The sequence below is a fragment of the Theropithecus gelada genome, chromosome 9, assembly GCF_003255815.1.
Source record: "Theropithecus gelada isolate Dixy chromosome 9, Tgel_1.0, whole genome shotgun sequence".
In the NCBI taxonomy this organism is placed as follows: Eukaryota; Metazoa; Chordata; class Mammalia; order Primates; family Cercopithecidae; genus Theropithecus; species Theropithecus gelada.
Window position 1 is genome coordinate 36,306,031 of NC_037677.1, and position 70,458 is coordinate 36,376,488.

The 70,458-nt window shown below is 46.7% G+C and overlaps 2 protein-coding genes across 6 annotated transcripts; both read left to right on the forward strand.

The window, feature by feature from the left end:
* The first annotated feature begins 22,027 nt into the window (after nt 1-22,027).
* Nucleotides 22,028-53,045, forward strand: SEPHS1 (selenophosphate synthetase 1). 5 transcript variants are annotated; one of them, XM_025396876.1, is made up of 9 exons: nt 22,028-22,326; nt 25,301-25,571; nt 32,341-32,444; nt 34,808-34,915; nt 37,177-37,331; nt 41,707-41,797; nt 43,346-43,445; nt 47,913-48,125; nt 51,101-53,045. In XM_025396876.1, exons 2-9 carry the CDS (start codon nt 25,379-25,381, stop codon nt 51,313-51,315), a joined length of 1,179 nt encoding a protein of 392 aa, XP_025252661.1. In that variant the 5' UTR covers nt 22,028-22,326; nt 25,301-25,378; the 3' UTR covers nt 51,316-53,045. The 5 variants fall into 5 exon arrangements, with proteins under 5 accessions (XP_025252661.1, XP_025252666.1, XP_025252665.1 ...); XM_025396877.1 differs by lacking the exon at nt 22,028-22,326 and adding an exon at nt 22,957-23,038 and having other exon boundaries at nt 51,101-51,482; XM_025396881.1 differs by lacking the exon at nt 47,913-48,125.
* Nucleotides 53,046-61,878: 8,833 nt separating this feature from the next.
* LOC112632024 (uncharacterized protein C8orf59 homolog) lies at nt 61,879-62,178 on the forward strand. The gene is made up of 2 exons (XM_025397638.1): nt 61,879-62,022; nt 62,116-62,178. The coding sequence occupies exons 1-2, from the start codon at nt 61,879-61,881 to the stop codon at nt 62,176-62,178; spliced, it is 207 nt and encodes a 68-aa protein (XP_025253423.1).
* The last annotated feature ends 8,280 nt before the right edge of the window (nt 62,179-70,458 follow it).

Consider the following 70,458-nt stretch of genomic DNA (forward strand, 5'->3'; position numbering starts at 1 on the left):
CAAGCAATTCTCCTGCCTCAGCCTCCCGAGTAGCTGGGATTACAGGTATGCACCACCATACCAGGCTAATTTTGTATTTTTAGTAGAGACGGGGTTTCTCCATTTTGGTCAGGCTGGTCTTGAACTCCTGATCTCAAGTGATCCGCCAGCCTTGGCCTCCCAAAGAGCTGGGATTACAGGCGTGAGCCACCATGCCTAGCTTTCTCCTTTTTGAATGCCAATTTATTTCAGATTTTTTGCTATTACAAACATCCTTGTATGCATCTCTGTGCACAAACATCCACCTATGAGTGGCACTAATGAATCAGAGGATATATGTGTCTTCACCTTTACTAGAAAGTATCCAATTGCCCTCCAAAACAGCTTTACTAATTTACAGTCCTGCCCTGAGCATAAGAGAGCTCTGATTTCCCCATGTTCCTCACAATATGTGGTCAAGATTCACTGGACTTAATTTTTGCCAGTGTGGTGGCTGTAAAGTGATATCTAGTTTTAACTTGCATTCTCCTGATTACTGGTGAGGTTGAGCATCTTTTCATGTATTTATTTATTTTTTTATCTATTATTCTATTATTTTTTTTTTTTGAGATGGGGTTTCACTCTTGTTGCCCAGGCTAGAGTCCAATGGCACAATCTCGGCTCACTGCAACCTCTGCCTCTCAGCTTCAAGCGATTCTCCTGCCTCAGCCTCCCAAGTAGCTGGGATTACAGGCATGCGCCACCACACCTGGCTAATTTTTTGTTTAGTAGAGATGAGGTTTCTCCATGTCGGTCAGGCCGGTCTTGAACTCCTGACCTCAGGTGATCCACCTCCCACCCCCACCTCCCAATGTGCTGGGATTACAGGCATGAGCCACCGCACCCGGCCTCATGTATTTATTAGCATATGTGAATTCCCTGTTCATAACTTTGTCATTTTTTGATTGGATATATTTTTTATTGATTTTTAGTTCTTTACATATTCTAGAAAGTGTTCCTCCTTTGTTGGTTATATGCGATGTGACTATCTACTCTCATTCTGTGGCTTGTCTTTTTTTTTTTTTTTTTGAGACAGGGCCTTGCTCTGTCACCCGAGCTGGAGTGCAGTGGTACAATCTTGGCTCACTGCAGCCTTGACTTTTGGGCTCCAGTGATCCTCCCATTTCAACCTCCCCAGTAGCTGGAACTACAGGCGTGCACTACCATGCCTGGCTAAGTTTTCTGCATTTTTTTGTAAAGATGGGGTTTCACCATGTTTCCCAGGCTGACCTCGAACTCCTGAGCTCTAACGATCCGCCCACATTGGCCTCCCAAAGTGCTGGGATTACAGGCTTCAGCCGTAGTGCCTGGTCTGGCTTGTTTTTAACATGGTTTAAGTATCTCTTTATTATACAAAAATTGTAAGCTTTAATAGAGTCAAGTTTATCAAAAATTTTCCTTCTGATTTGTGCTTTTTGTATCTTGTTTAAGAAATCCTTCTCAGGCCTAGTGCGGTGGCTCAAGCCTTTAATCCCAGCACTTTGGGAGGCTGAGGCAGGCGGATCACCTGAAGTCAGGAGTTTGAGCCCAGTCTGACCAACATGGTGAAACCCCGTCTCCACTAAAAATACAAAAATTAAGGCCGGGCGCGGTGGCTCAAGCCTGTAATCCCAGCACTTTGGGAGGCCGAGACGGGCGGATCACGAGGTCAGGAGATCGAGACCATCCTGGCTAACACGGTGAAACCCCGTCTCTACTAAAATACAAAAAAAATTAGCCGGGCGAGGTGGCGGGCACCTGTAGTCCCAGCTACTTGGGAGGCTGAGGCAGGAGAATGGCATGAACCCGGGATGCGGGGCTTGCAGTGAGCTGAGATCTGGCCACTGCACTCCAGCCTGGGCGACAGAGCGAGACTCCGTCTCAAAAAAAAAAAAAAAAAAAAAAAATACAAAAATTAACTGGGTGTAGTGGTGCATGTCTGTAATCCCAGCTACTCGGGAGGCTAAGGCAGGAGAATTGCTTGAACTTGGGAGGCAGAATTTGCAAGTGAGCCGAGATCTTGCCACTGCACTCTTTTTGAGACTCTGTCTCAAAAAAAAAAAAAAAGAAAAGAAAAGAAAGAAATCCTTTTCACTCTGAAGTCAAAGTCTCATACTTTTAGAAATGCAAAGGTGTACTTTTATTGTAAAACTCCTAATTATTTTGTAAATAGCATAATTATATTGCACTGATTTCTGTGTGTGTGAAAAGCATTAAATTATTAGACATATACACTTTAACTATACCACTTATGTTTGTAATTGTTGGCTTTTTTTTTTTTTTTTTTTGAGACGGAGTCTCGCTTTGTCGCCAGGCTGGAGTGCAGTGGCATGATCTCGGCTCACTGCAACCTCCGTCTCCCGGGTTCACACCATTCTCCTGTCTCGGCCTCCCAAGTAGCTGGGACTATAGGCGCCTGCCACCACGCCTGGCTAATTTTTTGTGTTTTTAGTAGAGACAGGTTTTACCATGTTAGCCAGGATGGTCTTGATCTCCTGACCTTGTGATCCACCAGCCTCGGCCTCCCAAAGTGCTGGGATTACAGGCGTGAGCCACCGCGCCTGGCCCAATCGTTGGCATTTTTAATTTTTTTTAATTAGAATGGGAAGAGGACCACTTGAGGCCAGAAGTTTGAGACCAGCCTAAGCAACACAGAGAGACCCTGTCTCTATTAAGAAAAGTAAAAATAGTTTAGCTAGGTAAGGTGGTATGCACCTGTAGTCCCAGCTCCTCAGGAGGCTGAGACAGGAGGACCACTTGAGTGAAGGAAGGAGTCTGAGATCACAATGGATTATGATTGTGCCACTGCACCCAGCCTGGGCAACAGAACAAGACCCTTTCTCTAAAAATAATTAATTGATTAATTAAAGCTCAAAATCTCAAAAAACTGGAAGAGATGCTGATTGTTCTTGACCTCTTTGAGTCTCTGGCATTCACCTTTCACATTTCTTTTCTTTCTTTTTTTTGTTTTTTGTTTTTTTTTTGAGACAGAGTCTCACTCTGTCACCCAGGCTGGAGTACAGTGGCACAATCTCAACTCGCGGCAACCTCCACCTCCCGGGTTCAAATGATTCTCCTGCCTCAGACTCCTAAGTAGCTGGGATTACAGGCGGACGCAACCATGCCCAGCTAATTTTTGTATTTTTAGTAGAGACGTGGTTTCACCATGTTGGTCAGGCTGGTCTCGAACTCCTAACCTCAGGTGATCCACCCGCCTCGGCCTCCCAGAGTGCTGCGATTACAGGCGCAAACCACTGCACCCAGCCCACCTTTCACATTTGAAGGGTGACAATGAGAGCATTGGTGAGCCATAACTAAGTTTGATTTTTGGGACACGGAAGCACCGCGGCATTTCCAGGAATTTCAGAGCGGAAGGCATTGCAAAAGGCAGGACTTTCTTTCACCAGCCAGGTGCAGGGGTCTTGGGGTCTTGACAATGGGTTAATGACAATGGGGCGGACATGTACTTCACCACTGGCCAAGCTTGGTTACTTGGGCTTGAAGGATGGGGGTAGTTCAAGACCAGCCTGACCAACATGGGGAAACCCCAATCCTACTGAAAATAGAAAAAATTAGCTGGGCATGGTGGTGCGTGCCTGTAATTCCAGCTGCTTGGGAGGCTGAGAAATGAGAATTGCTTGAACCCAGGAGGTGGAGGTTGCAATGAGCCAAGATTGTGCCACTGCACTCCAGCCTGGGTGACAGAGCAAGACTCTGCTTCAAAAAAGAAAAAAGAAAAAAAAAAGGCCGGGCACAGTGGCTCACACCTGTAATCCCAACACTTTGGGAGGCTGAGGCAGGTGGATTACTTGAGGTCAGGAGTTTGAGACAAGCCTGGCCAACATGACGAAACCCCATCTCTATTAAAAATACAAAAATTAGTTGGGTATGGTGGTACGCACCTGTAATCCCAGCCACTTGGGAGGCTGAGGCAGGAGAATCACTTGAACCCAGGAGGCGGAGGCTGCAGTGAGCTGAGATTGGGCCACTGCACTCCAGCCTGGGTGACAGAGCAAGACTCCGCCTCAAAAAAGAAAAGAAAAAAAAGGATTGGGGCGGGCACCTCCAGGTTTTCAGACATGTGTGGCTTTATCTGAGCTGTGTTTCAAGATGGTAACTTAGGGCAGAGGTGTAAAAGGGTAGGTACAGAGTAGGGAAGCCAAGACTTCAGTTAGGAGACCACTGTCAGTCATTCAGACAAATGGAATGTGAATGAACGTTAAATTTGTGGAGAAGGACAAATGTGGATGGATTTGAGTAATAGTCAGAAAAGCAGAATGAACAAGAAGCCAGACTGGGCCGAGGAAATTACCACCAACAAATGGTTAGGGGTGCCCACACCCCCCATGCCAAATGCATCACAGAATCTTCAGCGTGGAAAGGATCTTCATGCTCAAGCACAACAATCCATCTGCTGCTTGGACCCTCCTGCCAAGCATCGAAATGGAAACATTCTCCTCGCTCTCTTTAAAGAAAACAGAGCACCTCACAGGACAGAGGACTGGCTGTGCTCAGAGAAATTCCAGCAAAGGAGGTCAAACCTGAATGACATCCAAAATGAGAAATGGTCTCTGCAATCCAGATGTGGGAGCTCTGAGAGAGTTGAAACCTATTTTTTACTTCCACCATTATTTATTTATTATCCTCATCTTTCTTCTTCTTCTTTTTTTTTTTTTCTTTGAGACAGGGTTTCACTCTGTCACCGAGGCTAAAGAGCAGTGGCCGGATCTCAGCTCACTGCAACCTCCACCTCCTGGGTTCAAGAAATTCTCCTGCCTCTGCCGGGCGAGGTGGCTCACGCCTATAATCCCAGCACTTTGGGAGGCCGAGGTGGGCAGATCACCTGAGGTCAGGAGTTTGAGACCAGCCTGGCCAACATGGTAAAACCCTGTCTCTACTTAAAATACAAAAATTAGCCAGGAGTGGTGGCATGCACCTGTAATCCCAGCTACTCGGGAGGCTGAGGCAGGAGAATGGCATGTACCCGGGAGGTGGAGGTTGCAGTGAGCCAAGATCGTGCCATTGCACTCCAGCCTGGGTGACAAGAGTGAGACTTTGTCTGAAAAAAAAAAAGAAAGAAAGAAATTCTCCTGCCTCAGCCTCCTGAGTAGCTGGGATTACGGGCATCTGGCACCAGGCCTGGCTAATTTTTGTATTTTTTGTAGCGATGGGGGTTCACCATGTTGGCCAGGCTAGTCTCAAACTCATGGCCTCAAGTGATCCGCCCTCCTTGGCCTCCCAAAGTGCTGGGATTACAGGGGTGAGCCACCGTGCCCGGCCCCTCTTATCCTCATCGTGCATCCTGTCTGTACACAGCCTTGAGTGTGGAGTCTCTGAAGCTGATTCTACTCCTGAACCATGCTCAGCATAAGGGCTGGCAACACCGCTCGCAGAGAAAGTGTCCAACAAGGACAGTCACAGTTGGGTGGGATGAGCTCACTTTGTAATTCTTTTCCCAAGTGGCCTCTAAGCAGAGGAAATAATTAAGGAAGACGGTAATCATGGGGCAAAGGGTAAAGTCTGCCATGGATTAAACATTGGAAACAAAGAATGTGGAGAAATAGCTGCTCCCTGGCTTGGAGAACAGTGAACTCTAGTTAACTGAGGACTTAGTTCTGGATTCCATTTTTATTCAACCATTTCTTAGAGCAGGAAGTCAGCCTGAAACATACATCCACATATACTTGTCTTTTTTTTTTTTAAATTATACTTTAAGTTCTAGGGTACATGTGCACAATGTGCAGGTTTGTTACATATGTATACATGTGCCATGTTGGTGTGCTGTACCTAGTAACTTGTCATTTACATTAGGTATTTCTCCGAATGCTATCCCTCCCCCCTCCCCCCTCCCATACTTGTCTTGTCAATCTATTTTCTCTGCATCTCTCTCCACCTTTTCCCTATTTCTCCCCCTCCCCTATCCAATAAATATGAGCAGGGGGTTGGATTCTAACAATCACATTCAATACACTATGACCACATGCAAATAGTCATAAACACTGGGGGACAAAGAAGAGCCTATCACAACCTCATTCTGAAAAATGTGAAGAGGCTAGGTGCATAGTCACGCATGTAACCCCAGCCCTTTGGGAGGCAGAGGACGGAGGATCACATGAAGCCAGGAGTTCGAGACCAGCCTGGTCAACATGGTGAAACCCTGTCTCTATTAAAAATACAAAAATTAGCCGGGAGTGGTGGCCCATGCCTGTAGTCCCAGCTACTCAGGAGGCTGAGGTGGGAGAATTGCTTGAAACCAAGAGAGTGAGGTTGCAGTGAGCTGAGATTGTGCCACTGCACTGTAGGCTGGATGATGGAACAAGACTCTGTCTCGAAAGAAAGGAAAGGAAAGGAAAGGAAAGGAAAGGAAAGGAAAGGAAAGGAAAGGAAAGGAAAGGAAAGGAAAGGAAAGGAAAGGAAAGGAAAGGAGGAAGGAAGGAAGGAAGGAAGGAAGGAAGGAAGGAAGGAAGGAAGGAAGGAAGGAAGGAAGGAAAGAGAAAAATGTGGAGGATGCATGTAAACCAAGGTGATCACGACTCTTCATTTAAGCTGGGCACGCTAGCTCACGCCTATAATCTCAGCATTTAGGGAGTCCAAGGCGAGAGAATTGCTTGAGCCCAGGAGTTCAAGATCAGCCTGGGTGACAAAGCAAGACTCCATCTTTACAGAATTTTTTTTTTAAGTAGCTGGGCATGGTGGCATGCAACTGTAGTTCCAGCTGCTCAGGAGGCTGAGGTGAGAGGATCACTTGATCCCAGGAGTTCAAGGCTGCAGGGAGCTATGATGGTGCCACTGCACTCCATCCTGGGCCACAGAATGAGACCCTGTCTCAAAAAAAAAAGGACTTGGACTTAGATAATAACCAGAAGTGGGTGGCTACCAAGATCTCATTTAGAAGAGGGGCATCTGCATTTTCTGAAGTGGTGTGCAAGACTTCACTCATTTTAATTAGTGGAGGCAGGATGGGGTGGGGGGTGGGGGGCGATGAAAATGCAATCAAAGAAAATAAACCGTGTGTTTTTCAATGTTATCTTTCACCTATCAAAAAAGGGGGAAACGATCATTTTTATTTTTATTTTTATTTTTATTTTTTGAGACGGAGTCTCATTCCGTCACCCAGACTGGAGTGCAATGGCACGATCTCAGCTCACTGCAACCTCCACCTCCCAAGTTCAGGCGATTCTCCTGCCTCAGTCTCCTGAGTGGGTGGGACTACAGGCACACACCACCATCTCAGGCTAATTTTTGTACTTTTAGGAGAGATGGGGTTTCACCATGTTTGCCAGGCTGGTCTCAAACTCCTGACCTCAAGTGATCTGCCCACCTCGGCCTCCCAAAGTGCTGGGATTACAGGTGTGAGCCACCACACCCGGCCAAGAAACACCAATTTTGTAGTCTTTGATATTCTCTGCGTGCAAGGAAATCTTCATTTTATACACAAAAGGAATCATTTGGGGAGGGTTAAAAAAATGCAGAATTCACGGGACAAACACCATGGCAGACACAATGGGATTTTGGTGGAGTATGGCTAAATTCAGGGAGCTGCAGAGCTAAAATCTCAGAAAGCATCTTCTGATTGATTATATTTCAGTGGCGCCTCCTCCCCTCACCGCATCGCATGGGGGCGTGTTCCCGGCCATTGTCATTCGCATAGATGCCCCCTTGGGTTGCTGTCCAGACTGAGTTCGAGTCCTGCGTCCTGCCTCAGTTCTGCCACCGCGCAGTGGTCTGAGATCTTTTCTGAGCCTAACTGCAGCGCGGTGGTCTGAGATCTTTTCTGAGCCTAACTGCAGCGCACCGTACGGGTAGCAGCCTTGGGAGAGGGGACAGCAGCGCCACTCAGACACCTGGAGGCTGAGGCGGTTTCTAAACTATGGTGGACTCTATGGCGTGTTCTTTATTTAATGAAGGCATGAAATCATTAATTCACTCCTTCTGAAATCAAACACAAAAGTGCCAAGACCATGACTTAAATTCCTTGTGACCTTTTTAGTCTTTTTTTTTTTTTTAATTTTGGGGGGGACAGGGTCTCACTCTGTCACCCAGGCTGGAGTGCAGTGGCATTATCACAGCTCACTACAACCTCAACCTCCTGGGACTCAAGCCATCCTCCCACTTCAGTATCCTGAGTAGTTAGGACCACTGCCATGCATCACCACGCCCAGCAATTTTTTTTTGGGGGGGGGGCGGGGGATGGAGTTTTACTCTTGTCTCCCAGGCTGGAGTGCAATGGCGTGATCTCGGCTCACTGCAACCTCCGTCTCCCATGTTCAAGTGTTTCTCCTGCCTCAGCCTCCCAAATAGATGGAATTACAGGTGGTCGCCACCACGCCCAGCTAATTTTTTGTATTTTTAGTAGAGACAAGGTTTCACTATGTTGGCCAGGCTGGTCTCAAACTCCTGACCTCGTGATTCACCTGTCTCAGCCTTGCAAAGTGCTGGGATTACAGGCGTGAGTCACCACGCCCGGCCATTAAAAAAAATTTTTTTAGAGATGGCATTTTGCCATGTTGCCCAGACTGGTCTCAAACTCCTGGGCTCAAGCAATCCTCCTGCCTTGGCCTCCCAAAGTGCTGGGATTTCAGGTGTGAGCCACTGCACCCAGCTCTTGTGACCTTTTTTGTTTTTGTCAAAAAAGCTATTGTTCTACCAAAGATCGTAAAGGCCACTGATGAAAAGGAATGATGATTATTGAAATTACTGTAGCATTAATGAGTTAACGAAATAGTAATGTCCTCCCTATATTTCAAAGGTCTCCCTGAAAAGCAAATGCTGTTCTCACAGTAGTTACCACCATACTTAGGCTGGGAGTCACAGACCTCTCCGAGGAGCTGGTGGAAGCAAGGAGCTCTCTCCCCAGAAATGACAAAGAGGCAGAATTTCGCTTATCATTTCAGAAAGTTCATAGATTCCCTCCTCTCCCCTTAAAAGTAAAATGAAACAAAATCCTGCAGTCTCCACTTAGCACTTCATATTTCCACGATTCCCGTCTGCTGATTTGGATTCTAATGTTCACGGGATCCCAGTACCCAGCCTGGTGCCTAGAAATTAGTAGTTGCTCAGTGCTAAGGCTTATTGTTAACCTGACTTTCTAGGCAAGAGCGGTGGACAAAGAGAAATTATACATAGAAGTAGAGAGAGGCCGGGTGCGGCGACTCACACCTGTAATCCCAGCACTTTGGGAGACTGAGGTGGGCGAATCACCTGAGGTCAGGAGTTCGAGACAAGCCTGACCAACATAGAGAAACCAACCCCGTCTAAAAAAATTAGCCAGGCACGGTGGCTCATGCCTGTAATCTTAGCTACTCAACAGGCTGAGGCAGGAGAATCGCTTGAACCCAGGAGGTGGAGGTTATGGTGAGCCAGCCAAGATCACGCCATTGCACTCCAGCCTGGGTGACAAGAATGAGACTCCGTCTCAAAAAAAAAAAAAAAAAAAAGGAAGTAGGGAGAAAGCTTATTTCTGTTGTTCGAGAAAAAAACTTTATTGGTCTTTCAGCTGTATCCTTTTTTTTTTTTTTTTTTTTTTTTGAGGCGGAGTTTCACTCTTGTTGCCCAGGCTGGAGTGCAATGGCACAATCTCGGCTCACCGCAAACTCTGCCTCCCAGGTTCAAGCAATTCTCCTGCCTCAGCCTCCCTAGTAGCTGGGATTACAGGCATGTGTCACCAGGCCCAGCTAATTTTGTATTTTTAGTAGAGACGAGGTTTCTCCATGTTGGTCAGGCTGGTCTCGAACTCCCGACCTCAGGTGATCCACCCGCCTCGGCCTCCCAAAGTGCTGGGATTACAGGCGTGAGCCACTGTGCCGGGTCTGCTGTATCCATTTTTGTCGGGATTTGGGTCACTTCGAAATTTCATAGCATGGAGAAACAGGACCAGTTTCTCTTTTTTTATTTTTATTTTTAGAGACAGGATCTCCCTCTGTTTTCCGGGCTGGAGTGCAGTGGCAAGATCATAGCTCTCTGCACCTTGGGCTCAAGCTATCATCCCACCCCAGCCTCTCAAAAAGTGCTGGGATTAAGTCATGAACCACTGCATCCAGCCCAGTTTGTCTATACAGAGAGGGATCCAAAATCCTTGCTTTTGGAAGAGTTTAATTGATCTAGAAAGCTACGCATTTACAAGAATAACCCCAGGCAAGTCTGGGCGCAGTGGTTCCTGCCTGTAATCCCAGCACTTTGGGAGACTGAGGCAGGCGGATCACAAGGTCAGGAGATCGAGACCATCCTGGCTAACACGGTGAAACCCCATCTCTACTAAAGATAAAAAAAAAAAAAATTAGCTGGGTGTGGTGGCACGCACCTGTAATTCCAGCTACGCGGGAGGCTGAGGCAGGAGAATTGCTTGAACCTGGGAGGCAGAGGTTGCAGTGAGATCGCGCCACTACACTCCAGCCTGGCCAACAGAGAGAGATTCCATCTCTAAAAAAATTAAATAAATAAATAAACAACCCCAGGCAGGTGCCTAGGGGAAAACAGAGAGGGCTCCCAAAGACCAAAATGCAACCTAAAATTTGCTTTAATGGTCTTGCTCCTTTACAGAATCAGCCCACAGGAAAATGCTGGCTTCCAGGGCATCCACAGTGGGTGGTCCCAGGCTCTACTTTGGGATATAGTCCAGGCTGTGTCACTTTCCCACCTGACCTACCAGGGCCCCCATCTGGCCTTCCTGGTTCTCCGCTTTCCTTAGTCCTGAATCTGTCACCTCGGAACCTTCTGGTTCTGGATCTGAATTTCTGCTCCCCTTAGACACCTACCTTCTGACACTTGTCCCCTGGCCCTAAGCCCTACTGACAGACAATTCTAGAGCTGCAAAGCCAGGTCTACAGGGAGTGGGGTGGTCCTGGGGAAGGAACCAGCCCAAGGCCACTAGGGTTCTCTTCAATCCAATGATCTATTTTCAATTCCTTATCTTACTTTAATTTTCTGTAGCTTCGGCAATGTCAGATATTCTTCCCTCCTTGAAATTTTCTTTGTCACCAAATTCCAGAATGTCACTTTCCTGCCATTCCTAGCAGATTTCAAGCAATGTGCTAGGCACTGGGGGCCAAAGACATTCCAGACAGTTTCTGCAAGACACTCATGGTTCGATGGGGTTTTTGGAGGACAGGCTAGGTACAGGGAATATCATCGCAAATCAGCTGGACAGGTTCCATGACGAGGACTGTACAACGGATAGGGTGGTGCAGAGAATCGGGTATTCGTTTCCTTTGACTTTTCTAACGAATAAGCCACAAATTTAGTGGTGGCTTGCTTATTAAATCTATTAAAACAATGCAGATCTATTACCTCACAGTTCTGGAGCCCAGAAGTCTAAAATGGGTGGGCAAGCTGGGCACGGTGACTCGTGCCTGTAATCCCAGCACTTTGGGAGCCCGAGGCGGGTGGATCATCTGAGGTCAGGAGTTCAAGGCCAGCCTGGCCAACATGGAGAAACCCCCGTCTCTACTAAAAATACAAAAAATTAGCCAGGCGTTGTGGCAGGCACTTGTAATCCCAGCTACTTGGGAGGCTGAGGCAGGAGAATCACTTGCACCCTGGAGGCAGAGGTTGCAGTGAGCCAAGATCACACCATTGCACTCCAGCCTGGACAACAAAAGCGACACTGTGTCTCAAAATAAATAAATAAATAGTAAAAAAAAATAAATAAAAATAAAAATAGGCCAGGTGCAGTGGCTTCCACCTATAATCCCAGCACTTTGGGAGGCCGAGGCAGGCAGATCACCTGAGGTCAGGAGTTCAAGACCAGCTTGGTGAAACCAAACCAACATGGTGAAACCCTGTCTCTACTAAACATACAAAAATTAGTCGGGCATGGTGGCGCATGCCTGTAATCCCAGGCATGTAATCCCTACTCAGGAGACTGAGGTGGGAGAATCTCTTGAACCCAGGAGGCAGAGGTTGCAGTGAGCCAAGATGGTGCCACTGCACTCCAGCCTGGGCAACCGAGGGAGACTCCGTCTCAAAAAAACAAACACATACATACATACATACATACATACATAAAAATAAAAATGGGTGGGCAGAGCTGTGTGTCTTCTGGAAGCTTCAGGGGAGAATCCGTTTCTTATAGACCTTCCTGTGTCCCTTGTGATGACATTGAGCTCACCTGGATAATCTGGGATAGTCTCTTATCTCAAGATCGTTAGTTTAATCACATCTGCAAAGCCCTTTTTGCCACAGAAAGTGCTATATTCATTCACAGGTTCTGGAGATGAGGATGAGGATATCTTCAAGGATTATTACTCTGTCTACCAAGAATAGGTAGACTAGATACTCCCTAGAGTATCTAGAGAACCCTTCAGAGAGGAGACTCTTGGAGCTGAATCTCACAAGTTTAGTGATCATCCATTTTCACCAGAATTGAGGAGGGTGGAAGAGGGAGAGCAGGTGAAGAAATGATACTTGCTGAGATACTTCATGAAGAAAGGGAAGTGAGCCCGGAGATCTGGAAGCCACTCAGGGTGGCTGTAGGGCTGAAGAGGGTAGATTAGATTAGAAAAGAAAAGTAGAAGTCTGGCTGCGGTGGCTCACGCCTGTAATTTCTGCACTTTGGGAGGGCGAGGCAGGAGGATCTTTCAAGCCCAGAAGTTCAAGGCTGTAGTGAGCTATATGGTGACACCACTGCATTCGGACCTGGGTGACAGAGCTAGACCCTGTCTCAAAAAATAAAGAAAAGTAGGCCGGGCGCGGTGGCTCAAGCCTGTAATCCCAGCACTTTGGGAGGCCGAGACGGGCGAATCACGAAGTCAGGAGATTGAGACCATCCTGGCTAACCCGGTGAAACCCCATCTCTACTAAAAATATACAAAAAACTAGCCGGGCGAGGTGGCGGGCGCCTGTAGTCCCAGCTACTCGGGAGGCTGAGGCAGGAGAATGGCGTAAACCCGGGAGGCGGAGCTTGCAGTGAGCTGAGATCCAGCCACTGCACTCCAGCCTGGGTGACAGAGCGAGACTCCGTCTCAAAAAAAAAAAAAGAAAAGTAGACCGGGCGCGGTGGCTCATGCCTGTAATCCGAGCACTTTGGGAGGCCAAGGCGGGCGGATCACCTGAGGTCAGGAGTTAGAGACCAGCCTGGCCAACATGGTGAAACCCCATCTCTACTAAAAATATGAAAATTAGCCAGGCATGGTGGTGGGCGTCTGTAATCTCAGCTACTCGGGAGACTGAGGCAGGAGAATTGCTTGGACCCAGGAGGCGGAGGTTGCAGTGAGCTGAGATCATGCCACGGCACTCCAGCCTGGGTAACAGAGTGAGATTTGTCAAAAACGAAAGGAGGGGAGGGGAGAGGAGGGGAGGGGAGGGGGAAAGAGAGAAAGGAAGGAAGGAAGGAAGGAAGGAAGGAAGGAAGGAAGGAAGGAAGGAAGGAAGGAAGGAAGGAAGGAAGGAAGGAAGGGAGGGAGGGAGGGAGGGAGGGAGGGAGGGAGGAGGCTTGGTCACAAAGGGGTTTTTTTTTTGTTTGCTTTGTTTTTTTACCATATTAAGGAGTCTGAAATTTATCCTGTAGCTATTATTTACTTGGTCAGTGCTATTACTTTAGCCTATGCTATTGTTTCTTTAAACTTTTATTTAAATTGACTCACTTTTGTTCTGAACAATAATGTCCATGAAATCACAGGTTTTATGTTTCAGTTAAATCTTCCAGTGGGTGTTGAAATGAATACCCCTAACTACAAAAATAAAATATTCTTCCATGTCCTACTTAACTCATCCATGCACACCCACGAATGAAGACCAGACTTTGAGAAATGGAGCCACAGGCGATGGGAGCTATTGCGCGGTTTTAAGCAAGGAAAGGACATGATCAGGTTTGCCTTTGATAAATGTCATTCCAGCCACACGGAGCACTTTGGGCTGATGGAAATGAGCAAAACAGCAAAAGACTGTAAATGAGGCTAAGTTCACAACAGTGGGGATGAGAGATGGGGAATATCAAGGTGGTAGAATTGACTCGGAACAGGGACTGGAAAGAGAGGGAGGAGTTGAGTATAAGGGCCAGGGTTCCAGCATGTGCAACACAGGAGATCGTCCAGAAGCCAAGAGAGTACATAGTGGGGAGTGGTGGGAGGGGGAGAGTGGGAAGGAAAATGTTTATTTTGGTCTGAAACATGTTGAATATGAAGTGTTTGTGGAATACTCATGTAAGTACCTGTGTCTGGGGCTCTGGGGACCGGGAATCCTTTAAGGCAGTGTTGTCCACTGGAAAGTGGATGTGACCACATGCGTCATCTTAAGGGTTCAAGTGGCCCCATTTTAAAAAGTAAAAAGAGGCCAGGCATGGTGGCTCACGCCTGTATCCCAGCACTTTGGGAGGCCGAGGCAGGTGGATCATGAGGTCAGGAATTGTAGACCAGCCTGGCCAACACAGTGAAACCCAGTCTGTACTGAAAATACAAAAATTAGCCAGGTGTGGCCAGGCGCAGTGGCTCATGCCAGTAATCCCAGCACTTTGGGAGACTGAGGTAGGTGCATCACGAGGTCTGGAGTTCAAGACTAGTCTGGCCAAGAATGGTGAAACCCCATCTCTACTAAAAATTAAAAAAAAAAAAAAAAATGTATCCAGGCATGGTGGCAGGCGCCTGTAATCCTATCTACTCCGGAGGTTGAGGCAGAGAATTGCTTGAACCCGGTAGGTGGAGGTTACAGTGAGCGAGATCGTGCCACTGCACTCCAGTTTGGGCAACAGAGTGAGAGTCCATCTAAAAAAAAAAAAAAAAAGTAAAAAGAAACAGGTGACACGAATTTTAATTTTGTGTGTGTGTGTGTGTGTGTGTGTTTGAGATGGAGTCTTGCTCTGTCACCCCGGTTGGAGTGCATTGGTGTGATCTTGGTTCATTGTAGCCTCCGCCTCCCAGGTTCAAGAATTCTCTTGCCTCAGCCTCCTCAGTAGCTGGGATTATAGGCGCCCACCACGCCTGGCTAATTTTTTTTCTTTTCTTTTCTTTTTTTTTTTTTTGATGGAGTCTTACTCTGTCGCCCAGGCTGGAGTGCACTGGCATGATCTCGACTCACTGCTACCTCCACCTCCTGGGTTCAAGTGATTGTCCTGTCTCAGCCTCCCGAGTAGCTGGGATTACAGGCACCTGCCACCACACCCAGCTTATTTGTTTGTATTTTTAGTAGAGACGGGGTTTTGCCATGTTGACCAGGCTGGTCTCGAACTCCTGACCTCAGGTGATCCACCCGCCTTAGCCTCCCAAAGTGCTGGGATTACAGGCGTGAGCTACTGCGATCTGCCCGAAAATTTCAAGCAGAAGAGTGGGAATAGCAAATGCTGGAGGCTGGGTACATGGGCTCCAGGTGTAGCCCAAGCTCAAATCCTGGCTTCACTACTTACAGCTGGGAAATGTGGTAGCACCGTCCGTGCCATTGACATCTGACTCACTGATCTTACCCGAAGCTGCAGGGGCCAGCCCGCTGACAGTATCCCACCTCAATCACCTGCCTGCCCAGCACTCCAAGGCAGCTCTGCTGGCCCTGTAGTTCTAAGTCCTGTCCAGTCCAGTGAGAGGACATGCAGGGAGTTCTGGGGAGTTAACATCCAGGGGCAACCCTTAACCACCAAAGGACAGGAGTCAGTGGATAAAGCCATGGCTTCTTTTCCTGCCAGTAGCATGAGTTTAAGGGGACAGATCTGTTGCTATTGCTGTTGTGACAAATGATCACAAACTTTGTGGCTTTGTCAGAGGCATTTGAACCAGATCAACTCCATCTTGAATGGGAGCTGGGTAAAATGAGGCTAAGACCTAGTGGACTGCACTCCCAGATGGTTAAGGCGTTCAAAGTCACAAGATAAGATAGGAGGTCAGCATAAGATACAGGTCATAAAGATCTTGCTGATAAAACAGGTTGCAATAGAGAAGCTGGCCCAAATCCACCAAAACCAAGATGGTGACGAGAGTGACCTCTGGTTGTCCTCACTGCTACACTCCCACCTGTGCCATGACAGTTTACAAATGCCACAGCAATACAGGAAGTTATCCTATATGGTCTGAAAAGGGAGACATGAATAATTCACCACTTGTTTAGCATATCATCCAGAAAGAACCATAAAAATGGGCAACCAGCAGCCCCTAAGTCTGTTCTGTGTATGGAGTAGCCATTCTTCTACTCCTTTACTCTCTTAATAAACTCATTTTAAAGAAATACATAAATAAAATAAAATAAACTTGCTTTTGCTCTTTTGCTTTGCACCATGGACTTGCCCTGAATTGATTCTTTCTTTTTTTTTTTTTTTTTTGAGATGGAGTCTCGCTCTGTCACCCAGGCTGGAGTGCAGTGCCCGCGATCTTGGTTCACTGCAACCTCCACCTCCTGGATTCAAGCGATTCTCCTCCCTCAGCCTCCCGAGTACTGGGATTACAGGCGCCCACCACTACACCTGGCTAATTTTTGTATTTTCAGTAGAGACAGGAATTCACCATGTTGGTCAGGCTGGTCTCAAACTCCCGACCTCAGGTGATCCACCCGCCTTGGCCTCCCAAAGTGATGGGATTATAGGTGCGTGCCACCACGCCCGGCTCACCCTGAATTATTTCTTCTGTGAGATCCAAGATTCCTCTCTTGGGGTCTGGATCACAGCCCCTTTCCTGCAACAGCTTGAATTATGATCTGAAGTTCTGTGCGCCAGAAGTCTGACATGGATCTCATTAAGCTAAGATCAAGGTATCAGCTAGATGTATTCTCTTCTAGAGGCTCTAGAGGAGAACCTGCTTCCTTGTCTTTTCCATATTCTAGGCGGCACCTGTTTTCCTCAGTTTGTGGCCCCTTCCTCCATCTTCAAAGCCAGCAGTGTCAGCCTAATTCCTTCTCACGCTCCCATCTCTCCGGCTGTCTATTCCCTCTTCTGCTTTTCAGAAGGCTTGTGATTACCTTGGATCCACCTAGATTATCCAAGATAACCACCCTATTTTAAGCTCAAATGATGAGCAAATTTTTCTTTAAGTATTTTAAGAGACAGCGTCTCTGTCACCCAGGCTGGAGTGCAGTGGTGCAATCATACCTCACTGTGTCCTTGAATTCCTGGGCTCAAATAATCTGCCGGCCTCAGCCTCCTGAGTAGCAGGGACTAGAGGCATGAGCTACAACACTTGGCTCTGATCAGTGCATTCAATTCCATCTGCAACTGAAATTCCTCTTTGCCTTATAACATAACATAGTCACAGGCTCTGGGGATTGGGACATAGGCATACTGGAGCGTGTCATTCGTCTGCCTGCCCCAGGGGGTGTTCCACACCGTTTCTCAGATCAGCCTCAACAGGGCAGAGTCCCAGGTGCCCGCGGCAGTAAGCCACTCTTTAACATTCCTTCCGGCTTTCTCCCTTCTGTTTCCTCCTTATGTTTCCTAGGATCATCTCCTAAATTAACTAACTTCCTTCTCCCTAATCCTTGTCTCCAGGTCTACTTTGGGGGAGCCCAAACTAAGACAGTGACCTTGGATAAATTACTTATTTAGCCTGAACTCTGGTTCCCATCTCCATGAAAGAAAAACATGTAGTAGTACCTACCTCAGGGGGCTATGGGGAGAACTCTGAGTCAATGCTTTAAAACACTGTGCAGTGGAGTATGTAGTGAATCCTCAACAAAGGTTAGCTATTGTTGGAGGGGTGGAAGTCAGGGTACAGGCAGGGACCAGCCTGGAACAGACAGAGGGCAGTCCTGTCTCTCAGACGCTGACCCTAGAGGTCAGAGGAGTGTAGTAGGGCGAGGGAAAGGTGCGGGAATTACAGGGTTTCCTCTGAGGACATGAATTTTTTCTGTAAGGTGCATCTGCTCTCGAAGGCAGCAAAGTGTGAACCAGCCCTTGGGGAGAATAATGAACATCAGGAATAACATCCTCAAGGATTTTTGAGCTGTCAGAAAAGCCCGCTGGCACTGGGGGATGACACGCTCATCATAGCAGGATCTCTAAGTCCTGAGTTTTCTCCAGCCCAGTGGAAGGACAAGGAAGGCAGGTAGAGGGGCTTAAGTTTGGACATTCGGGGGTGAACATGGTCAGTGAAGAGGGTTGAGGGGAGATGAGGCTGCAGAACTAACCTCAGGGGGTCCAAGCTGAACAGAATGAAAATGAACCACTTCAGGAGACTGGTGGCCCCCATGAAGTTAGAGTGTGGGTGTCAGATGTAAAGAAAGGAGAGGACTCAGGCAAGGGGGAGAGGGTGTTGGTGTTTAAGATTTCCAGGGTTAGCTAAGCATGGTAGTAATCCCAGCTACTCAGGAGGCTGAGGTGGGAGAATTGCTTGAGCCCAGAAGTTTGAGACCAGCTTGGGCAACATAACAAGAGCTCATCTCTGAATGAATAAAAAATGAAAGATTTCGCGGGCGGAGAAGGTCCACTGCACAGCCATGAGAATGGGTGTCTAAAGTGGAATTAAGGTCAAGGTCATCAGATTTGCACATCCATCATCTAGCACGTGCCATTCCTGAGAATGGACCCTCTCCATCCCCCGGGATGACAGAGCAGGGGCCACTTTTGAATGGCCATGATTCAAACCATACAGGGGAGTGACAATTCTGGCAGCAGACGATGGCAGTGCTGGATGGCATGAGCCCTGAATGAGAAGGGCAGGTGACAGGAGGGTGATGTCACTGGAGCTGCTTTGCTGCTTTGGGATGAGCACCATGTGGGGTATAGAACAGGCAGCCTTTAGTCCCTCTGGGTTTCAGAGGAAGTGGAATTCTTAGGTCAGTGTTCTTTAAAAGCATCAGAATCACTCAGGGAGCCTGGAAAAATGGGGATTCTTAGCATCCCTTCCCCACCATGTACACTTCCGACCTGCTGGAGTCTTTTCCCATGGCTGCCATAACAAAGGACCGCAAGCTGGGGAGTTTAAATCCTGGAGGCTGTTAGTGGGAAGCCAAGGTGTCAGCAGGGCTACGCTGCCTCTGAAGGCTCTAGGGAAGAATTCCTCCTTGCCTCTCCCAGCTTCTGGTGCTGACAGCAACCTCTGCTGTAGCTTGCAGCTGCATTGCTCCAACCTGTCTCAGTCTTCACATGCATGGCCCTGTTCCCCGTGTCTCTTCTGTGTCGCTGTCTCCAAATCTTCCTTTTCTTTTCTTTTTTTCTTTCTTTTTTTTTTTTTTTTTTGAGACATCTTGCTCTGTCATCCAGGCTGGAGTGCAGTGGCATGATCCCAGCTCACTGCAACCTCTGCCTCCTGGGTTCAAGCGATTCTCCTGCCTCAGCCTCCCAAGAAGCTGGGATTACAGGCGTGTGCCGCCACGCCCAGCTAATTTTTGTTTCGCCATGTTGGCCAGGCTGGTCTCAAACTCCTGGCCTCAAGTGATCTGCCCACCTCGGCCTCCCAAAGTGCTGAGATTACAAGTGTTAAGTCACCTCGCCTAGCCCAAATATTCCTTTTCTTCTAAGAACATGAGCCATAGAGATTTACGACATATCACAATTGAGTATGACTTCATCTTACCTTGATTAAATCTGCAAATATTTTATTTCCAAGTAAGGCCACATTCACAGGTATGGGGGGCAGTCAGGATTTCAACACACCTTTCGTGGGGGACAAAATTCAACCCATTGTATCTGCTAGCTGTAATCTTTCGAGTGAGGCTGGTAAATTAGTTCTTTTTGTTTTGCTCTGTTTTGTTTGAGACAGGGTCTTGCTATGTTACTCAGGCTAGAGTGTAGTGGTGTGATCACAGCTCAATTTAGCCTTGAACTACTGGGTTCAAAATGATCTACCTCAGCCTCTCAGGTAGTTAGAACTATAGGCATGCGCCATCACACCTGGCTACTTTTAAAATTTTCTGTAGAGACGTGGTTTCATTATGTTGCCCAGGCTGGTCTCAACCTCCTGGCCTCAAGTGATCCTCCTGCCCTGGCCTCCCAAAGCCCTGGGGTTACAGGCATGAGCTACCCTGCTCAGCGGTAAACTGGTATTTTTAATAAGCCCCAGTCAGACATTGCAACCCAGGAGAACCATCTCTCGGACGGAACCAGCAGAGCCTGAGAATAAAATGGGGATGGCTCCCTAGAATGGGGTTCTGGTGAGCCCAGGAGTTGGGGGGAGCGTAGGACTAGCTCAAAGCAGTACCCAAGGAAGAAGCTCTCATCACCGGCAAAGAAAAGGAGGCATGACTCTGCCAGATGATCTGGGCCAAGGCTGTAGTGTGGCCCTGGATGAAGTAAGGCATCTGTGGCTTACGGCCTCTGCGGCAGAGAACTGCTTCCCAGTGAGCTCGTGGTGGGTGGAGGCGGGGAGGAAGAGCCGGTTCTGAGGATGGTGGCCTCCCACAGACACAGCGGGGATCAGCCTCTGTCCCGTCCAGCTACTTGATTTCCCAGTTCTGCCGAGCTCTGTCCAAGGTCTCTTTCACTTTTGTCCTGAGCTCTCCCTCCGGGGTTAATCTCACCTCCGACGGAGGCTTCGAACACCTTTTAGATGCTGATGGCACCCAGATTTACATCTCTGAGCCCCACCGTCACACCAAATTCCAGACCTGTTTCCCTATTAACTTTGGTCTGGAATATCCGGCAGATCTGAGATTTGCAACTCTGAGCCCCACCCCCATACCATCCGGCAGACCTGAGATTTAACATTTCCAAAGCCGAACTCACCCCGAAACTTGTTTGCCTTTCAGCAGTTCTCAGATCAATTATTAGCATCGCTCCTCATTCCCTCCCCCACCTCACCCCCGCAAACTGGAAACCTGGGGGTCATCTTATCCTTCTTCCTCTCCTTCCTACGGGCTAAATCACACCAAATCCCTTCCCTGGGCTGCATTCCCCTTGCTTTCAGTTCAAGTACATCTCCGGGCTTGACTAGTATAATACCCTCTTAATGAGAACCGTGACCCTGTCTTCCCCTCTGGGAGAAGCCATCCTCCAGTGGTGGGCGCCTGTAATCCCAGCTACTGGGGAGGCTGAGGCAGGAGAATCACTTGAACCCGGGAGGCGGAGGTTGCAGTGAGCCGAGATCGCGCCACTGCACTCCAGCCTGGCGACAGAGCGGGACTCCGTCTCAAAATAAATAAATAAATAAAGGAATGCAGGCTAACACGTTCTTTGCAAACTTACTGCAGGGTATGAAGAAAGGACACAAAGACAGGAGCAGCCTGTCTTCGAGGTAGCATCCCTTCTGCATCCAGCCCAAGATTAAAACCCGGAGCAACTGGCAAGCGGAAATGTTAAGAACGAAAAGGGCATCTGCGTAGCGTGCCAACCTGCCGTGCCACGTAAAGTACGGTCCAGTGACCCAAAACATTTCTGCTCCCAAACACATTTGGGAAATGCTGACCTACTCCCTAGAAAAGTTGGATCGGCATTCCTGTACACTGCTGTTTTAGAGGGAAGCCCTAAACGATATCTGAAAGCATTTGCTTTATTTTCATCAGCAATGCTTTAGAAACTCGAAAGCCCGGAAAAAAGTTACTTCACGACGTGAAGCTCCCCGCTCGATGCCAATACGAACACATCCAGGATTGCGGCTGCCATGTTCGCTCGAACATGTGCAGGACAAACAATGCGACCAGCGGGGGAACCGTAAACCTTTTTCCTAGACTTCCTACCACGCACATGAAGTGTTCAAGAAACTTTGCAGGACGTCTCCACATTTCACGAGGCTCCCGTGAACTCCGGAGCCGAGCTAAACAGTAGGAAGGACAGACGCTGGGAGTCCCCAAGCATCTAACGCGCCGTTTGTGTTTTAAAAAAACCTATCCCTGGCGCCCAGGCGGCTTTTCCTGGGCTCCTAGCCTCCTGTGCAAATTGTTCCCTTGGCCATTGTCTTCCAGGACGATCCGCTGCGCACTCGGGGAGCAGGTACAACGCCCCGCAGAGCGCCGCGCGGTCGAACCCGGCCAGGTGGCGGAAGCGTTCCCGGCCCTTGCCGCGGGGCCCGGGAAAAAGGTGGCCCGGGCGCCAAGGGCGGCTGCCAATGCTACTCGCAACTTTTGAAATCAATCCTTTTTTGCATCATGCAACGGATGCCACCGCTCCTCGGGTTTGCAACCCCCCACCCCTCCCCCGAGACCAATCATTGCCGCGCTCGGGCCTGCACGGCGCCCCCGCCCCCTTCCCGGGCCGCACGCCACCACCCAGCAGCCCGGGCCGCCTCTTAAAGGGAGGTGGCCGGCCTTAAAGGACCCCCGCGCGCCCAGCCGGCGGGAGCGCGGCGGCCCGGCTCCCGCAGGGCCGCGCCGAGCCACGCGAGCCCCCGCGGCGCTCAGGCGCGGGCCCGGGCCCCGGCCGCAGCCGCCGCCGCCGGGCGCGGCATTTTTATTCAGGCGACGCTTAAGGGAGCCCGGCCGCGCCCGGTGCATTGTGGGAGCAGCCCGCGGCCCGTTTTCGGGAGGAGGCGGAGGGCGCAAAGCGAGCCGGTAAGCGGCGGGCCCGGCGCGGGGGGGGAGGCGCAGGCTTAAAGGGGAATCCGGGTCCGCAGGCCCGCGGCGGCCGTTGCAAATCCCCCTCCGGGCCGCCCGGGACCGCCGGGGAGCCGCGCGCTGCCGGCCCCGCCAGCCCTGCCTGGAGAGGGGCAGCGCCGGGCTTGGTGGGGCCGCTTTAAAAAAGAAGCGCCGCCCGCGCCGCCGCCGCCGCCGCGCGGGGCCGGGGAAGGAGGGAGGGAGGGCGGGGAGGAGCGGAGGGGAGGGCGGCGGCGGCCACGCAGGGGTTAATTTTTTCGCCCGCCGACATTTTTGCGCGGCGACGGCGGCGGCCCGTGCGCGCGGCGGGAGCGGCCGGCCTGGGGTCCCGGGGCGCCTCCGGGGCCTCCCCGCCTCCCTCTCTCACCGCGCGGGCCCCGTCGACCCGGGGCGGGTGGGTCCAGGCGTTCTCCCCGGCTCCTAGGCCGCGCGCGCGCTACCCGCCGCCTCCCGCCGCTTCCCGCCGGCCCGAACGGGGATGGCCCGGCCGAGGCCCCGAGCTGCCGCCTCCGCCCGGCCGCCCGCCCGCAGCCCGGGCCTGCTGGGCCTTCCGAGGCGGCGGCGAGGGCCTGAGCCCGAAGGTGTCCCCGGGCTCCCTGCTCCCCGTCCTGGCCGCCTCCGACGCGGGCGTCCTGGAGAGCGCGCCCCATTGTGCGGGGCCGGCGGGGAGGTAGGTCCGGGGCTGGCGGGGCAGCGCGCCGGGCCCACCCCGCTGACCGGCTCCCCGGCTACGCACGCTCTTTGGAGGAGAAAAAAAAAAAAACCAAACTGGAAACGTGCCCGGGAAGGAAAGGGCTAAACGTTGCTTTAAATATTCATGCCATTGTTTTAAAGGCGTAAACATGTGGCTGCGGGGTCGCGGGGCACCGTCCCTTATTAATGCAAATGGATCCCCCTGGTTCCCTAATCACTGCACATTTCCCCCAGCACGCCTCCTCCTTCCCTTGCCCTCCAAAAATGTAAGAATCTGGTACCTTTTTCATTAGAATGTGAGGCTGATTTGTGTCCTTCGTACCATTTCTAATTTTAAATCTGAGCGCCCTCCTGATACAAGGTGTTTTAAACTCCCCCACCTTAAAACTCTGAGAAGATAGTGTTTTAAAAGGAAGTGATCTCCCCACAATTTTCCTGCCCACCTTTTTGGGAGCCGGGAGACGAATATAGATGGGAGGTAGGAAAATAACTGGATGCCTCATGAGTTGGATTTTTTCTTTCTTTTCTTTTTTTTTTTTTTTTTCCTGGTAGGGGTGAGGCTGTGTTAAATGCGAGGTGTTTTTTGAGGAAAGGACTTCGTTGTTTTTGTTGAAACGCCTTCCAAGTCAAAGTGGTATTCAAACTTTCCCCTGACTCTAAGATGGCTTCAAAATTCTCTTCTCTGTCACTTGCGGCCGGCGCCTGCTCTTTTTGGGCAGGGAGGCTTCTTGGGATCGTGTAGGAAGGCTGACTCCTGTTCAGTTGTTACGTTTGCCACCGAAATCATTGCTCATCTCAAACCGTGTTTTTGTGAAGACGGTTTGGATTACTGTCCAAACTCGGGCTTCTTGAGATTTATATGAGCGATGTGCGTCCCAAGGGATGGAAAACTCTATAAATGGGAGTTATGTTCTTAATATAAATTTTATAGGGGAAACTGACCTTAAAACTTGGGGTGTCTGTAATTCTAGTCCCAATAAAGTATCTGTCTGGAGGTTTGTAAACTCGAGGAACACATGTTGTTTTTTCCTTTAGCCCCAAAGGCTAAAAAACGTAGGAGTGCTTGTTCCAGAAACCTAACAGTGGTACACAGGGCCGAAATGCTGGTGATTTAGTATGGCTTAATTTATTGTTAAGGTTCTGCAATGAAATGGTAATGAGGAGTAGCACATTTTGTCAATGATGTGTGTACTAGTTTGCTGGGCTAGATGTTTGCTTTCTAGGAAATAGCACTACATGAAAACTTCAGAGAACTTTCCAAGCATTCTGCTGAAGAACACAGACCTTGCTGTGTTAAAGTGCCATTGCAGTTTTTAAGTTGTGCCCTTTGTAGAGGACTCCTATTAGTTTTGGATTGCATTGTATATTTTATTTATTTGTTTATTTATTTATTTTTTGAGACGGAGTCTGTTGCCCAGGCTGGAGTGCAGTGGCTCGATCTCAGCTCAGGCAACCTCCGCTTCCCACGTTCAAGCGATTCTCTTGCCTCAGCCTCTCAAGTAGCTGGGATTACAGGTGCGCACCGCCACCCTCGGCTAATTTTTGTACTTTTAGTAGAGACGGGGGTGTCACCATGTTGGCCAGGCTGGTCTCCTGACTTGAGGTGATCCACCCACCTTGGCCTCCCAAAGTGCCGAGATTATAGGCATGAGCCACCACGCCCAGCCTTTTGTTGTATATTCTTTGGACACAGAGGGAAAACGTGTTTTTCTAAAATTAGGATTTAACATCGTGAAGAATTTTGTCCAGTGCATTTACATTAATGTCCTTTTCTGCCAAGTTTGTATTGAGCGTTTCATTTTTCTATGTGATAAAGCAAAAGATACCAAAAGATTTTCCAGAAAAGTCACCTTAGTGAGGGCTGCCACTTTCTAAACCACAGTGCTTCCAGGTTGACATATGAAGTGCCCAGAGGTGCTGTTCTAATGCTGAGTCCTAGAAGAACCTTTGGGACTTGCTGTTCAAGGTGGCATAGTGTCATGTGAACCTGCAGGCTGGCCCTCTTGCCACAGTTAAAACCACAGTCCAGATGTCAGGTATTGCATAGATGTCTGTGCTGACATAGTCCCTTTATGAAAAGATCTATTTTGTCATGTGCTCTGCTGTGATGAATATAAGTGGTCTTGATGATTTCAGCCCTTGTCACATTTACTTTTTCCTGTCATGTATTCACTTGATTCGCTGGCAGGTTCCCGTGGGAATTCTTTTCATGGCATCTTTGTGTTTTGGTGACACCCAGGTGGATCCATAAAGAACCCAGCCAACCCGCAGAGGGAGGGGAGGGGCTGAGCTGTGAGGAGAGCGGGGCCCAAGAACCATGTCTACGCGGGAGTCCTTTAACCCGGAAAGTTACGAATTGGACAAAAGCTTCCGGCTAACCAGATTCACTGAACTGAAGGGCACAGGCTGCAAAGTGCCCCAAGATGTCCTGCAAAAATTGCTGGAATCTTTACAAGAGAACCACTTCCAAGAAGATGAGCAGTTTCTGGGAGCCGTTATGCCAAGGCTTGGTAGGTAACCCAGTGTTTCTTTGATGGTCTGCAATCCAATCAGTGAGTCAAAAACCAGATATCTCGCCTCCCATGTTGCCTATTTATTTTTTATTAATTTTTTTGCTTTTATAGATTTGGGGAATACACATGCAGTTTTGTTACATGAATATATTACATAATGGTAAATACTGGGCTTTTAGTGTGGCCATCACCCAAATAGTGTACATTGTACCCCCTTTTATTTTTTTTTGAATTTTTGTGAGAAGGATTAGAAGAGCAATCAATGGTAACTATGTTATGTTCTTGTAACTTATATAGAGAAAGTACTTGAAACGCATCAAGAGGGGTACTCTTGACAGTTTTTAAATTATGGACTATGCGATTGAGATTGTTATATTACAGTAAAAACTTTTTTACTGTAATATAACAAAACTTTTTAAATAAAACTTTTTTTACTGTACTTGGATGGCAGTGACTGTGTCAGGAGAGCATTGGGGTTGTCTGCAGGGTGCATTGGGTGAAAATCGTGTTGCAGGGAGAAGGTGGGACTGTTCCAGACCCAGGACTGAATGGATCTGTTCTTGACCCCAGTTTGTCTTCTAGAACGAGGGCAATGTCTTTTTCTTTACTAAATTCCTGATGTCATGAGTGATTTCACTTTTCCCAAACACAGAGCTTAGAAACAAATTCTGGGCTCCCGGGGTATTGTTTATTCATGTTTCTTGTGCAGTATATTAAGTACATGGTACAAGACTATGATCACTTGGGTTGGACACATAGTGTTGGAGGTTTGGATGTTCTGTAATTACTGTGTGACTTGCTCAGTTTTCTTCCCCTTTTTTTGAAGTGGAGTCTCATTCTGTCGCCCAGGCTGGAGTGCAGTGACGTGATCTTGGCTCACTGCAACCACTGCCTCCCGGGTTCAAGTGATTCTCCTTCCTCAACCTCCTGAGTAGCTGGGATTATAGGGGCCCGCCACCACACCCAGCTAATTTTTGTCTTTTTAGTAGAGACAGAGTTTCACCGTGTTGGCGGGGCTGGTCTGGAACTCCTGATCTCAGGCGATCCGCCTGCCTCAGCCTCCCAAAATGCTGGGATTACAGGCATAAGCCACCACACCCAGCCAAGGTTTTCATTTCATTTCTTTTTGGCCATTATTTTGTAAAGTTCACTGATTATGAGCCTGGGGTCTCCTTTCCTCCCAGATAGAGAAAGCAGATGAAAGCAGACTTGCTCTGGTTGGAAGGGCAGAAATGTTACGCCCCAGTCCCTGGTGACCTGCAGGACTTTCAGGAGCTCAGTTTGAAAACAGTTCCTGCCGTCCAGCTGATGGTCAAGCTTTGGAGAAATACCACGTGGGCTAGCTGGATTTGATGTTGGCTTATTTGTCGAGAAATGAGAATATACTGAGGAAGCTGTTAGATAACTGTCAAGAAAAAAAGCTATTAATACTTAATGCTCAAAAACCAATGAAATTAAAACATTACGGGATAAAGTAAGAATTACTATTTATAACTTCCTCTGGCACAGTCACTTACTGTCACTCATATTACGTCGTGAATGTCACCCAGCCCTCCTGAGCCTCAGCTTCCTAATCTGTAAAATAATAATTACTCTTTGGGGTTGGGTGCAGTGGCTCATGCCTGTAATCCCAGCACTTTGGGAGGCCAAGGCGGGCAGATTACTCGAGGTCAGGAGTTCAAGAGCAGCCTGGGCAACATGGCGAAACCTGTCTCTCCTAAAAATACAAAAGTTAGCTGGGCCTGCTGTTGTGCGCCTGTAGTTCCAGCTACTTGGGAAGCTGAGGTGGGAGAATCCCTTGAGCTCAGGAGGCGGAGGCTACAGTGAGCTGAGGTCACACCACTGTACTGCAGCTTGGGTGACAGAGTGAGACCCTGCCTCAAAAAAAAAAAAAATTACTGTTTTGCATTGTTATACCAAAAATGTGTGTAGGTGTGCCATGTATGTCTGTACTTACATGCATAATACATGTATGTGTATACACTCTGTACACACGTATATATGGTATGTATGTGGTTTTTTTGTCCTTTTTTTTTTTTTTTGAGATGAAGTCTCACTCTGTCACCCAGGCTGGAGTGCAGTGGCACAATCTCGGCTCACTGCAACCTCCGCTTCCCGGGTTCAAGCAATTCTCCTGCCTCCACCTCCCAGGTAGCTGGGACTACAGGCACATGCCACCATGCCTGGCTAAATTTTTTTGTGTTTTTAGTAGGGATGGGGTTTCACCTTGTTGACCAGGCTGGTCTCAAACTCCTGAGCTCAGGTTATCCGCCCACCTCAGCCTCCCAAAGTGCTGGGATTACAGGCGTGAGCCACTGAGCCCGGCTGTATATTTTTTTAACTTTTTTTTTTTTTCTTGAGACAGAGTCTCACTCCATCACCCAGGTTTGAGTACAGTGGTACACTCTCAGCTCACTGCAACCTCTGCCTCCAAGGTTCAAACGATTCTCATGCCTCAGCCTCCCTCCAAGTAGCTGGAATAACAGGCACGCACCACCACACCCAGCTAATTTTTTTGTATTTTTAATAGAGATAGGGTTTCACCATGTTGGCCAGGTTGCTCTGGAACTCCTGACTCTAAGTGATCCGCCCACCTCGGCCTCCCAAAGTGCTGGGATTAAAGGCATGAGCCCCTGTGCCCAGTCTCTTTTATGTTTTTAACTTTTTTCTAATTGAATGTCATGTTATCTGGCTTCAGAAATGGTGTTAATTGAAGGGTTAACCAAAATAGCTTTTAAATGTACACCCAATTACTAAATGTATCCAAACTAAGAAACGTTAAAAGAAGTGTGCCTTAGAACCTGAGACATCTGTTGCCTGGTACCTAAGAGCTATCAAGTTATGATTGCTGCTGTTGCGGGGATGGTGCGGGCGGGTGGGGCTGGGTGGCAGTGGTATGATGCCTTGGGTTGTCTTTCTGATAGAGGAGGTCAGTATTGCTGAAAACCTTCCAGCAGGATTGCCTATTGCCTCCTGGTCATTAAACCTAACCTGCCCAGTCTAGTATTTAACGCTTCTCCGACCCTGCGGCATTTGCCTCTATTCCCAGTCACCTTCCCTCTGGACCGTCCCTCTTTCTTGTCATTTGAAACCCTAGTTTTTCAAGGCCTGTGGGCATCTCAGGCTCACCCCTTCTCTCTTCCTTCCTTGAAATGTGGTTGGTGATTTCTAAACCAATCACTATAGACCTGTGCTGTCCAAAAATACAATGCAAACCACATGTGTAATTTTCAAATTTATAGTAGTCATATTTTTGTTTTTGTTTTTTTTGAGACAGAGTCTCGCTCTGTCGCCGAGACTGGAGTGCAGTGGCCGGATCTCGGCTCACTGCAAGCTCCGCCTCCCGGGTTTACGCCATTCTCCTGCCTCAGCCTCCTGAGTAGCTGGGACTACAGGCGCCCGCCACCTCGCCCGGCTATTTTTTTGTATTTTTTACTAGAGACGGGGTTTCACCGGGTTAGCCAGGATGGTCTTGATCTCCTGACCTCGTGATCCGCCCGTCTCGGCCTCCCAAAGTGCTGGGATTACAGGCTTGAGCCACCGCGCCCGGCCAGTAGTCATATTTTTAAAAACCTGATAACAAGAATCAGGTGGAATTAATTATAATCTATTTTATTTAACAAAATATATAAAAATAAAATGTCTTTTCTTTTTTTTTTTTGAGACGGAGTCTCTCTTTGTCATCCAGGCTGGAGTGCAGTGGCATGATCTCGGCTCACTGCAAGCTCTGCTTCCCGGGTTCACGCAATTCTCCTGCCTCAGCCTCCCAAGTAGCTGGGGCTACAGGCGCCTGCCACCGCGCCCGGCTAATTTTTTTGTATTTTTAGTAGAGACGGGGTTTCACCGTGTTAGCCAGGATAGTCTTGATCTCCTGACCTCGTGATCCACCCACCTCGGCCTCCCAAAGTGCTGGGATTACAAGCATGAGCCACCGCGCCCAGCCCCCTTTTTTTTTTTTTTTTTTTTTTTTTGAGACGGAGTCTCACTGTGTCTCCCAGGCTGGAGTACAGTGGCGCGATCTCGGCTCACTGCAAGCTCCGCCCCCCGGGTTCACGCCATTCTCCCGCCTCAGCCTCCCAAGTAGCTGGGACTACAGGCGCCCGCTACCGCGCCCGGCTAGTTTTTTGTATTTTTAGTAGAGACGGGGTTTCACCATGTTAGCCAGGATAGTCTCGATCTCCTGACCTTGTGATCCACCCGCCTCGGCCTCCCAAAGTGCTGGGATTACAGGCTTGAGCCACCGCGCCCGGCCTTTTTTTTTTTTTTTTTTTGAGACTGAGTCTCGCTCTGTGGGCCAGGCTATAGAGTGCAGTGGCGCAATCTCGGCTCACTGCAAGCTCCGCCTCTCGGGTTCAGGCCATTCTCCCGCCTCAGCCTCCCGAGTAGCTGGGACTACAAGTGCCCACCACCAAACCTGGCTAATTTTTTGTATTTTTAGTAGAGATGGGGTTTCACCCTGTTAGCCAGGATGGTCTCGATCTCCTGACCTTATGATCCGCCCACCTCGGCCTCCCAAAGTGCTGGCATTACAGGCTTGAGCCACTGCGCCTGGCCGAAAAAATGTCTTTTCAATTTGTGTATATAAAATATTATAATGAGATGTTGGTTTTTGGTACTAGGTGTTTAAAATCAGGTGTCTGTTTTATACTTACAGCACCTCTTTGTCAGATGCGCACACAGCCAACCCTCTGGTGCCACACCACATTGGACAGCACTAGACCCTATTTTAGTAGACTGGTGGCACAGGTGTGAAAGAGAAACCGTGGAACGGAGCTGCTTTTCAGCCCTAGAGGCGTGCTCAAGAGTCCCCAGTTACTCTGATCAAAGGACTTGCTAAATTTAGAAATAAAGCGCTTTACGAATCAAATATATTTAATTCAAATTTAAGGTTATTCAAATCAAGAACATTTAACGCTAACTTTCAGCAAGGATTTTAGTGTCTCTTTCAGTAGTCCTCCAGTTTAAATGGAAGTCTGAAAGAAAACTGCCTCTTAACTGTTTTCCAAAGTAAATAGTAATATACTCAGAATAACCAGTTGTCGGAATTATCATTTAGGGAGAATCCATTGAGTTAAAAAGTGGTACTTCTATATAAAGGTGCTAAAGAGTGTGGTGAGACAAATTTCTGAGAGGTTGTGCCCAGCGGCTGTTTACGTGAATTATCGCACACATTCTCCTCTGACAAATGAAAACTGATCCAGTGCCTGAAATGGTTGAAACTTGCCATTCTGATCTTCAGTTCTCCATTCGCTAAGCGAGGTCTTCCAGCAAGAGTTTCTGCTTTGTCATCTAGTGTAATAAAAAATCAGCCTGTCTTCACAGCCTATGGCTTTTTATTCAGTGCGATTTCATTTTTGCGGCAGAAAAGATCTGGTGCCTCCATGACCCGCCTCTGTGAGGTCTGCTGCTGTGGTGAGACCGACTGAGGCAGTGCTTCCCGGCTCTTCCGCTTACACAGAGTATTAAAGGTTGTTTTAGTGCGATTCAAATTTGATTTATACTTGTTTGAAATTCTGAATTTATAGGGTAGATTCAAGCACATAATTTGCTTCCTTTTGTCCTAATTCTGGCTTTTTCCCTGCTTTTGGCTGTTGGACTGCAAAGTAGAAGTACAGCGGCCCCCTCCGTGTCTGCGGAATCCTCGTCCGGGGATTCAACCAACCACAGACTGAAAATATGCAGGGGGAAAAAAATGGATGGTTGCGTCTTAACATGTACAGAATTTTTTTTTCTTTTTTGGTCTTGTCATTATTCCCTAAACAATACAGTATAACAAATATTTACATTGCATTTACATCATATTAGGTATCATAGGTGATCTAGAGATGATTTAAGGTATGTGAGAAGATGTGCGTAGGTTATATGCAAATATTGGGACATTTCAAATCAGGGATTTGAGCATCTGTGGATTTTGGTGTCTGTGGGAGTCCTGGAACCAGTCCCCCACGATACCAAGGAACAGCTGTCCTCAGAAGAGGCCAGAAGAGTGTCCTTTTGAGGGGTGGAGGCTGCTCACTGTCTTCAGCTTTCTTGGTGGGAATGCTAGCCTGAGTTTGTAAAATGCCTGCGTTACAGGTAATTTTTAAAGGAGTACAGCCTTGTCTCCAAGACAAGGAGTAGCTTATCTTGACTACTACTGGTAGTCTTGACTGCTCTGACATAGACGCCAGAGTGTTTATATACATGCTTGATTGGAAATTTTAGTTGAATTGTCGATTGGGATTAATTCTTTTCATTTAATCTGTGCGTGTGTCATTTTCAGTTTTGACTAAAATGTAAAAGTAGTAATAGCATTTTTCAATGTAAAAATATTTTACAGATTTTCTGATGGGTCAATATGATAATGGCTAAAGATTTACTTAAAATAACTATAATTAAGATAACCCCAGCTCCATTTATAGGATTCTCATCTTCAAAGAAATTGCATATGGTACCAGTCACATGCTACAGTAATACAGTAAAATAATATAATAAAAATCTGACAGTGAAAAAGATTTTTATTCAAGGCATCATTAAGGTTTTAAAACTGTGCCATATTGGAGTTGAGTCTTGATGAGTAACATTTTCATTGGTATTTTCCATCCTAAGCTGGATATGTTTCACGTTTATTTCAGTTACGCTTCTTGATAGGAAACACATGGCTTCATTGGCAGCCTGCAGTTTCCATAAGTATCTTATGAGCTCTTCCTGTTCAGTGTACTGGTGGTATAAAATGAAATGGCTTTCCCGTTTTATTTGTGGATGCTAATAACTTCCATCTCCACAGGCATTGGAATGGATACTTGTGTCATTCCTTTGAGGCACGGTGGGCTTTCCTTGGTTCAAACCACAGATTACATTTACCCGATCGTAGACGACCCTTACATGATGGTAAGCATGAGCTGATGTGTTTTGGTGACTGGAAGGGCTTATTCGTTTGGTTTGGGTTGTGGCTGGGGTTTTGTATGTATCTGTGGGGTTTTGGTTTTATTTCTGTTACATCCCGACTATACTGCCCCACCCTGCCCAGGCTCCTGCAGTCGCTGACGTCGGGCCTGTCCCCTGCCCACACTTGGCACTGGGCATAAAGCAATTAGAGAGGAAGCAGGGAAGGCCCTCTGCTGCTGTCGCACCTGAGTACATGCTGTGCGTAAGAACACCTCTTGTTCAGTAGTGTGTCAATGGACTAAGGCTTTTGTCGTTTTCTTCTTTCTTGCACTGTCCTGTCTTTGACATTGGTAACTTCCGTCACCCCTCTGTTTTAGGTGGGGGATGTTACTGTCCTCTGTAATAGGACTGATTCTAAATGTTTCCTTCAAGAAATCAAGGAGCTAGTATCTCATCACAGTTAGATGTCTCAACCATTAATTCTGATATCTGGTTAATTCACTCAACCCAGCCACCTGCACACCTACCACCGTGTGATGTGCCGCTGTGCGTAGTAGGTTTCTGACCACTGAGTTAAAGTTCCTAGCTATTGATGAGGTACTGCTGAACTGTGTTCCCCAGTTGTTCACTGCGTAGTTGCAGCCAGCCACCCTTTGATCCACCCAACCTTTAACCCCAATTCCCTCCCACCCAGGAGGAGCCAGTGGAGAGACTGGGAATATCCGGTTTGCTATAAAATGCCAGGTGTTCTTCGTGTGTGGCAAGGACAGTGGGATCAGGCTACACTGTAAGGACTTTATCATGAGGCAGCCACGTGGGGAGTGTTCTCCCTCAGGTACCAGTGGCAAATACCAGATTGTTGGAAACCTATATTCCTTCTGCACATGCATCTGTTTTCTCCTCTGGAGCAATACTCTTGAGACTGGGCAGATAAGCCACAGCCTAGGTCCCACCTGACCAGGTGGCAGGGATGGCTAAAACCAGAATCCACTGTTTTCCAGCATCTCCTAAAATGAGAGCACCCAGAACAGAAGGGGCACTAAATCACCGCCCCCCTAACTAGCAGTTGGCTTGTCCAAGTTGTAGACCACCTGTTGACCTCGTGGACTGGCTTGATGATACTGAAAGTGCAGTCACAGACGGTTGCTGAGCTGCATTGCTGACTTCCAGGAATGTGTAAGAAAACATAAAGCAATCAATTAAACAGCCAGTGGAAATGATAACACTTGAGAGTTTGATTATCCTTAAGTCAGAAGGAAAATTTGTATTTTCTCTTTACTATCTATAAAAGATAAAAATTTAAATAAGGGCAACTTAACTGTAAATCTCCAGTGGAAATAAAAAAATCTTCATTACCACATTTCTGTTAAATTGCATTTTAAAGTTCCTAATAAAATGACATTTACTGGGAAATGCTTCTCTTTTTTTTTTGAAAACAATTTGACTTCAACCCTGGGTGTTTTTTTTTTTTATTTGTTTCTTAAGATGATTTTTCTGTTTATCTCATACAACCTTGAAACTACACAATTTTTTCGTTTTTTGTTTTCTTATTGTTTGTTTGTTTGTTTGTTTATTGACAGAGTCTTGCTCTGTTGCCCAGGCTAGAGTGCAGCGGCATGATCTCAGCTCACTGCAACCTCCACCTCCCAGGTTCAAGCGATTCTTATGCCTCAGCCTCCCAAATAGCTGGGACTACAGGTGTGCGCCACCATGCCCAGCTAATTTTTGTATTTTTAGTAGTAACTGTTTCGCCGTGTTGGCCAGGCTGGTCTTTAACTCCTGGCCTCAAGTAATCCACCTAATTCGGCCTCCCAAATTGCTGGGATTACAGGCGTGAGCTATCACACCTAGCTTAAGCTGCAAACATTTCTTAATCCAAGTGCACAAAGACTGTCTCGTTCTCTATAACCACTAAAGCCAGCCATTTTTAGAATCTGTTTGGGATACATGGCTGTTTCCAGCTTTTCTTTAGGAGAGTTGTTTGCAGACTTTTTCACTCCGTAGCTCTTCCCCACAGTGTGAGTTCTAACCTTGCTTCTCCTCATTCCCTGCACATACACCCCTTCGCCATCTAAATAAATTGGAGACTTCTGAAATTTAGCATGAAGAAAAACTGGTGCATTCTTTGTTCTGCACAAGAAAGAGGTGGTAACATGAATGTCTGAGAAAAAAACGAATGGCCTGGTGACTCTGTGATGCAGGAAAGGTTGCCAGTCTGCAAATCATAGAAACTGAGGACCCCATCCCAGTAGCTGCCACTCCTGGAAAGTCCCCAAGGTCTCTGTGGAGTCCGCTTCATGGCTCACTCAGTTTCTGCAGATGGAAAGTTCCCGGTTGTCCTTTCTCACGTTTCCCTCTCTTCCCAGGGCAGGATAGCATGTGCCAATGTCCTCAGTGACCTCTATGCAATGGGGGTCACGGAATGTGACAATATGCTGATGCTCCTTGGAGTCAGTAATAAAATGACTGACAGGGTAAGTAGGAGCCACCCAGCTGCTGTCTGGTTGGTGTTGTCCTGGTGGCATCTCTGGCCTTGGTTAGACTTGTTTTCCCATCTGGAAAACGAGGAGCCCAGGCCATATGGCTCCCTGCACTCCTTTTGACTTTCCACTTTTTGGCAGTTACCAGTAAATTAAAATGAGTGAGCCTGGCCTATTCATCTCTTCACTTCTGCCACCTGCTCCCTTTCTCTCTTCCCGGTAGACTGAAACCAAGCCTTTTTTTTTTTTTTTTTTTTTTTTTTTGAGACGAGAGTCTTGCTCTGTCTCCCAGGCTGGAGTACAGTGGTGCAGTCTCAATCTGCTGCAACCACTTCCCGGGTTCAAGCAGTTCTCCTGCCTCAGCCTCCCAAGTAGCTGGGATTACAGGCGCGTACCAACACATCTGGCTAATTTTTGTATTTTTATTAAAGATGGAGTTTCACCATGTTGGCCAGGCTGTTCTCGAACTCCTGACCTCAGGTGATCCACCCATCCTGGTATCCCAAAGTGCTAGCATTGCAGGCATGAGACACCATACCTGACCCAAGACATTTGTGTGTGTGTTTTGTTTTTTTGAGACGGAGTCTCACTCTGTCACCCAGGCTGGAGTGCAGTGGCGCGATCTAAGCTCACTGCAACCTCTGCCTCCCAGGTTCAAGCGATTCTCCTGCCTCAGCCTCCCGAGTAGCTGGGATTACAGTTGCATGCTACCACGCCTAGCTAATTTTTGTATTTTCAGTAGAGACGGGGTTTCACCATGTTGGTCAGACCGGTCTCAAACTCCTGACCTCAGGTGATTCGGCCTCCCAAAGTGCTGGGATTATAGGCATGAGCCACTATGCCCGACCTGTGTGTTTTTTAAAATAAAGTTTCATTTATAGTAATGGTGCCTTAGTGTGAATCAGGCACAGCCTTACAGATGTGGGACACGTGGCACTTAGAGGGCACCCCCTCTGCTGTGGCTGGGGATGTCATGGATGTAGATGGTGACAGGGGCTAGGGCCACCATGTGCTCACGCCTCTGTGTCATCGCCTAGCATTCTGTGTTCTTGCTGCCTGAACCTGTTCTTTGAACCAGAGATGAATTCCTGCTTAGATAGACAGGCACTTGTTTTTGTCCCAAAAAGCCCCAACAGTTTGCCCTGCCTTAGAGAAACTTGAGTTTCTAGTAGGCCCTTTCCGGCCCTCGAACATGGGCTGTGGTCATCAGTGGTGCATGGTGGTCTTGGCACAGCTCTGCCAGTGTGGGTTACTCATAGCCTGCAGCCAATCCTTGGTAGGATGGATACCTACTCCAGGGCAGGGGACCTGTGCTTAAGAAGCCAGTGTTGGGATTCTCAAGGAGCACTGGACAGCTGGCTTCCAGCAGTCATCACACCTAGGGCTGGTCCTGTGCACTGAGTCACAGTGTTGGTGTCTGGGCTTTATTTACATTGTTGTCTAGAATATCTTCCAGCATTGCATAAAATGATTACAATGTGGAATATTTTCTAGCTTTTGTTTTTGTTTGTTTTTGAGACAGGATCTCCCTGTGTTGCCCAGATTGGAGTGCAGTGGCATGATGAGAGCTCACTGCAGCAGCCTCAGCCTCCCGGGCTCAAGACATCCTCCCACCTCAGCCTCCAGAATATCTGGGACCACAGACACATGCCACCACACCCAGCAATTTTTTCTTTTTTATATGAAGTCTCGCTCTTGTGCCTGAGGCTGGAGTGCAGTGGTGTGATCTCAGCTCACTAGAACCTGTGCCTCCCAGGTTCAAGCGATTCTCCTGCCTCAGCCTCCTGAGTAGCTGGGATTACAGTTGCATGCTACCACGCCTGGCTAATTTTTGTATTTTTAGTAGAGACAGGTTTTCACCATTTTGGCCAGGCTGGTCTCGAACTCCTGACCTCAGGTGATCCGCCCACCTCGGCCTCCCAAAGTGCTGGGAATACAGGCGTGAGCCACCACGCCCAGTCGCCCAGCAATTTTTACATGTTTTGTAGAGAAGGGGTCTGGCTGTGTTGCGCAGGCTGGTCTTAAACTCCTGGGCTCAAGCTCTCTGCCCACCTCGGCCTCCCAAAGTGCTGGGATTACAGGTGTGAGTAATTATGCCTGGCCCCTAGCTTTAGTTAACAACCAGTCCTGCCTAACTGTCAGCACTTCCTTTAGGATTTTATGGTTCTTTTTGAAAAGTGTAAGCGTAAAAACCTTCTTTTCTGGGTTTTGAACAGAGTTCTTTGACTTTTTATTTGTGCCTTTTTCAACCCTAGGAAAGAGATAAAGTGATGCCTCTGATTATCCAAGGTTTTAAAGACGCAGCTGAGGAAGCAGGAACGTCTGTAACGGGCGGCCAAACAGTACTAAACCCCTGGATTGTCCTGGGAGGAGTAGCTACCACTGTCTGTCAGCCCAATGAATTTATCATGTAAGTTGATTTTTGTTTCGTATCACCTGACCTATTCTTCTCTCTGTGTCCTCTCTTTTTAAAAATGGATGTATTAAGGTCGGGTGCGGTGGCTCACGCATACAGTCCCAGACTTTGGTAGGCCGAGGCGGGCAGATCACTTGAGGTCAGAAGTTTGAGACCAGCCTGGCAATATGGTGAAACCCTGTCCCTACTAAAAATACAAGAATTAGCCAGGCATGGTGGTGCAAGCCTGCGGTTCCAGCTACTCTGGAGGCTGAGGCAGGAGAATCACTTGAACCCCAGGGGTGGAGGCTGCAGTGAGCCGAGATGGTGCCCCTGCACTCTAGCCTGGACAACAGAACGAGATTCTGTCCCCAAAAAAAAAAAAAAAAAAAAAAAGGCTGGGCGCAGTAGCTCACTCCTGTAATCCTGGCACTTTGGGAGGCCAAGGCGGGTGGATCACCTGAGGTTGGGAGTTTGAGACCAGCCTGACCAACATGGAGAAATCCCATCTCTGCTAAAAATACAAAATTAACCAGGCGTGGTGGCACAATGCCGGTAATCCCAGGTACTTGGGAGGTTGAGGCAGGAGAATCGCTTGAACCCAGGAGGCAGAGGCTGCAGTGAGCTGAGAGCTTGCCATTGTGCTCCAGCCTGGGCAACAAGAGCGAAACTCCGTCTCAAAAAAAAAAATAGATGTATTAAGATATAATTTGCATACTACACAATTCACCCATTTAGAGTCAGTGGTTTGGAGTATATTCAGAGTTGTACAACCATTACCAGAAGAAACCCCATCTTCCTTGGCTGTCACTGTTCACTCCTCCTGCCCCATCCTAGATTCTGTCACTTAGCGCAGTATTAGCTTTTTTTTTTTTTTTTTTTTTTGAGACAGAGTCTCGCTCTGTCACCCAGGCTGGAGTGCAGTGGCGTAATCTCGGCTCACTGCAAGCTCCACCTCCCGGGTTCATGTCGTTTTCCTGCCTCAACCTCCTGAGTAGCTGGGACTACAGGCGCCCGCCACTGCGCCCGACTAATTTTTTGTATTTTTAGTAGTGATGGGGTTTCACCATGTTAGCCAGGATGGTCTCGATCTCCTGACCTCATGATCCACCCGCCTCCGCCTCCCAAAGTGCTGGGATTACAGGCGTGAGCCACCGTGCCTGGTCTGCATTTTAGGTTTTTTTAATTGAAATATAATTCACATACAAAATTTCACATAACACAGATTTCAGCTTTTTGAAGTACACAGTGTGTTGGTTTTTAGTATTGACAAAGGTTGTGCACCCATCACCACTATCCAATTCCAGAACGTTTTCGTCACCCCAAAAATAAGCCCTGTAGCTCACTCCCAGTTCCCTCTTGCTCCCATCCTCTGGCAACCAAGAATGTGCTTTTGTCTCTAGGGATTTGTCTGTTCTGGACATTTTACAGAAATGGAGTCGTGCAGCTTGACATGTTGTGTCTGGCTTCTTTCCCGTAGCGGAATGTTTTCCAGGTCCATCCGTGTTGTAGCATGAATCAGTATTGCATTCCTTTTCATGGCTGTATAATCCATTGCATGGATGGACCCTGCTTTATTTAACCATTCCTCAGGGGATGGACCTTTGGGTTGTTTCTACCTATTGTGAATGATGCTGCCATGACCATTCATGTGTAAGTTGTTGTGTAGACATGTTCCAGTTCTCTTGGGTGTATACCTAAGAATTGATTGGGTCATGTGGTAATTATATTTAACTTGAGGAATCATCAGACTGGTCTTCCAACATGGCTGCACCATTTTACATTCCCAGCAGCCATGTATGAGGATTCCAATTTCTCTACGACCCCTTCAGTACTTGTTTTCCTGTCTGTGTTTTGGATTCTAGCCAGCCTAGTGGGTGTGAAGTGGAATGTCTTTGTGGTTTTGATTTGTGTCTACCTGATGACAGATGAGGCTGAGCATCTTTTCCTGTGCTTACTACCCATTTGTGTATCTTCTTTGGAGAAGTTTCTCTCCTAACCAAGTTGTCACTTTCCACATTTGATGTCTTGTTAAGAAAAGTCAGTCTTAGGCCGGGCACAGTGGCTCATGCCTGTAATCCCAGCACTTTGGAAGGCCGAGGCGGGCGGATCACAAGGTCAGGAGATCGAGACCATCCCGGCAAACACGGTGAAACCCCGTTTCTACTAAAAATACAAAAAATTAGCCGGGCGTGGTGGCGGGTGCCTGTAGTCCCAGCTACTCGAGAGGCTGAGGCAGGAGAATGTTGTGAACCCGGGAGGCGGAGGTTGCAGTGAGCCGAGATCGCACCACTGCACTCCAGCCTGGGCGACAGAGCCAGACTTTGTCTCAAAAAAGAAAAAAAAAAAATCAGTCTTTTGGCCAGGCGTGGTGGCTCACGCCTGTAATCCCAGCACTTTGGGAGGCCGAAGCGGGCCAGGAGTTCAAGACCAGCCTGGCCAACATGGTGAAACCCGGTCTCTACTAAAAATACAAAAAATTAGCTGGGCATNAAAAATCAGTCTTTTGGCCAGGCGTGGTGGCTCACGCCTGTAATCCCAGCACTTTGGGAGGCCGAAGCGGGCCAGGAGTTCAAGACCAGCCTGGCCAACATGGTGAAACCCGGTCTCTACTAAAAATACAAAAAATTAGCTGGGCATGATGGTAGGTGCTTGTAATCCCAGCTACTCAGGAGACTGAGGAGTCTTTTGAACCTGGGAGGCGGAGGTTGCAGTGAGCCCAGATCATGCCGCTGTACTCCAGCCTGGGTGACAGAGTGAAACTCGGTCTCAAAAAAAAAAAAAAAAAGGGATCTAGAACTAGAAATACCATTTGACCCAGCTATCCCATTACTGGGTATATACCCAAAGGATTATAAATCATGCTACTATAAAGACACATGCACACATATGTTTGTTGCAGCACTATTCACAATAGCAAAGACTTGGAACCAACTCAAATGTCCATCGATGATAGACTGGATTAAGAAAATGTGGCGCACATACACCAAGGAATACTATGTAGCCATAAAAGAGGATGAGTTAATGTCCTTTGCAGGGAGATGGATGAAGCTGGAAACCATCGGTCTAAGCAAACTCACAAGGACAGAAAACCAAGCACCACATGTTCTCACTCGTAGGTGGAAGTTGAACAATGAGAACGCTTGGACACAGGAAGGGGAACATCACACACCCGGGGCCTGTCGGAGGGGGGTGCTGGGGGAGGGATAGCATTAGGAGATATACCTGATGTAAATGACGAGTTGATGGGTGCAGCAAACCAATATGGCACATGTATACCTATGCATCAAACCTGCATGTTGTGTACGTGTACCCTAGAACTTAAAGTGTAATTTTAAAAAAATTAAAAAAAAAAACATCAGCTTTATTGTACAACTGAGTCTGAATTCAAAGACAAAGACATGTCTTCAGGTCTGGTTTTTGGAAAACCAGTTTCTTGCATAGTCATAGATTTCTATTTTTCAAAGCTGAGAGGATACAAATGGTGTAGGTTGAGCTGGGGAGCTGGGTGTTGGTATTGATATCTGCGGCCCTGGCCTTGTTTTCATCGACTTGGGTGAGTACTGGAGGAGGCCAGCATCGGGGAATGGAACGATTATGTGCTCAGCTCCTGAAGCTGTGAAAGGCACAACTCTCAGACCTGCTTCCTGGTAGTGTGGATGCAAATCCGGTAGATGTTTCATTGGGGACGCCAGCTGCCATCTTTCAGAGGTGCCTTTTTACTATTGCCTTCTGTCTCTAAGAGACTACCGAGGCGTCTGGGTGCCAGGTAGGAAACTCACAATCGGTCAGTCTGAGTTTGAGAACCTGGAGGCAGAAATCACCAAGACATTAGACCCACAGATGGCCAGCAAATCCACCAAATCCCTGGGCCGAACAATCCATCGTGAGTCTCTAGGATATCAGTGGTCATAAAGAAACACTCTCCATTTCAGAAGCTTTCGAATGCTGGTGGGTCTGTAGTGAAAATGACATATACAACTCGTGTGTGGTCGAGGGGAGATCTGGGCCTGATGAAACTTTTGAAGGCTAAATGTTTTCATTCTTTTTTTAAAAAAAAATTAATTGTTTTTGAAATGGGGGCCTTGTTGTGTTGCCCAGGCTGGTCCTGAACTGGGCTTAATCGACCCACCCACCTTGACCTCTCAAAGTGCTGGGATTACAGACATGAGCCACTGCACCCAGCCTAACGGCTGAATGTTTTGTTCCAGCAATAGCCTCAGTAGCAGGTTGCAAGGCTCTGTCCCATACATGCTGGTGGTTGGCTTCAGTTTAAGTAAATGCAAAGGCAAATATATTTCTGACAGAATATTTCTTCTCTTGTGTTAATAGCGTTGAGCTCATCTCCTTGGTTAGTTTGACTAGAACACACCCTTTTTCTTTTCTTCAGGCCAGACAATGCAGTACCAGGGGATGTGCTGGTGTTGACAAAACCCCTGGGGACACAGGTGGCAGTGGCTGTGCACCAGTGGCTGGATATTGTGAGTAAACCACTGCTGTGCTGGGAGGGAGGGGAATGGGACGTTTGGAGGTAATTTTTGTTGGAGAACTTGGGAAATGAGGTTTTTTAGTTTCATATCCAGGGAGTTAATGTTAGTCAAGTCCTTAAAGAAATCCTAGGAATTGTTCATATTCTTTAAATAACAGTTTTGCACATTGAATGCTTAATTGCAGTAGGTAAGCCCCAGCTTGGAGCTTTAAGATTTTTCTATAAAGAATTTGCTCAGCAGGGGGTTAGCTTTGTTTACTTGGCCCTGAGATAGCTTCGTCTTTCATGTCTTAAACATGACTAAGAAATAATATGGAGGATAATGTGTGGAAGGCATGGTGTTTGGGGTATAAATAAAGCCAGGGTTATTGACAGTTTAATTTTTTTTTTTTTTTTTTGAGATGGAGTTTTGCTCTTGTTTTCTAGGCTGGAGTGCAGTGGCACGATCTCAGCCCACTGCAACCTCCGCCTCCTGGGTTCAAGCGATTCTCCTGCCTCAGCCTCCTGAGCAGCTGGGATTACACGCCGCCACACCCAGCTAATTTTTGTATTTTTAGTAGAGATGGGGTTTCTCCATGTTGGTCAGGGTGGTCTTGAACTCCCAACCTCAGGTGACCCATCCGCCTCGGCCTCCCAAAGTGTTGGGATTACAGGTGTGAGCCATCTCGCCTGGCGACAGTTTAAATTGTTTTATGCAGTTTTTGGTGGTTTTTGTTTGGTAGTTTTCCTTTTTAAACTGATTAATAACTCAGAACATTTTGATAAATAATTCTCTCGTGGAGAATGAATCTATCTAGAATGAGGATATGTCTCCTGAGTCATTTTTCCAGTGAGCTATAATCATACTTTAAGATTGGTTTTCTTCACTGCCATAACAACTCAGAAATTAATAAGATTGGGGTATATTCTCACGTATCATGGTGCATTTAATTTCTACAACTATCATCTGAAACTACCAGTCCTGAGAAACAGTTGAAAGAGAATAATAACTGCACGTCTTTCATCAGCCTGGTATATCTTAGCTTGATGTAGCAGGGTAGAGAAATTCTCTAAGGCTGCCACGTTCTCTAGCTGATTTTTCCCTCCTCTCCCTGTGATGGGGAGCAGAGCGGAAGGCCATTGCGGGGATGTTGCACAGAGGCACCTTCCAGCCCCACCTCCCAGGCCTGAGCTAGCAGGGAGCTGGAAGCAGGCGAGACAGGGAGTGTCAGGGATGGGGGAGCCCTTCTCCACTAGCAGGACACTACACTGCGTCTACAGCAGTGCTGCTCTGTGTCCTGCTAGGCTACACATACCCAATACATCACAGCATTTGATTACAGAAACGTGGGATGAGAACAGAAAAGACGCCATGCTGACAGGTCTAATGGACACCTAAAATACTATCCATGGAAAAACCAGAGTTGGAAAGTTCACTTTTCTGAGTTAAAGTCCCTAGAAGTTAAATAAGGAAAAAGTTGCTGTATTTCTCAGTGGCTGGAAGTAAAGATTAATGACATTTTCCTCCCTTTCTCTCCCTCACCTATGTTCCTATTATTAGCCTGAGAAATGGAATAAGATCAAACTAGTGGTCACCCAAGAAGACGTAGAGCTGGCCTACCAGGAGGCAATGATGAACATGGCGAGGCTTAACAGGACAGGTATGACAGGCGGGAAGGGCACTTTGGTCCCAGGGGTCCAAGATAGTAAATGTCTTAGGCTTTGCTGGCCATATACAGTCTCAGGGTAGGTGGCCAGATTTTTGGCCAGTGACTACAGACCGTCTTCTCCTGGTACCAGGTTGGCATTCCATAGATCACTGCAGATGGTCCCTGACTTACAGTGCTTTATGATAAAGAAGGAAGTCCTAACCTCTGACATACCAGAGGGACTGTTTATAGAAAGCATTTGTGTGGGTTACCTATGTAAGATTTGGAAGCAAACCATTCAGAATGGAAATACAGAAAGTTTAATATACTGGAGCTATTTCCAGAACATGACCTTGGAAGCTTAGAGGTGCTCCCACTCTCACCCATCCCCTGCATTCCTGCTTGGGGTAACCACTGAATTTTGTGTTTATTTTCTTGCATTTTAGAATGTTTTTATTGCACAGCCCTTGTGTTCTTAAGCAGTAAATTAGTTGTGCATTTTTTTAACTTGTTTTTATCCACCATTGTTCCTGAGAGTCTCCTTGCTGTATGTAGCTGCAGTAGAGTCCTTTTGACTGCTGTATGGTTTTTCCACTACCTTCTCTGCTCTCCTGTTTTGACACTGGGGTGACTGCTATGGACTTCCTAGGCCCAGCCCTCTGATGCACCTGTAAGAGATTAGTACTGGCTCGGCTTTTATGGATAGTGCCAAACTGTCTTCTGAAGTGTTCACCACAGTTTACAATGGCACACTATGTTTAAAAAGAGTTTTTGAATATGTCTTCTCTTCCCATTTATTTTATACATTTTGTCTACTATAAAAGAATTACATGCTTATTATAGAAAAGTTTTTAGAAAATGGAAAATAGTAGAGAAAAAAGTTGTCCATAGTCCCTCTACCCAAAACAGCTCCTGCTAGCATTTTTATGTATTCTTCCAGGACTTTTTTCACGTTTGGCTGCTGGTTTACTATTGTTTTAAAGTAGTGGTTAGTATAAGTTTTCACTATATAAGTGGTTAGTATATGTATTTGGAGTGCCTGCTTTCATTCTTTTGACATGACTAATGTTTCCCATATTATATATCCTAGTAAACTCTTTTTTTTTTTTTCTTTGGAGACAGGATCTAACTCTGTCGCCTAGGCTGGAGTGCATTGGCATGATCTTGGCTCACTGCAACCACCACCTACCAGGTTCAAGCAATTCTCTTGCCTCAGCCTTCCCAGTAGCTGGGACTACAGGCATGGATCACCATGCCCGGTGGATTTTTGTATTTTTGGTAGAGACGGGGTTTCACTATGTTGGCCAGGCTGGTCTCAAACTCCTGACCTCAGGTGATCCACCCTCCTCAGCCTCCCAAAGTGCTGGGATTACAGGCGTGAGCCACCGCACCCGGCCTCGAGTCTTTTCACTAAATGGTGCTGGAACAAGTGGACATTCACATGAAAAAAATTATTCTGGATGCAGGTCTTATATCTTTCATAAAGATTAACTCAAAATGAGTGTTTAGTGTGTTTTCACACTGCTATAAATAGCCAAGACTGGGTAATTTATTTATTTATTTATTTATTTTTTGGAGATGGAGTCTCACTGTATCACCCAGGCTGGAGTGCAGTGGGGCGATCTCGGCTCACTGCAACCTGTGCCTCCCGAGTTCAAGCGATTCTCCTGCCTCAGCCTCCCGAGTAGCTGGGATTACAAGCGCCCACCACCACACCCAGCTAATTTTTGTATTTTTAGTAGAGACAGGGTTTCACCATGTTGGTCAGGCTCGTCTTGAACTCCTGACCTCAGGTGATCCACCCACCTTGGCTTCCCAAAGTGCTGGGATAACAGGCATGAGCTACCATGCCCGGCTGACTGGGTAATTTATAAAGGAAAGAGGTTTAATTGACTCACAGTTTCACTTGGGGGAGGCCTCAGGAAACTTACAGTCATGGTGGGTGGTGAAGGGGAAACAGGCACCTTCTTCATGAGGCAGCAGGACAGAGAAGAGCACGGGAAACTGCCACTTAGAAAACCATCAGATCTCGTGAGAATTCATTCACCCTGACGAGAACAGCATGAGGGAAACCACCCCATGATTCAGTCACCTCCCACCAGGTCCCTCTCTTGACATGTGGGGATTACAATTTGAGATGAGATTTGGATGGGGACACAGAGCCAGACCATATTGATGACTCGTAAACCTAAATAAAACAATATAAAACTGGAAGGATAACATCAGAGCAAATTTAGGTGGCTTTGGGTTTGGTGATGACTTTATAACACCAAAAACACTATCTGTTAAAGAAAAAATTGGTAAGTTTGTCTTCATTAATATAAAAAACTTCTGCTCTGTGAAAAACACTGTTAAGGGGATGAAAAGACAAGCCACACACTGGGAGAAAAATTTTGCCAAACACATACCTGTTCAAGGTCAGGTGTCCAAAATACACAAAGCACTCTTAAAACTCAATAAAAAAAAACTCAATTTAAACATGGCCCAAAGACCTTGACAGACACCACAAAAGAAGATACACACATGGCAAGTAAGCATAAAAGGAAACCTCAGTGTCGTACATCAATAGGGAACTGTAGATTAAAGCAATGATTGAGATGCCTCTACATACCTATTAGAATGGCTGAAATCCAAAACACTGAGAATAGCCTGGGCAACATGGTGAAACCCCATCCCTACCAGAAAAATACAGAAAATTAGCTGGGCATGGTGGCTTGCGCCTTAGCCCCAGCTACTTGGGAAGCTGAGGTGGGAGGATCACTTGAGCCCAGGAGGTTGAGGCTGCAGTGGGCTGTAATCGCACCACTGCACTCCAGCCTGGGTGACAAAGTGAGACCCTGTTTCATAAAAAAAACCAAAAGCACTGACAATACCAACTGCTGGCAAGGGTGTAGGAACTCTCATCCATTGCTGTCAGGACTGAAGACTGGCACAGCCGCTTGGAAACTAAATATGTTATTATATGATGCAACGATTGTGCTCCTTGATATTCACTCAAAGTTGAAAACTTACATTCACACAAAAACCTGCAGACACATCTTCGTAGCAGCATTATTCATAATTGCGAAAACTTGGAAGCAACCATTCATTTCTTCAGTAGGTGAGTGGATGAATGGATAAACAAACTGTAGTGTATCTGTAGTATGGAATATTATTGAGCAGTAAAAAGAAAAGAGCTATGAAGCCATGAAAAGATGTGGAGGAATCTTAAGTGCATATTACAAAGTGAAAGAAGCCAGTCTGAAAAAGCTCCATGCAGAAGATTCCAACTGTATGACATGGAAAAGGCAAAACTGTAGAGATGGAGAAAAGATCAGTGGTGGCCAGAGGTTATCGGAGAGGAAAGGGGATCAGGTGGAGCACTGAGGATTTTTAGGGCAATGAAAGTTCTCTGTGTGATACTATAATGTTGGATATGTAGAATTGACAGCAAAGGGTGAACCCTAGTGTCCTCTATGACTTTAGTTAATTGTCATGTATTAGTATTGACTTAGCAAATACACTACGCTAATGCAACATGTTAATATAGGCGAAACCTGGGGCGAAAGGTAATGGCAGCTTCCTGTTACTTGCTACTTAATTTCTTTCTAAACGCAAAACTGCTCCAAAAAATAAAGTCTATTAAATAATAGGTCGGGTGCAATGGCTTGTACATTTGTACACTTGTAATCCCAGCGCTTTGAGAGGCTGAGGCAGGAGGACTGCCTGAGCCCAAGAGGAGGAGGCTGCAGTGAGTGATGATCATGCCACTGCACTCCAGCCTGGGCAATAGAGCACGACTCTGTCTCTTAAAAAAGAACATTTTTTAAAAAATAAACTTTCACGCAATTCATCTCTAGCAGGAGTACCTTGATATTGAGTGAGGCCTTAAAAAGTGCTGGTCTTGGCCGGGTGTGGTGGCTCATATCTGTAATCCCAGCACTTTGGGTGGCTGGGACGGGCGGATCATGAGGTCAGGATTTCAAGACCAGCCTGGCCAATATGGTGAAACCCTGTCTAAAAGCTGGGCGTGGTGTTGCGTACCTGTTGTCCCACCTATTCAGGAGGCTGAGGCAAGAGAATCACTTGAGCACTTGAGGCGGAGGTTGCAGTGAGTCGAGATCTCACCACAGCACCTCAGCCTGGATGACAGAGCGAGACTCCATCTCAAAAAAAAAAAAGAAACAAGTGCTGGTATTTGGTTTTCGGATGGTCTTGGTAGGTTTACCTTCCACTGAGATCATCATCCCTCTGCATAATTTTTTTAGTTTACTGGAAAATTACTATTGATTGAAGCTTCCAATAGTTTTCAAGTGGTTCAAACTGAAATAAGAACTTTCGGATTTCATTATGTCTTTGGTTAATTTTACAACGTTGCATTTTCATTATTCCGATTTGTTATCTCCCTGACAAGGAAGGAAGTTGCAGATCAATTGTGGATGTAAGATTTTTGAGTTGAGGAAAGGTGTTCTTTCTCAGAGTCGTCCTTCTCTCTCCCAGCTGCAGGACTCATGCACACGTTCAATGCCCACGCAGCCACAGACATCACAGGCTTCGGGATTTTGGGCCATGCGCAGAACCTGGCCAAGCAGCAGAGGAACGAGGTGTCATTTGTAATTCACAACCTCCCGGTGCTGGCCAAGATGGCTGCAGTGAGCAAGGCCTGCGGAAACATGTTCGGCCTCATGCACGGGACCTGCCCAGAGACCTCAGGTACAGGATGCTGGGCGCTTCTGAGGACTAAATAGGCTATCCGAAGGCTCGGCGAGAAAGCAGCACTCCCACCCCGAGTGGGCCCCGACTCTGTTCAAGGTCCGTGCTGCCGACCTCAGCCTCTGTAGCAGCTGGTGCCTTTCCTCCTCCCAGTGGGTCTGGTCCCCGCCATCCTGGGAGGATGCAGCAGCCTTGCCGAAGTTGAGTGTCCTGTGTTCTTTTTGATGCAAGAATATGGTGATGAGGAAAATTAGTCAGCATTCAGTTTTTACTGAAAGCTTTGCATTTGAAATTAACTGTAATACCCATAGGTTACTTTGAACAGGTGATATTTTTTTCCTTGAAAATTGTCTAACGTTGTTTTAAGAATGATATGGAAAAAAAGGGGCCGGGCATAGTGGCTCTTGCCTGTAATCCTAGCACCTCAGGAGGCTGAGGCGGGCACATCATGTGAGGTCAGGAGTTCAAGACCAGCCTGGCCAACATGGTGAAACCCCATCTCTACTATAAACACACAAAAAATTAGGCACATGCCCTTAATCCCAGCTGCTTGGGAGGCTGAGCCGGGAGAATCACTTGAACCCAGGAGACAGGTTGCAGTGAGCCGAGATTGTGCCACTACACTCCAACCTGGGCGACAGAGCAAGATTCTGCCTCAAAAAAAAAAAAAAGAAAAAAGAGAACGATATAGAATAAAAAAGAATATAATAGGGTATTATGTCTTTAAAGTGCTTTTTTTTTTAAAGATACGCAATAATTTATTAGAACAAACGTAAATGGAGGATAAATAGGTTGAGAGAGCTGTCAGACAGCAGTGTAGGTCTGACACCATACGCCCCAGTAGTTTTTGACTCCTAGGGAGTTTTTTATATCCCTTGTCATTTTTCTAAACTTAAGCTCCTTTCGTTTCCTCATTAATTTGGTGGCCACGTCTTGTGTTTCCTCATTAATTTGGTGGCCAGAACTTGTGGGACGTCCTCTCCTTCATCATGGCAGATACTCCAGCATGGCCTGCTGAGGCCACCACCCACAGGCCTACAGGCTTGCCATCCTTCGTTCCTGCTCCCGTGGCCCTAGCCGGAGCCAGATGGTGCATCCTCCTGAAATGCCATTTTTCTTTTGCCCCCTTTGTTCCTTTTTCCGTCACTGTTTCAGCTTTTAAGTCTCCCTATTTTTTTTTCCACCTTTTTCCACCTTTTTTTCAGTTTTGGTTTCTCTTTTTCTATTTCCTTGCCTCTAGAACTCAGCTTTCTACCCTGCAAAAGAGTGGAATTACCTGGGGATTTTAAATATATACATGCCTGCCAGGCCTGGTGGCTCACACCTGTAATTCCAGCACTTTCAGAGGCCGAGGTCAGGAGTCGGAGACCAGCTTGGCCAACGTGGTGAAACCCCATCTCTACTAAAAATACAAAAATTAGCGGGCGATGTTGGTGTGTGCCCCGTAATCCCAGCTACTCCAGAGGCTGAGGCAGGACTATTGCTTGAACCTGGGAGGCACAGGTTGCAGTGAGCCGAGATTGCCCCACTGCAGTCCAGCCAGAGTGAGACTCTGTCTCAAAAAAAAAAAAAAAAAGAAAAATACACATGCCTAGCCCCAGCCTCCCAAAAACAGTGGGATGCATCTTGGGCGGGCCTGGGCCTCAGTATGTAGGAAGGCTTCCTGGGAGATTCCATAATAGGCCAGGGGCAAGGGACCACAGTGCTGGGACCACAAAGCCCTGGTCACGTTGACCTGTACAGTGGCGAGGGGGCTTCAGGACTCCGCCAGGCCTCTCACCGCCTTTACAGAGGACCCTTCAGCCTCCCGTTTAAAAAAACCGTTTTCTAGAAGTAAGCTCCAAAAGGGCAGGGTTTTTTTCCCCTGCTGGTTCAGGGTCTGGCCAGGATAGTGTCTGCCACGTAATTGGGCACTGAATGGAAATTGAATGAATTGATTAATGTTACTAGCCATTTCAATTTGTTTCCTTTCTTCAGAAATAACAAGTTTTTACTTTTTTTTTTTTATGATGGAGTTTCACTTTTGTCGCCCAGGAGGCTGGAGTGCAATGGCGCGATCTCAGCTCACTGCAGCCTCCGCCTCCCTGGTTCAAGCGATTATCTTGCCTCAGCCTCCAGAGGAGCTGGGATTACAGGAGTGCGCCATCATGCCCAGCTAATTTAGAGACAGAGTTTTACCATGTTGGCCAGGCTGGTCTCGAACTAACTCCTGACCTCAGGTGATCCACCCACCTCGGCCTCCCAAAGTGCTAGAATTACACATGTGAGCCACCGTGCCCAGCCACAAGATTTTTACATTTTGTAGAAGTAGACTACAGTTTTTCCTCATCCTCTTATTTCTACTTAGAAAAATAAAAACTTTTCTGGCCTCGCTACTGGAAAGAGCAACAAAGGTTCATTTTAATGTATTTTATACTGTTTGTCTTTTGGATATAATGAGAGTCAGGACTGGAACCTAGATACTTTGGGGCATATACTGTATCATGAGTCAAATACAAAAAAGCATTCTCAGTAAAATGAGAACGTTGATGTAGAGAATCAGAAGTTCCCTTTTGTTAATATTTGTTTCAGTGTAGCATCGAAAGAGTAGCTACCACATGGCTTATTGAAGCCCCGAACACCTTACCCCTATACAGTGTGGTTCACACTGAGATCATTTTCACAGTTGAAAGTTGGAGCGTATTATGTGTGTGTGTTAGGAGTTTACTAGCAACTGCTTAATTACAGCAGAGAACAGACCTCTTAGGCTGGGTGTCGTGGTTCATTCCTGTAGCTGCAGTGAGCTGTGATTGTACCACTGCACTCTAGCTTGGACCACAGAGTGAGACCCTGTCTCAAAAAAAAAAAAAAAAGCTTCTACTTGCATATAGGCGGCAGCAAGTTGCTGATGGAAGTTGGGTCTCTGCAGAAGCAGTAGAGGCAGAGAAGCTGCTGTCATGTCAACACTAACAGTCATTCTTGTTTTCTTTTGCCAGGCGGCCTTCTGATCTGTTTACCACGTGAGCAAGCAGCTCGGTTCTGTGCAGAGATAAAGTCCCCCAAATATGGTGAAGGCCACCAAGCATGGATTATTGGGATTGTAGAGAAGGGCAACCGCACAGCCAGAATCATAGACAAACCCCGGATCATCGAGGTCGCACCACAAGTGGCCACTCAAAATGTGAATCCCACACCTGGGGCCACCTCTTAATCTAGACAGAAATAGCTGTTTGGTTTTGATTTTAAATAGATCTATTTCCCTTATCACTTCAATTAAAGACTATAAACAACAAAAATCTCATTGTGTCTACACATCGGGGTGACCTTAGGTCTGTTTGTAAGTGGATACAATTAATAAAATAAAATCCATTGCCTTTTTTTCCTGTTACATTAACTGAAGATGCACCTAATCTTGAGGCAGCTTCTGAGTTGAGAATTATATTGTTATCCAATACTGTTGATTCATTTTGAATCTTTAGACACTTATCTCTTGCCGCATAGGCTCTTTTTAAAGGTGCTTTCACATAGCACAGACATTACCAGTAGTCATGTCAAATAGCAGTTGGTGTCTTCATTTTATGTATATTTATCATATAAGTCTGATTTTTTTTTTTAAGCGTCTTGAATGGTTTTCTGGAGAGCCAGCATTGGTAAGTTGCACATGATGGTATCCCAGTCATATCCCAGTCATAGGAGGGTTGCATGATTCCTTTGAGTGTTTGATTTGAAAAGCCTAGTCTTGTCTCTCAAGAGCATCTTGGACCCAGAACATTTTCCGGTAGTGCATTCATTTCAACACGGCAAGTGCTTCTTCACTGCATGGAAAACCCTTTGAAGACAAAAAAGAAATCTTATTTCTTTTTTTGTAGCCTTCCTGATATTTACAGTAATATCATTAACTGTTTTATCGATAGCAAAAAAAGAATACTTTTTGCAATGTAATTAGATGTTCTATAGTGCTCCAAGGAATTGCCTTCCGAATGGAGGTTCATGTATAATACTCATTTACAATTCAATATATAATTACGCAAATAATTTTTAAATATAATCAATAATAAAGACTGTTCTGTGGATGGTAGTGTTTAATACATTTTATATTTTGTATAGTGATTTCAGGCCTTTTGTTTTCTTAAAATCAGCAGCTGTTTAGCCTAATTCTTAGCATTATTTTGTCCTTTGCGCCAGTACTTTTTTGTGCACGCTTTTTGTGATCTGTGTTAAAAACCTGCATTGCCAACATTGCAGCTCGAACTTAAACTTGTTATTCAAATAAATATTTAATTTTTTAAATTGCTCTTGTATAATCAGATGCCCCTTTTAGTATTATTTTAGAAGCATTGGGAGGGTTTTGCCTAAAGTACAATTTATTGGGAAAAACTAGATTTTAGTTTTATAAAACTTTTAAGTCTTTCATGGGACCTATATTTTCTTGAATTAAATTTTGTAGTTCTAGAATAAATAGGCAATCTAAAAAGGTGTTATCTGTGTTTCGTAAAGTGGAGGCTTCCTTATATTTTAACCTACTGAGCAATGAGGAGGGATTCCTGTCATTAAGCACAAGGGCACTGGATCCTCAAGTGCCCACCTTCATGAGAGAAAAAGCAGCACATCCTGCATGTTTCTGGTGCTTCCTGCTCACAGGCATCAAAGCCGCACATGTAAACTGACTTCTTGCCAAAGGAAATGACCCCTGGGAAGATCAAGCTCTTGGAAGAGGCTTTAACTCGGACGCGACCTCCTCCGGGAACCAGCAGGCAGGGCAGCCTTTATGCATGTGTAACTGGACCTCCAGCCATAAGCATGATGTGCAGTTTGGAAGAGCCTGCTACGGAACTGAAATTGATTGGACATTTATAGGAATTGATATACAGATGTTGGTCCTCAAAAGCTGCAAACCAGTGGTCTGCAAAATAAAATGTGTTGGAAACCTCTGAGTAAGATCAACCCACTGTTGAGCTTTTTCTTTTTTTTTTTTTTAATAATGACTAAATCTGAACTTCAGTGTAGCCTGTGCCCTGTGCCCTGAGAGCTGGTGTTTTCCTTAGTGGCAGGCCTGTTGAGAGGAGGGAGCTAAGTGGAGTATGTGCTTACGGAAATAATCTTTGAAGATTGCTATGTATAAAGATAAAATGTTGGGTACTTAGAGATCCGTGTAAGTCTTACGATCCCAAGAGGAAGAATTTGTCTTTAAAGCAGTGTTGACTGGGCATGGTGGCTCACACGTGTAATCTCAGCACTTTGGAAGGCCAAGGTGGGCAGATGACCAGAGGTCCAGAGAAGACCAGCCTGGCCAACATGGTGAAACCCCGTCTCTACTAAAAATACAAAAATTAGCTGGGTTTGGTGGCGCGCATCTGTATTCCCAGCTACTGGGGAGGCTGAGGCACAAGAACCGCTTGAACCTGGGAGATGGAGGTTACAGTGAGCAACCTGCAATCACCACTGCGCTCCAGCTTGGGCGACAAAGACTCAGTCTCAAAAACAAGCTCTTTAAAACTCAGTCTCAACAAACAAAAACCAGTATTGCATAGTGGCCCAGATCCACCTGTGTTAGAACCACCCGGGGTGTTAGAAGGCGACATTCTTGCCCCTGGTTTTTCGGACTCAGAATCAGAATTTCTGGGGTGTGGGACTTTGGGAATGTCTTACGTAAGGACCCTATGTGGCTATGGCCAAAAAAGTTTGGGAACCACTGATGTCAAAGGAATGTTGCAGAGGAAGGCAGGGAAAGTAAGAGGACCTGGTTTTGCAACTTTTGTGTTTTTATGAGGCGGAGTCTCACTCTGTCAGCCAGGCTGGAGTGCAGTGGCATGATCTCAGCTCACTGCAACCTCTGCCTCCCAAGTTCCAGTGATTCTCCGGCCTCAGCCTCCCGAGTAGCTGGGATTACAGGTGCATGCCACCAAACCTGGCTAACTTTTGTATTTTTAGTAGAGACAGGGTTTTGGCATATGGTCTCAAACTGAGTTCAAACGATCCGCCCGCCTCAGCCTCCCAAAGTGCTGGGGTTACAGGTGTGAGACACCATGCCCAGCCTTTTGCAACATATTTTGCAGGAATTTTTTCCTCAACCACTCTCTTAACCATTCTGACCAAACCTTGACCATTCTGTTTACTTCCCACATCTGAGCTATGGTGCAGCAAAGCAGCAGAAAGACCTGTATTTTGAAAGCTCCATGAAGACTGAAATGATTGTCGTTGAATATTGGAGTTCTTGGCAAAATCTATGTAGAACATTTTAAAAGTCAGTGGACAGGCCAGACACGGTGGCTCGTGTCTATAATCCTAGCACTTTGGGGAGCTGAGACAGGAGGATCACTTGAGCACAGGAGTTCGAGACCAGCCTAAGCAATATACTGAGACCTCGTCTCTACAAAAAATAAAATTTAAAAAGTCGGTGGACATTAAGTAGTCGATTTGACTTTCTGGTAGTTTTTGTTTTATTTTATTTTATTATTTTATTTTATTTTTTATTATTTTATTTTATATGGAGTCTCACTCTGTCGCCCATGCTGGAGTGCAGTGATGCAAACTTGGCTCACTACAATCTCCACCTCCCGGGTTCACGCCATTCTCCTGCCTCAGGCTCCTGAATAGCTGGGACTACAGGCGCCTGCCACCACGCCCCAGCTAATTTTTTAGTGGAGACGGAGTTTCACCGTGTTAGCCAGGATGGTCTCGATCTCCTGACCTCAGGATCCGCCTGCCTTGGCCTCCCATAGTGCTGGGATTACAGGTGTGAGCCACCGCGCCCGGCCCCTCTGGGAGCACTTTAAAACTTCACACTGAAGTGTATTTATCTTGGTATACTGATTTGTTTTCCGTAAATCCTATAGTATAGTTGCATCCAAAAATACAGTCTGTTAGAATGCATAGAATTAGTGAATACAACCTGAGGCAACTGGATCATGGTGGAGTCAGTCATTCAGGCACTAGGAATAATCTGTGAAGGAATATTGAAGCTGCTTATTTGCACAGGCTGTGTTGAGGTATTTATTGTGTTTCAGTCCAAGAAAAATTGAAATATTGTATAAGCAATATGTACTTTTGGCTCAGTCTTTAAAAATAGTAGATTATAGTTTTCCAAGTTCTGCATGCTTTATAATGAATAAATGTGTTTTAAATTGTTCTGTTTATAGATGAATGAGCCAGTCATTTTCAGTCTGAATTTAGCATTCCCTTTAAAAGAGTTATATCTGAGTTCTCAATCTTAGTTTTAATTGTATAGAGGCCAGAATAGCTATACTGTGCTGCACTTTATTTTTAGGTAACAGCAAGCAGAGACATCAACGCTTCAGATACCTGTCGTGTCTGCGTGTGTGTTTTTGTGTATATTTGTGTGTGTGTATATATTCTTGAGTTGCTCACTTCCACACCCAGCCCACCCTTTTCCTCTAGCTTAGGTAGTGGTTGCATAGACACCATAATTTACTTTGAACAGTAATTTGTAAATTTTTCTCATTAAGAATCCACATATGAATCATAGTCATAAAATATGCCAAGGGGCACAATGAAAATCACCAATGTCCTGTTAAAAGTGAAGCATGGGAATATCTTCTTATCTATGCTTAAATCTCTGTCTTGAATGAGGACGGGAGCAGATGGATTACACAAGGTCTTCATTCAGTAAAGCAGTAGGTAAGACAGGGTGCTCCTATAGGCATCTAGACAGGTTCCAGAATTGCCTGGAATCCAAGCCTGCTGCCAATGCCAAATGCTTTTGGTTTGTCTGTGAATTCAGGGTAACGATGCTGTAGGCTTCCCTATGTTTCAGTCCTTAAATATGACATCCAGCACTGAACACACAGTTGATGCTTTCTGTGGTTTTTGTCTTAAGTCCTGTTGCCTTCAGAGGGTGTTTTATGCTTAGGAGAAACTGCATGTAATGAAGCCTATCAAAGCTTCATAGAAACAGAAAAGGCCAGGCACGGTGGCTCACACCTGTAATCCCAGCACTTTGGGAGGCCGAGGTCAGGAGTTCGAGACCAGCCTCAACATGGAGAAACCCTGTCCCTAGTGAAAAAAAATACAAAATTAGCCGGGCATGGTGGTGCATGACTGTAATCCCAGCTACTCGGGAGTCTGAGGCAGGAGAATTGCTTGAACCTGGGAGGCGGAGCTCGTGGTGAGCCGAGATTGTGCCATTGCACTCCAGCCTGGGCAACAAGAGCGAAACTCCATCTCAAAAAAAAAAAAAAAAAGAAAGAAACGAAACAGAAAACTCACTCACTCTATTAGTGATCTGATTGCAGAAAAGCCAGTGTGTTTTCTACTATTATATTTTTAGAACAAGCATAGGTCCCTAGAAAATTATAAGGGCCTGGCCAGGTGCAATGGTTCATGCCTGTAATCCCAACACTCTGGGAGGCCGAGGCGGGCAGATCACGAGATCAGGAGTTCGAGACCAACTGACCAACATGGTGAAACCCTGTCTCTACTAAAAATACAAAAATTATCCGGGCGTGGTGGCATGCACCTGTAATCCCAGCTACTCGGGAGGCTGGGGCAGGAGAATGGCGTGAACCCAGGAGGTGGAGCTTTGCAGTGAGCCGAGATCGCGCCACTGCACTCCAGCCTGGGCGACAGAGCGAGACTCTCTCTCTCAAAAAAAGAAAAAAAAGAAAATTATAAGGGCCTATAAAATGTTAACGTTGATCATTACCCAATATCCAGTCCTATATGTTGCTTAATTCTTTTTTTTTTTTTTTCTTTGGCGGAGTCTCACTCTGTCACCCAGGCTGGAGGGCAGTGGTGTGATCTCGGCTCACTACAACATCTGCCTCCCAGGTTCAAGTGATTCTCCGGCCTCAGCCTCCTGAGTAGCTGGGATTACAGGCACCTCCCACCATGCCAGGCTAATTTTTGTATTTTTAGTAGAAACGGGGTTTCACCATGTTGGCCAGGATGATCTCGAACTCCTGACCTCAAGTGATGGGGGTCACTCAGCTTCCCAAAGTTCCGGGATTACAGGCATGAGCCACCGCACCCGGCTGGCATATCTGTTTCTTACTACATCCAGGAAATGTTTCCCCATTTTCAAGACTCATGATTGCAGTGGGCTCACCCAGATAATACAAGGTAATCCCCCTATCAAAGTCCTCAACATTAATCACATTTGGAAAATCCTTTTGCCAGATAAGGTAACAGCCACAGATTCCAGAGCTTAGGGCATGAACATCTTTGGGGAGGACCGTTATTCTCCCCACTACAAGGCCTTGTACCCACAGGGTAGCTTCTTCACCAGGGGAGAGATTTTTGCAGCCAAGAAACAAAGCTGTTGCCTCAAACATGGTATTTTTAAAACCAGTGAACAAGAATTGCTTACACAGCCATACCAAGCCGGGGCCAGCAGGGTGGAAGGTCAGCTCACCACTAGCTACCAAGCTTTGTGCACAAAGCAAATATGGGCCACTAGACAGGCTGTGGCAGAATCGACTTTTCTTTTTTTTTTTTTTTTGAGTCCGAGTCTCGCTCTTGTCACCCACGCTGGAGTGCAGTGGCACGATCTTGGCTCACTGCAACCTCTGCCTCCCGAGTTCAAGAGATTCTCCTGCCTCAGCCTCCCTCCCCAGTAGCTGGGATTACAGGTACCTGTCACCACACCCCGCTAATTTTTGTATTTTTAGTAGAGATGGGGTTTCACCATGTTGGCCAGGCTGGTCTCGAACTCCTGGCCTCAGGTGATTTGCCCCCCTTGGCCTCCCAAAGTGGGTTTTACAGGCATGAGATACCGTGCCCGGCTGGAATCGACTTTTCTTTCTTTCTTTCTTTCTTTCTTTTTGAGATGCAGGTTTGCTCTTGTTAACCAGGCTGTAGTGCAGTGGTACGATCTCAGCTCACTGCAACCTCTGCCTCCCGGGTTCAAGCGATTCTCGTGCCTCAGCCTCTGGAGTAGCTGGGATTACAGGCATGCGCCACCACACCTGGCTAATTTTGTAGTTTTAGTACAGACAGGGTTTCTCCATGTTAGTCAGGCTGGTCTCGACCTCCCAACCTCAGGTGATCTGCCCACCTTGGCCTCCCAAAGTGTTGGGATTACAGGCGTGAGTCACCGTGCCCAGCTGGAATTGACTTTTCTATAGTGCAAGGATAACATAGCAGTTTTTGACTAATGTTTTAGAGAACATCCTATCCCAAATACTTGCATTGTACAACAGCAGAGAAATTCTGTACATGATTCATCTTCTAAGTGTTTTCCTCTACAGGAGTGGTCCCCAGCCTTTTTGGCACAAGGGACTAGTTTTGTGGAAGGCAATTTTTCCACGGACTGGGGCACGGTGCCCGGGGAAGGTTTCAGTATGATTCAAGCACACTACATTTATTTTGTACTTTATTTCTACTATGATTACACTGTAATATGTAATGGAACAACTACAACCCACCATAATGTAGAATCAGTGGGAGCCCTGAGCTTGTTTTCCTGCCACTAGACGGTCCCATCTGGCAGCGATGGGAGACAGTGATGGATCATCAGGCATTAGATTCTCATAAGGAGCAGACAACCTAGATCCCTCACATGCGCAATTCACAACAGGGCTCTTGCTCCTATGAGAATCTAATGCCGCTGCTGATCTGACAGGAGGCAGAGCTCACAGGGGAATGCTTGCTCACCCCATCCTGTGTGGCCCAGTTCCTCACAGGGCACAGACTGGTAAGGGTCTCTGGCCTGGGAGTTGGGGACCCCTGCTCTGTAGTATTTCTCTCTGAGTCACCGGCTTCCAGAGTCTCATTATTTTACCCTTTCACTGGAGTCCCAGTTTTAAGGGGGTTGGGCACTGCCTTGCTGTAGTCTCTTGAATTCTGTCGGGACCTTCTGTGACTGCCTTCCATTGACACCCTCAGAGGATGCAGGACTAAGGTGGCAGCATCACGAAATGGACTTGTGGATCTCTCAATCGTTGCTGGAGAATCACTGAGAAGTAAACTTGCATTTGGTTGAGGCATTAACATTTCAGGGTTTACTTATTACTACAGCATAGCTTAACCTACCCTAAGATAGAAATCAACAGGCAATTCACAAATTTGCAAATGACCAGTGTAGAGCTCAAAACTTGTTCAATCTCACTAGATAGGCAAATTTAAACAATATGAAGTCATTTTATTTTTTGTCTACCCTAATTGGCAAGGATTTAAAAAGGGTAAGGCAGCCAGGCGCGGTGGCTCTGTGCTGGGGAGGCCAAGGCAGGTGGATCATAAGGTCAGGAGATCAAGACCATCCTGGCTAACAAGGTGAAACCCCCTCTCTACTAAAAAATACAAAAAAAATTAGCTGGGCATGGTGGTGGGTGCCTGTAGTCCCAGCTACTTGGAAAGCTGAGGCAGGAGAATGGCGTGAACCGGGGAGGTGGAGGTTGCAGTGAGCCGAGTTCGCGCCACTACACTCTAGCCTGGGTGACAGAGCAAGACTCCGTCTCAAAAAAAATAAATAAAAATAAATTAATCAATTAATTAAAAAGGGTAAGGCAGCCAGGCGTGGTGGCTCAAGCCTGTAATCCTAGCACTTTGGGAGGCCGAGGCTGGTGGATCACTTGAGGTTGGGAGTTTGAGACCAGCCTGACCAACATGGAGCAACCCCGTCTCTACCAAAAATACAAAATTAGCCAGGCATGGTGGCATATGCTTGTAATCCCAGCTACTTAGGAGGCTGAGGCAGAAGAATCGTTTGAATCCGGGAGGCGGAGGTTGCAGTGAGCTGATATCGCACCATTGCACTCCAGCCTGGGCAACAAGAGCAAAACTCGGTCTCGAAAAAATAAAAAAAATAAGAAGGGTAAGGCCTCAGGTTTTATTATCAATGCTCATTGATAACAGCATTTTGAGACTTGTCTGGCAATATTAAAATGTTTGATAGCCTTTGACTAGCAACTCTATGTCAAATAATTTATCCTAAGGAAATACCCATGGGACTACCCAACAATGAAAATCAGCATATTCATCAAATTATTTACAACTGTAAGCAAAAAAGAAAGAAAGGAAAAGAAAACATAAACTTACATACAGTAATAGGGCGTTGGTTCAATGAGTATAGGAAAATCCACAGTCTAGAATGCTATGAAGTCATCAAAAAATCAGGTCTTAGGCGGGGCACAGTGAGTCACGCCTGTAATCCCAGCACTTTGGGAGGCCGAGGTGGGCAGATCACCTGAGGTGAGGAGTTCGAGACCAGACTGGCCAACATGGCAAAACTCCATCACTACTAATGATACAAAAATTAGCCAGGCGTATTGGTACACACCTGTAATCCCAGCTACTTGGGAGGCTGAAGCACAAAAATCACTTGAACTCTGGAGGCAGAGGTTGCCGTGAGCTCAGATAATGCCACTGCCCTCCAACCTGGGTGACAGAATGAAACTGTGTATCAAAAAAAAAAAAAAATCAGGTCTTACGGCATTTAATAATAGGGAAATATTCATAATGTACTAATGAGTCTTGAAAAACAACTGTATATGCAATATGAGTCCAATTTATGTATTTATGTATGTATGTAAGTATCTATTTATTGAGACAGTCTCATTCTGTCTCCCAGGCTAGAGTGCAGTGGCATGATCATGGCTTACCGCAGCTTTGAACTTCCGGGTTCAAAAGATCTTCCCACCTCAGCTTCCCGACTGGCTATGACTACAGGCACACCACCAGGCCTGGCTAATCAAAAAAAAACATTCTTGTAGAGATGGGGATCTCACTTTGTTTCCCAGGCTAGTCTTGAAATCCTGGGCTCAAGTGATCCTCCCACTCTGGCCTCCCAAAGTATTGGGATTACAGGTGTGACCCGCCACACCCAGCAGTTTTGGTTGTTGTTGTTTGTTTGTTTGCTTTGTTTTGAGACAGGGTCTCACTCTATCACCCAGGCTGGAATGCAGTGATGCAACCTCGGCTCACTGTAACCTCTGCCTCCCAGGTTCAAGCCATTCTCCTGCCTCAGACTCCCAAGTAACTAGGACTACAGGCGCAGGCCACCATGTCTGGCTAATTTTTTTTGTTTGTTTTTGAGACGGAGTCTGGCTCTGTCGCTGACGCTGGAGTGCAGTGGCACAATCTCGGCTCACTGCAAGCTCCACCTCCTGGGTTCACGCTATTCTCCTGCCTCAGCCTCCTGAGTAGCTGGGACTACAGGCGCCCGCCACCATGCCCGGCTAATTTTTTGCATTTTTAATAGAGACGGGGTTTCACCGTGTTAGCCGGGATGGTCTCCATCTCGACTTCAAGTGATCCACCTGCCTCGGCTTCCCAAAGTGCTGGGATTGCAGGCATGAGCCACCGCGCCCAGCCAACCCCCAGCAGTTTTTTAAATGAGACTCTGTCTCAAAAAATAATAATAATAATAATAATAATCTATAATTCTACCTCAAAAGTCACATTTTTGGAGACTATGTATTCATGGTAAAATATGCAAAAATCTAAGGTGAAAAAAAGATGCAGCATCACCTGGAGCTTAAGAAGTATTGAATTCCGGCCGGGCGCGGTGGCTCAAGCCTGTAATCCCAGCACTTTGGGAGGCCGAGACGGGCGGATCACGAGGTCAGGAGTTCGAGACCATCCTGGCTAACACAGTGAAACCCCGTCTCTACTAAAAAATACAAAAAACTAGCCGGGCGAGGTGGTGGGCGCCTGTAGTCCCAGCTACTTGGGAGGCTGAGGCAGGAGAATGGCATGAACCCGGGAGGCGGAGCTTGCAATGAGCTGAGATCCGGCCACTGCACTCCAGCCTGGGCGACACAGCGAGACTCCGTCTCAAAAAAAAAAAAAAAAAAAAAGAAGTATTGAATTCCTGACAATGACCAAGAACAAATTAAGAGGGCAGAAGTCCAGGAATGTATTTCGCATAGCCAGCCAAAAAAGCTTTAAGGCTAAAAACAGAGCAAAACCAATTACCACTAATATTAAGATAAACATTATGAATGATGAAAAAGTTAGCAGAGTGAACAAAGCTTTTGTAAGTGTACAAAAGGAACTTCCACATTTCTCGAACGGCCTTTCTCTTGAACTTCTGCAAAAAGAACTGATTTCTTAGCAGCGTCATGAAAGCAAACCAGTTAATGTTGATGAAGCTACAAAATTAATGGCTCAGTTATAATACAGTGGTGATGCATCTAATTCTCCACGAAGACCAATTAATTAAATGTTTTATACCAAAAAAAGATGCAATGTAGTCTATTCAGTGTGATACCAACTTTGAAGAAATATATACATATGTATGCATGTACCTGTATTAAATGTGTATTTTTCAACTAAATGTGAGTGGAAAAAAATACACTGAATTGTAACAATGGTGTTCTTGTGAAGAGCAGCCACAGGAGTTAATTTTAGGGGTTTTTTTTCCTTGTATTTTTTCTTTTTTTTGAGACAGAGTTTCGCTCTTGTTGCCCAGGCTGGAGTGCAATAGCGCGATCTTGGCTCACTGCAACCTCCATCTTCTGGGTTCAAGCAATTCTCCTGCCTCAGCCTCCCAAGTAGCTAGGATTACAGGCATTGTGCCACCACGCCTGGCTAATTTTGTATTTTTAGTAGAGATGGGGTTTCTCTATGCTTGGTGAGGCTGGTCTTGAACTCCCACCTCAGGTGATCCGCCCACCTCGGCCTCCCAAAGTGCTGGAATTACAGGTGTAAGCCACCACTCCTGGCCTAAATTAAATGTTTTATACAAAAAAAGATGCAATGTAGTGTATTCAGCGTTTTATTAACTTTGAAAAAATATATACATATATATGTATATACCTGTATAAAATGTGTATAGTTCAACTAAATGTGAATGGGAAAAAATAGATTGAATTTTAGCAAAAGTTTTCTTGCAAAGAGTAGTCACACGAGTGCATTTTAGGGCTTTTTTCCCTATATTTTTTCAAATTTTCTACAATGTATGTGCATTATGATCTATCACCAAACATTAGGTCATTTAAATATATATGTAATATATAATGTAAACTAATATGATTTTTAAAAATTTTTTTGAGACAAGGTCTCACTCTGTTGCACAGTCGGGAGTGCAGTGGGGTGATCACGGCTCACTGTAGCCTCCGCTTCCTGGGCTCAAGTTATCCTCCCGCCTCAATCTCCTGAGTGCCTGGGACTACAGGCACACCACCATCACGTATGGCTAGTTTCTTAGCTCTTTTTCAAAGAGATGGGGTCTTGCCGTGTTTCCCAAGATGGTCTCAAACTCTTGGCTTCAAGAGATCCTCCCACCTTGGCTTCCCAAAGTGCTGGGATTGCAGGCCTGAGCCACAATACCTGGCCAAATTAATATGATCACACAGCCATACCAAGCGGGGGCCAGCGGGGAGGAGGGTCAGTTCACCGCAGGCTACCAAGCTTTGTGCACAAAGCAAGCCTGGCCTACCAGGCAGACTATGGCGGAATCAACTTTTCTGTAGTGCCAACATGAAATGATTAACACCAACATGAAAGTATACATAAATCCCAGCACTTTGGGAGGCCAAGGCTGACGGATCACCTGAGGTCGGGAGTTCGAGACCAGCCTGACCAACATGGAGAAACCCTGTCTCTACTAAAAATACAAAATTAGATGGGCATGGTGGCACATGCCTGTAATCCCAGCTGCTTGGGAGGCTGAGGCAGGAGAGTTGCTTGAACCTGGGAGGCAGAGGTTGTGGTGGGCCAAGATTGTGCCATTGCACTCCAGCCTGGGCAACAAGAGTGAAACTCCATCACAAATTTTTTAAAAAAAAGTATACATAAAGGGCCATGGAAATACAACAGTTTTCAATGAGAAGTTTCTTTCTTTCTACATTTTGGACAACTTAGAATTCAAACAGCACCTCCCCTTTCCTCTCAAGCAGTATCTCTCATTCCAGCCTCCCTGCACACATACACACATGTTCCATTCATATCCATGGTGAACTGACACATGAAAGGAACATGTGTGCACGTGCATGCGTGCATGTGTGTTTGCGTGTGTGCATGTATGTATATATGTGTGTGTATGAGTGTGTGTGCATGTGATTTCTTTCCATATTTCCTTCCTTCCTGCCCTCCTTCACCCTAACATACTTTAGCTCTCTCTCTTCCTGTACCTGCTGCCCTGTCCCCTGGCCTGTGTCGTTTAGAGCCTGGGCATGGCACTGCCTTTCCCTCTGCTCACATGGATCATTGCTGCACCCGCTCCTTTGTTTTTCTGTTTCTTTTAGACAGCTGGGTACAACTTAGGTACCCAGTGATTGTGTAGTGGTTTGCCGGTTGATTTGTATTTATTTCATGCTAGATCATTTACCCTGGGCCTCTAGATATTTCTCAATCCAAATAATTCCATGAGTGATAATTTTATTCTTTCCTCTTCTCCCAGATTTACACATCTATATTTTTTAGTTTCTAATTTAGGTTGGAAGACGAGATACTTCTTTGCACCACAGATGTCTCCATTCTTTAGACTTGTTTTCATTACGGCTGACATCAGAAATGGGCTTAGAGAAAAGCAGGAGATTCTCTTACTTCAGCCTCCCGAATAGCTGGGACTATAGTTGCATACCACTACACCTGGCTAATTTTATTTATTTATTTATTTATTTATTTATTTATTTATTTATTTTGAGATGAAGTCTCGCTCTGTAGCCCAAGCTGGAGTGCAGTGGCGCAATCTTGGCTCACTGCAACCTCCGCTTCCCGGGTTCAAGTGATTCTCCTGCCTGAGCCTCCCGAGTAGCCAGGACTACAGGCATGCGCCACCATGCCCGGCTAGTTTTTGTATTTTTAGTAGAGACAGGGTTTTACTATGTTGGCCAGGCTGGTCTTGAACTCCTGACCTCAGGTGATCTTTCCACCTTGGCCTCCCAAAGTGCTGGGATTCCAGGTGTGAGCTACCCCACCCGGCCTACACACCTGGCTAATTTTTAAACTTTTTGCAGAAATGGGGTCTTGCTATGTTTCCCAGGCTAGTTTTGAACTCCTGGCCTGAAGTGATCCTTCTGCCTTGGCCTCTGAAAGTGCTGGGACTACAGTTGTGAGCCACTATATTCTAAATGAACTTTAAAACTTGTAACCAGCCGGGCGCGGTGGCTCAAGCCTGTAATCCCAGCACTTTGGGAGGCCGAGACGGGCGGATCACGAGGTCAGGAGATCAAGACCATCCTGGCTAACACGGTGAAACCCCGTCTCTACTAAAAATACAAAAAACTAGCCGGGCGAGGTGGCGGGCGCTTGTAGTCCCAGCTACTCGGGAGGCTGAGGCAGGAGAATGGCGTAAACCCAGGAGGCGGAGCTTGCAGTGAGCTGAGATCTGGCCACTGCACTCCAGCCTGGGCGACAGAGCGAGACTCCGCCTCAAAAAAAAAAAAAAAACTTGTAACCAAATGACCTGACCTACAGTCATATCAATTCTCAGAGTTTGTGAATCTGGAGTTGATTGCAGATAATATTTTATTCATATAATGACATTTTCTTAAGTGTGTACAATGCTTGAACAACTTTTTATTATTATTATTATTACTATTATTATTATTATTGGAGTTTCTCTCTGTTGCCCAGGCTGGAATGCAGTGGTGCAGTCTCACCTCACTGCAACCTTTGCCTCCCGGGTTCAAGCGATTCTCCTGCCTCAGCCTCCTGAGTAGCTGGGACCACAGGTGCCCACCACCATGCCTGGCTGATTTTTGTATTTTTTTAGTAGAGACAGGGTTTCCCCATATTGGCCAGGCTGGTCTCGAACTCCTGACCTTGTGATCCGCCCGCCTCAGCCTCCCAAAGTGCTGGGATTACAGTTTTGAGCCACCGCGCCCAGCTAACTTTAAAAATTTTTTTAAATAAATTTTAGAGATAGGATCTCACTTTACACTCAGGCTGGAGTACAGTAAGGGATCATGGCTCACTGCAGCCTGGAACCCTGAGCTCAAGTAATCCTCCTGCCTCAGCCTCTGGAGTAGCTAGGACTACAGGTGCGCCACTGCACCCAGCTATTTCTTTTTAAAATTTTTTGTAGAGGCAAAGTCTTGCTATGTTGCCCAGGCTGGTCTCCAGCCTCTTGCTTCAAGCAATCCTGTGCCTCGACTTGCCAAAGTGCTGACATTATAGGTGGGAGCCACCATGCCTGGCTTGAACTATTTATTTATTTATTTTATCATTTTGTTTTTGAAACGTGGTCTTGCTCTATCGCCCAGGTTGGAGTGCAGTGGCACGATATCGGCTCACTGCAACCTAGGCCTCCTGGGCTCAAGCGATTCTCCCACATCAGCCTCTCAAGTAGCTAGGACTACAGGTGCGCCACGCCCAGCTAATTTTCTTGGGTTTTCGTTTGTTTGTTTGTATGTTTTCTGGTTTTTGTTTTTGTGTTTGTTTGTTTGTTAAAGACAGAGTTTCACTCGCGTTGCCCAAACGGGGGTGCAATGGTGCGCTAGGCTCACTGCAACCTCCGCTTCCCGGGTTCAAGCGATTCTCCTGCCCCAGTCTCCCAAGTAGCTGGGATTAGAGGCATGCGCGACCACGCCCAGCTAATTTTTTGTTGTTGTTGTATTTTTAGTAGAGACGGGGTTTTAACATGTTTGCCAGACTGGCCTCGAGCTCCTGACCGCAGGTGATCCACCCGCCTCAGCCTCCCAAAGTGTTGGGATTACAGGCGTGATCAACTTCCCCCAGTCAGTTTTAACAATTTAATCCAAGATTTAAAAATTCAAACATTTTACTTAGCTCTTCAAATATGGCTATTATTTAACAAATCATTTAATTTATATATATGAGGAAAACTATTCCTTAGGTCATTTTGAAAATTGTGTTTCAAAACTTGTCTGAAAGGTTACTTTCAATATGTAAGTAACCAAGCACATTACTTGAACAGGGGGGAAAAGCTAATTTTGAAGTAATCTTCAAAAGGCCAGCTTTAATAAGAAATGAATAAATACCTAATACCAAAGGGGAAAGACATTTTCATTCTTGTGATAATGTTTACATTCCATTAATGTTCTGCTTCAATTGTTCTAAAATAGTTTTATTTTAATAACAAAATTATTAAAGGTGCCTACTTAGGGAATTTTCCAATAATCCAAATAGCTATTTGAAAGAAAACTAGTAACATTCATCAAATTACCTCTTTACCTACGGAGAAATTGTTTTAATTCTCCGTGGGATCTTAAACGAAAAATGTTAAACCCAGCATCCCTCTAATTTTAAAAAGGCTGATAACAACTGTGAGCGTTTAAGAATTTCCTTCATCTCTCGGTAAAAAGCATCAGTTTGGGCCGGGTGCGGTGGCTCACGCCTGTCATCCCAGCACTTTGGAAGGCTGCGAGGCAGGAGGATCACTTGAGGTCATGAGTTCGAGACCAGCCTGGCCAAAATGGTGAAACTCTGGCTCTACTAAAAATAGCTCAGCTTGGTGGCATGCCTGTAATCCCAGCTACCCAGGAGGCTGAGTCAGGAGAACCTCTTGAACCCGGGAGGCAGAGGTTGCAGTGAGCCGAGATAGCGCCATTGCACTCCAGCCTGGGCAACAGAGTCAGACTCTGTCTTAAAAAACAAAAAACAAAACAAAACAAAAACCCATAAATTTAAATACATCTAAAGACATCCTTGTGTAAATGCCTTGTGGCAGAGATGGCAGGGATTTTCACATAGTTGTGAAATTAGGGAATTTTAAAGTTACGGAAGAAGCACAGGTGTAAGTAGCTTCATCTCATTCGAATTTCTTTATTGGTCAGGAAAACCAATCACTGTCAGTGCGGGTAAAGGTCCTCATCTTCTTCTTTTTTTTTTTTTTTTTTTTTGACGCAAAGTCGCGCTCTGTCGCCCAGGCTGGAGTGCAGTGGCGGGATCTTAGCTCACAAGCTCCGCCTACCGGTTCACGCCATTCTCCCGGCTCAGCCTCCGGAGTAGCTGGGACTACAGGTGCCCGCCACCTCGCCCGGCTAGTTTTTTGTATTTTTAGTAGAGACGGGGCTTCACCGTGTTAACCAGGATGGTCTCGATCTCCTGACTTCGTGATCTGCCCGCTTCGGCCTCCCAAAGTGCTGGGATTACAGGCGTGAGCCACCGCGCCTGGCCAGGGTCCCCAACCTTTAATAAACAAGGAAAGGGTGATGAACTGAATTCACATCGTCAGGTTTTTTTTCTCCTGGCAGCAGTACCCACATCTCACCAAGCGAGGGCAGTAAGGAGACGCCGCCTCGCCGGTACCCACCCGGAAATGAGGGTTCCCACCGGCAGAAAGAGGCGGACCCTGCACCTGCACCCGCCCCAGGCCCCGCGCTTCCGTTCAAACCATGACAAACCGCTGGGTCCTTGAGAGCTGCGGGTCACTCCTACATGGTCACATTCCCGCGCGGGATGCCGAAGTGGGGCAGATGAGGTCCGGAGCTGCTGAGGCCTCCCGGGTCCTTCTGTTGGCCTGAGACCCTGGGGTGGGCGGAATCCCGGAGAAAGCGGGAGGGACCAGGGGAAGCCCTGGCGCTGCCGTTTTCCTCCCCGCCTGCGCAAACGGGAAGGGGCCGGTGATGCTGGCTGCGGGCCTCCCTCCTGGACTGCGACATTGTCACCAAATTCTATAAACATCTCATGCAAGCAGTGATAACGTGTGCTGGAAGTAACTCTTAAGCTAAAAAAGAAAAAAAAAATCAGTGAGAAAATGAGGCGGTAAAACAGTGCAATGCGATGTCAATATCCATAGTTACGGAATAGAAAAGAAATCTTACAAAGAGGTGCTCCAGTTCTCTAAGAAATTTACACCATACTGGGCTGTCTGCATCAGACTTTTCTGGAGGTCATTTATTTTATTCACTTTTTTTTTTAAATGACCTACCGAACTGTTTATAATATTACGGGCTGGAGTCCCACCAAATGAAATACCCCTTTTGAATGGCACATATGACTTTTAGGGATGAATCTTAGCATTTTTATTTTTTTATTTTTATTTTCAAAACTTCATTGTTGCTGTTTTGGAGTTTTGTTTGTTTTTTGTTTTTGTGTTTTTTGGACAGGGCCTCACTCTGTTGGCCAGGCTGGAGTGCAGAGGTACGATCTGGGCTCACTGCAACCTCAAACTCCTGGGCTCAGGTGATCCTCCTGTCACAGGACGTGCCATAGACAAAACTCCTCAGACACGGGGTTAAAGAAGGAAGTGGCTTTATTAGGCTGGGAGCTTCGGTAGACTTGAGTCTCAAAAAACCAAGCTCCCTGACAAAGAAATTTTTGGCCCTTTGAAGGGCTTACAACTCTAAGGGGTCTACATGAAAGGGTCGTGATAGATCGAGCAAGTGTGGGGAAGGTGACTGGGGGCTACATGCAACAGCTAACAGAAAGTTTTGCAATGCTTCCTCACACAATGTCTGGATTTTTTTTTTTTTTTTTTGAGACTGAGTCTTGCTCTGTCACCCAGGCTGGAGTGCAATGGCTGGATCTCGGCTCACTGCAAGCTCCGCCTCCCGGGTTCAAACCATTCTCCTGCCTCAGCCTCCCGAGTAGCTGGGACTACGGGTGCCTGCCACCAGGCCTGGCTAATTTTTTGTAGATCGGGTGTTCTCACTATGTTACCTAGGTTGGTCTTGATCTCTAGCAATCCTGTGCTCAAGCGATCCTCCTGCCTCGGCCTCCCAAAGCGTTGGGGTTACGGGCGTGAGCCTCCGCATCTGGCTAAAAACCTGTTTGTTTGTTTGTTTGTTTTAGAGGCGGAGTCTTGCCCCGTCCTAGGCTGGAATGCAGTGGTGCGATCTTGGCTTACTGCATTCTCCACCTCCCGGTTGCAAGCGATTCTCTTGCTTCAGCCTCCCCAGCAGCTGAGATTACAGGCGTGCGCCACAACACCCAGCTAATTTTTGTATCTTTAGTAGAGACAGGGTTTCACCAAGTTGGCTAGGCTGGTCTTGAACTCCTGGCCCTGTGATCCGCCCACCTTGGCCTCCCAAAGTGCTGGGATTACAGGCGCGAGCCACCGTGCCTGGCAAACTTTTTGTTTAAATCGAAGATTTTATTCTTTCAGCTGTCAGTGGAAGGAGCAGTCACGTGGGGTGAAATAGATGGAAGCCATGACGTTAGGAGCGTGAGTGAGGTCCTGGCCCAGCCACTTGTCACTGGGTGACCTCGGCCTGGTCGCTGGGTCCCCGAGCCTCCAGGAGGCAGGGAGGGTCCTGGTGATGGAATAGAAACAGGGTGCGGGGCAGGGGCGATGACTCACGCCTGTAGTCCCAGCACTTTGGGAGGTCGAGGCGGGAGGTGGGGAGGAGTTTGAGACCCACCTGGGCAACGTAGGGAGACCCCATCTCTACAAAAAAATTATAATTAGCCCAAGAGTTCAAGGCTGCAGTGAGCTATGTTCGGGCACTGCACACCAGCCTGGGCGACAGAGCAAAATCTTGTCTCTTTTTAAAAAGAAAGAAAGAAAAGAAAGGACGAAAGGATCATGGTGTGGGGAGCACGTCAG

Coding starts and splice junctions, on each gene's coding strand:
- LOC112632024 (XM_025397638.1), top strand. CDS start 61,879: ATGACCAAGAACAAATTAAGAGGGCAGAAGTCCAGGAATGTATTTCGC. Junction 62,023..62,115: donor ATGATGAAAAAGTTAGCAGA/GTGAACAAAGCT, acceptor CTGATTTCTTAG/CAGCGTCATGAAAGCAAACC.
- SEPHS1 (XM_025396876.1), top strand. CDS start 25,379: ATGTCTACGCGGGAGTCCTTTAACCCGGAAAGTTACGAATTGGACAAA. Junction 32,445..34,807: donor TAGACGACCCTTACATGATG/GTAAGCATGAGC, acceptor CTCTCTTCCCAG/GGCAGGATAGCATGTGCCAA. Junction 41,798..43,345: donor TGCACCAGTGGCTGGATATT/GTGAGTAAACCA, acceptor TCCTATTATTAG/CCTGAGAAATGGAATAAGAT.